We start from the raw sequence: 72,089 nt of genomic DNA on the forward strand, positions 1-72,089 counted from the left end.
ACACACCCAAAACCTGCTTGGAATTAGTATATAGTACAGGATAGAAAATATAATACAGAGTATTTGAAGTTGAACCAAACAGAAAAGCTCTATACTGTAAGTACAGCAATTTTCCTGGACTGTCCTACCCTGTTAGGTTTGGACTTCTTAACCCTTTATCATTCTTATTGGCACTGTACATCAGTAGGGAACCTTTAATCTCTTTCATTTAATAATCATTCTCTTCTTATTCTAATTTTTAGCCTAATTTTCTATATAGAGATATCCAATCAGATTTTGCCAGAGAAAAGGTTAGCTGGCTCACCCATTGGTTAGGACTTCATAACCGGCCTGATGCCCCATAAACTACTGCAGCAATTATGTGTTTTTGTAGGCCAACCCAGATATTAGCTTCACCCTGGTTCCCTCAACAAAAAACCAATGGGATTTTAACATGGACTTTTAGATTACTGCCAGAAGTAAATATCTAATGTTAGGCTATAAACGAACCACACCACGGTCGCATGACTTCAATGTCACCACTACTAAACTTCCAACTTGTAGTTTGCTATAGTGTGCTTACCTCTTGTACAAAAACCTTCCTCCTTACAGTTAGTAGTAGTTTGTAAATGTGTGAGCATAAACACTATCATCGGTTCTCGTTTGGCGTGATGACGTTTAATGTCCCAGACAAACTCTGTGGTCTCATTTATCCACTTAACGTTAGCAACCGCTGTTCGACGCATTAAAGGCTTAAATAAATAATGACTGGCATATTTACTGATGTATTTCATGTCATAGAGTAAAATGTAAAAGTCTTGAGCTTGTGTTAACCACAGACCTTTTTCGGTGATCTAACCAAAAACCCATTCAAAAAGCTCTTAGTCTTCGAGACGGGAACTGCTAAAACACTAAAACATTTCCGGGTTTTAGGGACTCATTCCTGTGGCACTCTATAGCTGCATGTGTTTGTTTAGAAAGTAGCAGGCGAATAAAGCAATCACATTATGATTTATGGTGGGTGTCATTGCCCTAAGCCTTTGCAAAAGGCACAAGGCCATAGACTGTAAATATAGATGGACGTAGCCTACATGACGTTACCCACGTTTTGAGGCTCAGAGTGGACCGCTCTGCTTGGCAGTGTCTGACTCCGTCTGACTCCCAGCTAATCCATAAATGGGCAAAGAGGTGGGGCGCATATAGAGCCCAGACTTCAGTGCATGTTGGTTTGTGGAAAGCATACGTCCACGCACCTGTCACTCAAAGTGGCGAGCCCTCAATTATGCAGAACAATAAGATTTAAATGAATGTGTATTTGTCATGAAGGAGGAAATAAGCTATAGAGACCAAAACTGTTTTTTGTACCAGGCTGTAAACATGTTTATTTCTGCTGTAAAGTTGGGCATTTTAACATGGGGGTCTATATTGACTCACTTTTGGAGCCAGCCTCGAGCAGCCATTCGAAGAACTGCAGTTTATAGCACTTCCACGTTGGCTTCATTTTTCAGCCCCGGAGGTTGCCGCTTGCTCAACTCTCTAATAACTTTGGAACGATTAGAAGTAAACAACAAAAATAATGCATTAATTGAATCTGATAGTTGGGCAGCACTCACAAGCATTAACTCTGTGAAATCATTCAGGCAGGATCTTCTATTTGAAATTCACCATTTAACATACAGACTGCACAGTAAGGCCTGATGGTTTGCTTTGTTTGAGTTCCTGCACATGAAGTAGAAGGAGTAGAAAGGAAACAAGGATGCTGACATATTGGTCAAACAACTCACTCAAATTGCAAACAGTAAATCTGAAAATCCTGTTAAGTAATTCTGAAGGTAAAACAATTATCAAGAGTCATATGCAAAAAGTATGACAAGAATACAGGGACATAAATGATGGACATCTTTATAACATCCAGAAACGTGGGTTTGGGAAGGAGGCTGGGCAGGAACCGAAAGGAAGAGGCAGTCATTACTCATCTCAGGATAGGGCAACTGGTAGATGTGCACACAGTGGTCATCCAGAATCTGTTCAGCATGTGCTCAACTACAGAATGTAGAGGTTACGAGGAGGAAAGGAAGGCTGAGATCAGCTTTAAAGAAGGCTAAGCAAACCGTCATTGTTGGGAACCTCCTTGGAGATTCGCTAGGAGGAATATACTCTCATCTAATGAAGTATCTCAAAAACACAGGGTTGTTATTTTTTATTGTTATTATTTATTTATTTATTTTCTTTCTTGCCAATCTAATGTAGTACACTTCAGTCCAGTAGGTGGTGGTAATGCACCTACAAGCTGGTTGCCAACCGCCAATCAAACCAGAAGAAGAAGAAGTTGAGGAACAAGAAGCTGAAGAAGAAGAAGAAGCTTGCTCAAGTCACAAGTGCTCTCACATGGTTTAAGCTAGCAGAAAAGCCAATTTAGTCAGTCAGTCAGCAGTCACACCATGAATGGCAAAGTTACAGTTGCGGTGGACCTAACGTGACAATATTTGCATCTTGTAATACTCATATGAAAAACCTTTGATTCTTTTGATCGGCTGACCCTTATGGACTAAAGGACGATAAATAATCGAGGAAAAGACAGACTTCACACTGCTTCAGAGGTAGGGAGACGCCATCTTTTGCCATCTTGCTGGTTTACCATGCTGCTGAATGTGTATGTGTGTTCTTTTGTACTCATGGTTTCTGTAAAATGAGCTGAACACTTGCATTGTGGAGAATCTGTCTGAACTAAGGATATGTAGCATGTCAATATTGACAAAGGTTTAAGCAGTTATCAAGCTTTAAAGTGGTTGGCCACCAAGATGAAAACAGTGAGCTGTTTGGATCTGTTGTGACTCCTCCCTGGGCTGGTGCGCCTGTAAGTGTTGGTCGTGATTGTGTGTTTTTAAAAGTTCAAGCTGTAGCTTGCTGCAGTGTTTCTTTTTTAACCCTGTGCTGTTTTGTGAACAGTGTAAAAGGGGCAATGAGGAAGAAATAGGCTTAGCCCCTTTTTGCTGTGTGTGTGTGTTTATATGTATGCTTTCGTCACAAGGCATATCATTACATGTAACTATAGCTATGTGATTGGCACAGTTTGAGAACCACTGGTCTAGCTACTCTGCACTCACTGTGATATTAATTTAGAACAGAGAAGGTGGGATGACCTTACTTTGCCTTTTAGGATCCAAATGATACGTCTTAAAGCCATAATTAATTTCCCCTGAAGCACCTGTATGAAGCATATGCATCTCCGCAACTAATGTATGCTACTTCACTTTCAACAGCAATTAGAGATGTCAGGCTAACAATATCATCCTACAGGGAAAGAAAAAGTCCGCTCATTCAGTGTCACTTTTAATTTTAAGAGACACTACACTCTACACATTAGTGTGGCATTCAAAGGTGTGTCTTCAAAGTATGTCACTGAGTAGATATTTAAGAGGTTAAATCACCATGTTATGTTCCTTGTTCACTGTGACTAGTGGACATGATAGGGAAGCCGTAAAAGATAAGATGATGATTAAATTAGATGCATGTCATAACAGGTGTGAAATAAATCCCTTGTAGAATAATATAGGGCAGTAAAACAAAAGTATAGAGTAAAAGAAGAGCGGCTAGTTAAATATGTAAAAAAAAGGACAACATATATTAATTTGGTTTAATAAAGCAAATGACAGACGATAGAGTTGCTGTGAGTTTAGTTGGGGGATAAAAGTAGAGTAGCAGTAGCAGATGGTACTCTATAGCAGATGACTGGAAAACAAGCTTCTCAAATTTGTTTTTGGCAATTCCAACCAAACTGGGACATTTACATGCATAATAAACCTAAACTCAAATTATATAATGTATAATTTCTATAACTTTGTAGAGACCCCTTGAAAGCCCCTCAAGCAGCCTATGGAGGGCCTCAGTCCCCAGTTTGGAGAACACTTTCCATAGTGCTAGAAACTGTCATGAAAAACTGGGTACTGTGTTAAATGTAGTGGGTTAACGGGCCAGTGCTTAAAAGGTTTGATTGAAATTCAATTTGCAGGGTAATGGTCCCAGTGGTCCATATTTGCAAATTACAAGGAAATCTGACTGACATGGAATGGGCCATAAGAAATGGGTAATATTATTTTACTGAAGTGCTGTAGCTGAGAGCAGTTTGCAGGTACTTGGTCTGGTGCAGTTCTGTTCTTGAATTCTTTACAGTTTTCTCCTGTTTCTTAGTCTGTATGTAAATAGTTGAACTTTATTGATATCTTTCTCTGATGCTGATCACTCTGACTTTTCCTCTACTCTATGCCTGTCAGTCTTATTCAGCTTCTTTGTCACACTTGGTCTTAAACTGTCGCAGTATTTGAGCCACAATTTGAAATAATTGATTGTATGACTTTTTAAAATAAGGAATTAAAACTTATTTAATTGTTTTTAATAGTGTCAGATATATATTTTTTTACATGTTAGATATGATAACATGGAAACCTGACTTTGATACTTTGGCTGAGTTATGCAGTGGAAATAGGTTCTTGCAATAGGCTTTAATACGTTGCAGCAAAGAAAAAACTGTATAAGTCATCATAATGAGCTAATTTACATTAGATCAGTATGCATCAGTGAGCATTTTGGAATTTGAATGGAGTTTACACTGTAGGCCTATACGGCTGCACAGTTATAAATAGAATTGGATTCAGTGGGCCTCCATAGATTTGAATGTATTAAATAACTCCAAATAACTCATTAACTGTATGTGCCATCATAATTAGCTTATACACAGTGGCTCAGTGTGCAACACTAAAGGTTTTGGAATTTGAATGGAGCTTGTGCTGTAGACAGGTGCCAGTTAGTAAGTGTAATGGGAATGATTGAGCCTCCATAGACTTGAATTCATTATATAACATTAATTCATAATAGCTAAGAAACTGTACATGCCATCTAACTAGCTTGGGTACAGTCAATCCGTGTGTATTCAACATTTTGACATATATGGAGTTTGAGCTATATACATTAACTGAGCACTTTATTAGGAACACCATACTAATACTGGGTAGGGCCTCCCTTTGCTCTCAAACACCTTCAGTTCTCAGTCCTTCCACAAGAAGTTGGAAACATTTCTTCTTGAGATTCTGCTCCTTGTTGATGTGATGTCATCACATAATTTCTGCAGATTTGTCAACTGCACATTCATGCCGCTGCCCTCTTGTTCTACCACATTCCCAAGGTGTTCTACTGGATTCAGACCTGGTGACTGGAGAGGCCACTGGGGTTCACTGAACTCACTGTCATGTTCATGAAAAGAGTTTAAGACAACTTTTGCATTGTGACATAGTGCATCATCCTGCTGGAAGTAGCCATTAGAATATATAGAAGCCATAGAGTAGCCATTAGAAGTAAATTGTGTCCATGAAGGGATGCACATGGTCAGCAACAATACTCAGATAGGCTGTGGCACTCAAACAATGATTGACTGGTATTAAGGGGCCCAAACTGCCATGCCAACATTCCCCACACCATTACACCATCACCACCAGCCATGCTGTTGACTAAAAACTCTGACCAATCCCTGAAACTCAAACTCCAATCTCTGATTGTCTGCTGGCTCAGCAGAAATCCAGATTCATCAGACCAGGCTATGTTTTTTCCAGTCTTCAACTGTCCAGTGTTGGTGAGTCTGTGTCCACTGCAGCCTCAGATTCCTGTTCTTGGCTGACAGGAGTGGAACCTGACATGGTCTCCTGGTGTTCTAGCTCATCCACCTCAAGGTTGGACGTGCTGTTCATGCTGCAGCTTTTCTGCTCACCACAGTTGTAAAGAGCGGTTGTCTGAGTTACTGTAGCCTTTCTGTCAGCTCCAACCAGTCTGGTTATTCTCCTCTGATGTTTTTGTCCACAGAGCTGCTGCTCACGGGATATTTTGAGTTTTTGCCTCCATTCTGAATAAATACTCTAGAGACTGTTTGTGTGTGAAAATCCCATGAGATCTGCATTTTCAGAAATACTCATACCAGATCATCTGGCATCAACAATCACGCCACAGTCAAAGTCACTGACATCACATTTTTTCCCCATTCTAATGTTTGAACATTAACTCAAGCTCCTGACCTGTATCTGCAGGACTGCTGCCACACGATTGGCTGATTAGATAAATGCGTGAACAAGCAGGTGCACAGGTGTTCCTAATAAAGGGCTCACTGACTGTACATGCACAATGAATTATTTTATTATTATTTAATTTATTAGGAAGTAGTATATATTTTGGTATAATATCAGAAAAATAAGAGCAAAATCAGTCAATCAACCAATCAATATATTAGTCTCATCAATTCAGTAAGTCTCTTAATAATGCTGGTGCAACATTTTCAGCTTATTATTCTCTGAAACTGTTCGTTCATTCGACCTCATTTTTTATCAGCTTCATTTTTCCACATGTAAGGACAGAAACACTGAAATTAAACATCAGCTGAAGAAGAAACACACACACACACACACACACACACACACACACACACACACACACACACACACATTTCACACACATAATCCACTGCAAAACATTAAAGGAGGATTGTCAATAGATTGTGATACCAGCTGATACTTCCTCAGTGCATCAACATGTGAGTGAATCTCATTATGCTTTGTTGCACAGTGCAGCTCCTGTGCACTGCAGTGGATTTGATGGTGAAATGTGATTCCATACTGCCATCTTGTGGTGACACAGAGCAGCACGTGTTGACGCCGTGCCGGCTGTGAACATGTTACAGTATTACAAGGTTAAATGGTTTACTGATTTAAATTAGCAGTGTGACCGTTTACAGAATTAGCCAGCTATGGACATGTCACACCTTCTTACTCTGTTATACTAAAAGCAGTCATGCAGAGCTTTTAAAATGTGACAGGCTTGATGTGCAGAGACACAAATGAAACAAGTGGACAGTATGGCAGGCCTCAGGACAAAACACAAAGGTGTTATTATGGATGGCTATATAGAACTCTTTCCAGAATCCATTATCCACATCCACAAACACACACACACTTGCACCAAAATCAATTCTTTGCGTGCTTTGGAAAGGTCTCATCAATTCTGTGACAATAATCTCAATGACTTTAGACATTTGTCTGCTAGGCTAGATTGTAATTACCTACAGCCTCTACCTCCTGCTACTGTCCATTTGATTACACCACTATTGATATTCCATGGACTGTGAGGAAAAATGATTGCACACATTATTTCACGTTCCAGTGCGACTTTCCCAGTGTGACAAATTGGCCTCACTCACACTGATATACTCCTGATCTGTTTTGATGCTGAGATAACTTTCCCCTCCATGCTCCTTCAAACCAGATTCAGACTTAATGTCCAGCAGGGAGAGTAACAGGCTCTGCAATATGACTCATCTTATCAGTTTACTGATGTAACTAATATTTGCCATCCAGCCATAGATTCAGCCATGATACACATACACTATGACTGTAAGAAAAAATGTCTGGGTTACTGTGAATCCCTTTGCAGCCATGGCCTTCAGTCAGTCACTCTCTCAGACTCTTGTATATAAGTGTAAGAATGTAAGCTTTTAAGATATCTATTTTATACTTTTGACAATGGTTTGACACTGAAGTTGAGAAAAATGACATTTTGAATGCTGCAGTTACAGTATTTCATGATTTCTTCGGCTCAGATAAGTTTCCTTTTGCGAAACTCTCGCTGAATTCTACCTTTTTAAAACACAAAATTACACAATGAAGGGTATTGTTGATCCAGAGAGGCAAATGCACTCACACTATACATATGCACTGCATTACTTATAATGTTGACATTTGTTTAGTTTATGTCTTCACATATTTAAATATATGTGTGTAACAACTATTTGCTGTTGTTTAATCCTATGTTACTGTGGCACTTAATGGAATAAGGAAGTCCTTATTTATGTATTTATTATATAATGTATTTATTATCAGTGTTGGGAAGGTTTATTTTGAAATATAATAGGTTACAGATTACTAATTACCCTGTTAGAAATTTAAGAAGTAATGCAACTGTTTTAATTACTTCATCAGAGTAATATACTTCATTGCATTTAATTACTTTTCAGTACCATTAATTCGTCTGTAGATGCACTGTAGAAATTGTACAACCTAATAACTTGTACAAGTTAATATTTTCTGAAAACACAATGCTGAATTAAGTTAGTAAGTGATCTTAGGTCTCACACCTGTATCTACATCTACAATCTATATCTATGAAGGTTATCTGCAGATATGCCAAAAGAAGGTTGAAAGATGCAAAGCAACACAGTGAATGTTATATTGTACATGAAAGCTTTTTACAGAAAATAATATATTTTGATGTAACCCCTTTGTAATCGCCACCATTTTGATTTGTAACACTAATTTAATTTATAATCCAGTTACATGTGACTAGCTACCCTCCAACACTGATAATTATATTCTGTAGGTAGAGATAGGAATGTTAAAACATACTGTATGCATTTGTTGTCCATGAAAGACTGAATTATTCATTTATATTTCCATAATGGATTGTTGTGGTGGCACGTACAGCACAGCCTAATGAATGCAGTGGACATAGCCTGTATATCAACACACTGCATTCATTATCAACACCGTATGTCAATCAGATCAAAAACACAAACATCTGCAAAATTTGTTTGTTTTTCACCATCTCAATAAGATGAAATGTAGTTCATATTCATACTAGTTGGTAATGAAGTCACTTAAAAATTCAGCTACTTTTTTTTCCCACTTGGAACCACCAGAGAGCAAAGTGGTCTAGTACATCTTTGAAGGAACGCATATTACACAACCACAATACATACTTGTGTGTGTGTGTGTGTGTGTGTGTGTGTGTGTGTGTGTGTGTGTGTTTGTGTGTGTACTTTATGATGATCTCTGATCATCTCCTCACTCCATATTCTGCTCACTCAGAGTTAATGGTGCTGCAGGGAATTAAAACTCACATTCTACTCCACTAACACTGGGACACTGCTGCCCGAACATCTGCAACACACTAACACACACATTTGCATGTCTGCAGGAAACTGCTCTAATCTGCTGTACCCCTAATTTAAATTTTGGACACCACATGTTCAAGTTGCTTTCTTGAATTATGTTATTATATTATTTTAAGAAACTAATGTTACATCCCCAATAAGTGAACGTGACACTTTAAACCTCTTTTTATTGCTATCATTCATATTCATACACCAAATAAACATGCATAGTGTTAATATTTATTTACAACAGGTTAAGCAAACTGATACCTATATTAACATGGTATTACAGTATATAAATACATATCACATGAAGATGTCCAAGGAACTGTGAGGTTGGTAGCCAACGTCACCTTGAGGCATTATTTTACACGTCTCACAACAAGAAAAGAAAGGGCAGTCCAATGCAGTAGCCATCTTCCCCTATTTTCTGTTGCCCAAAAAGTTGCTGAAAAGTTGCTTTAAATATGTCCTGGGAATGTTGCCCCTAATGTTCTGTTTTGTAACTTTCTTTCGGTAATGTTCGCACCTTCCTTGGGTATTCATAGCCATCCAAAATACTGTCCATTCAGAGCAAACCAGCCCTGATAATGTAGTTGTGACCGTGGAGCCATAGGACAATTGATACTGTCCAGACTTGTGTATGGATCAACTTTACCACCGGGTGGAAAAAATGTTCTATTTGCATCCACACTGACAGAAAGCTTTAGTGGTTTCTCTTGTGGTTCTTTGGCTCCATAATGGCATTCATTTCTTGAACTATTTACTGAGGAGTTAACTATCAAAATTACAACTGTGGTGCTATATTGTATAAAACCTGACAGTCTGTGTTTTATCACACTGACCTTTTCAATGGGTCACTGCTCACTGACATCCACTGAGCAGGCGCAGCTCAGTCAGTGGCAAATACACTGTCACTGATCACTCATCCTTTCAGAGAATTAAGTTCAAATAACTGAAAATAAGAACAGAAGTTTGAACATCCTGCACTGACCCCAAATCAAAGGGGAATCACTAGCAATCAAAATGTTTAATTTAATCCTTTCAATAGCCTCAGCTGAGCGGTATAAGATGATTCTTCTCCATCATGTTAAACCAAAACAAAATCAAACAAAACTGAAGAAACAAAAGCACTTGATAATCATGCAGGAAGAACAGAAACTAAAGTAAATCCTACTTTTCTATAATTGGCAGGCAAAGAGAGCAGTCAAAAAGTTTGATAGTTGATGGCATATTTAAAAATAGATAAAAACATGAGAAGCAGTGCAGTAAAATATGAACATAAACAGTTTAAAAGGCAATGAAGCACAAATAGATATTAACGTTTTAGCCTTGCATTATGTTCAATACACATTGAAAGGTAGTTTCTTTAAAATGGAACTTCTGTGAATTGCATTATGGCTAAAGGGACTGTTAAATCCAGCTTCCATTTAAATTGAGTGAAAGTATGTCACAGCAATATTCAATACAGCAATAAACATGCATCTCTTTGTTCAACTGAATCCTGTTCTCCATCTGAAATATGAATTGTCATGTTCATCTGCTTATTGACTGCATGCTATTTCAGAGTTCTCCTATGACTAACGATATGATATTAACATTTGAAAATGCAATTAGAATATCCAACTAGAAGAACTGAGGGCAAACCAAGAGGATGGGTGAAATCAATAGGAATCAGTGGTTCTTTGGTTCACGTTACTGGTAGCAAACATACTGAATCACCTGAACTTGAACACTTGACACTCACAAAGCAGAAAATGACAATAGCTTAAAAAACTGAGAAAGGGAGTGATATCTCAACTGGAGCACATCCAGGCATTTTACCGTTTGTTGACATCCTGTTGAAATAGTTTGGCTATTTCATTTATATTCATTCTTTCTACAATATCTAACACATCTAATTCTGCCTACTACTTTGTGTTACAAAAGGACAGTGAGAAACACTACCTGCAGCCCATAAAGAAAGAAGTACTACATATTCTCTATTTCACTATATAATGGTAGCCTACATGACTGCTCAGGTGTTGCTCTGCTATATCTTCACATCTATTGTACCTACCCAGTTTGTATGGAACCACAAAGTGTTCAGTAATACTTTTTATTTCATAATGTTATTCTTTAATGACAGTGTTGTATTCACCAATCACCACCCCCTCACAGGTCAGCCAGTCAGATGCACCCCACTTAACCTAGCCAACTCGCCACCTGCCAGAGCTATTCTGCCCGCTAGCTAGCTAGCTCCACTTTGTGAGAGGAACTGACGAGAAAGACTTTGTTTACTTCTAACAAAAGTCTGTGTCTCTCTCTTAGGGACATATTTAAAATCACAAACCTGCTGTGGCACCTTCCACTTAGCCAATTAGCTGCTGTTGCTAATACTGGCGCTTCATAATCCCAAGTACATAATCCAAGCTCACAATTTGTAGTGTTAGCTGGCTATCTTAATGTAGCCTTGTTGAACTAAATAGAGAGAAAGAAAGTTAGTTATTAGTTATTACACTGAAAATGTAGCATTTTGAATTAATTATTATTTTAGCACTTCTGGTTCCCTCATCCCGAAGTCTATGAGTTTTTGAATGGGATTTTGGTTAGATGGCTGAAATAAGGTTTGTGGTTAATGCAAACTCAGTACATTTTCATGTGTTCTTTTTTGACATCAAATATGTAAGTGAATATCTCATGACTGATATCTTTAAACTTTTACATTTGTTAATTAAGGGTGGTTGCTAACAAGTAGCTAAATGAGACTACATAGGTTGTCATGGACATTAAATGTCATCATGCTGTACACGAAAACCGATCTACTCACCAGTCCACCTTTACAGGCTCATTGTGTTGCTACTCATGCTTTTGCAAACTATTACTAACAAAGTCTTTTGTAGAGAAGGTAAAAGTTAAATCAATCTACAGGTTAAAAGTTAAGTGGTAGTGATGTTTAAGTCACGTGACCGTGGTGTAGTTCGTTTATAGCCTAATATTTGGTTTTTACCTCTGAAATTGTATTTAGGCTTTAAAAATAATAGAAGTTTTGTTCATTTGTCAAGATTATTATGCTGAACAAAACATTTAAGTATCATAAACTTTGTCACAGAGCTTATTTTCTGCATTAATCCAAAAGCTGATATAATGTAATGCCCCTTTTTGTTCAGGAAACCAGGATGATGCTAACTAAGGCACTCTAAGATAAATAGCTCTATTTATTAACATGATCCATTATGTATTTATATCATGTTGAACACTGTGTAGTTCCATTAGTTAGGTGGGCAAGTTCCCTGCCTTAGGGAACAGCAGAGCAGATTTGTGTGATGACAAGTGCCATAAGACTGTTCATGGTGGCTAGATTTCCAGAGTATGACTGAGGGTATCAAAGGCCACTACATTTATAGTGTCAATGAAAAAAATAAATCCAGGCAAAGAGAGACAGTATTTCTCTCTGAATTAAAAATAACTCACAGAAGGACAGAGAAGAAAGGGAGATTTCAACAGTGAGGAGAAATGATCGTCCTTGGGAGACTGGTTTATGGTTATTAATACACTCTCTTGTTGAGTTATTTTTCAACCACCCTAGTTTCTCTTTTTCACACTTCTTCTGCAATCCGTTATTTTTCACTTTAAATGTTGTATCTGCAGGCAGAAATGGAAAATAAAGTTGTAAAGTATCAATGATCAATCTATCACAACAGGCATTTACCCTCGCTCGACAGTGCTAGCAAATTCTGTCAACCTTGAATTACACCTCCATGTTCTCTGTGTCAGACATTAACAACCTGCACAATGATACTATCTCAGGAAAGATGATTTCTCTTCTTGTAAGCAAAGGTCTTTTTCATCTCAAGGTGTATCAGAGTTGACCAAATCTTGCCAGTCAATGCCAGGTATGCCCACTCTTTGTAATGAAGCCAGATATATAAAATCTGAAGCAATGACTTATACATGTTATTATAAAAAATGGAGCTGTAGTCATGAGCATTATTTCTTCCCAAAAACAATCCCATAATAGTATGCTACTTTGCTCATGAATCCAAATGTAGAAATTAAACACACTCATCTCAGAACACATCTAAATAACAAATACAGTAAAGTACACTTCTTGTCTACATACACTCTCTGTCTCACACTCTCTGGGACACATTGCACTAGAGCATATGCTAGAAGTACAGATAATATGTCCAGTAGAGCAGGTTAACCATGACAAAAGACAGGGGGAAGGTGACTCTGGAGTAGTTGTCTATGTGGTGGGGGTTCTCCACATGACAGCAGTTTATGGAGCGGAGCACTTTGCGAAGGGTGGCCAGGACAGTGAGGCACCAGTTGGTAGTCTCCGGAGGCGACGCCTCAGGCTTAGGCTCACTGCCCGTAGGGCTGGAGGGGCTGACAGTGAGTTCTGTGGAGGTAGGAGCTGGGGGAGGAGTTGCAGCAGGCTCCTTGCGTCTTTTGGCTCTGGAATGAGTGGAGATGGTGGTGACGATGCCATTCATCTCATCGTCAAAGTCGTGCATGTGGTGGCCATACTGCAGGGGAGTGAGGGCAATAGATCGAACAAGTTTTAAAGGGAAACAAAAACATGATGCTTCTAAATTTGAAAGCTTGACAAACCTCTTCAACTTACCTCAACGTACTCATGATGACATGCTGCTGATGATGACAGTGATGTTCATGAGATGAAGATGACAACGACCACCATCATGAAGACAATGAGTGTGACCACAACAACAGCAATGACCTCAGCAATGAACAAGACAGTATAGTCAGGAGGCTCTCACCATGATCATGTGTGAGTCGGTGTATGTGAGCGTGCAGAAGTGGGCCACAGCGTACTCGATGAGCGCTCCAAAGATAAAGCTGAAGCAAATTCCCAAGTAAACATCGATGGCCTTGATGAAGCAGTTGGCATTGGGCAGTGATGTGCGGGCCCCCATCATCAGAGTGGTCATGGTCAGCACTGTGGTTACTCCTGGCATAGAATACACACAGATCCACTGGTGAACTATACTTGTATAACCAACTGAACCTGTGGACAACTCCCCCAAATCTTTGTAAGAGAAGGCTTAAGAACTCCAGTTGAACTGTTGGTGAGCAGTCACTGTTGACTTAAATGCACTGTATGTAACTTCTGTCACTTGGGGTCTCTCACTAAAAACAAAAACAAAAGACGGTGTTGGGTGTTGTTGTTAAATAGCGTGTAATCATGGGAGTTGTCTTTACCGCAATTGCCCTAAGCTTTTTCTGGTTTTGTCAGTTGTTCAGGAAGTTTTAACTAGGAGCTGAATTATCCACAGAGGTCTCATTCTCTCCAAATCAAACAGACCTGGTGATTATAACTGGTAAAAACACTGAAAGCAGCTTCACATTAAAAGTCAGTGTTTCACTGATGCTATAAGGTAGACATGAGATGTCAGGGAAGGTTTGGGAGTTGAGACTGCAGCTAACTTTTGTTTCGATTTTTTCTCTAATAACTTATGAACTAGATGTTCAGGAGGTTTTCACTGGCAGCCAAATTATCTGCAGAGGAGTCCTCCTCTCCATAACAAATGGACCAGAGGATTAAAACCGGTATAAACATCGAATAAAGCAGTTTCACTTAAAAAAATCAGTGATTCACTGAAGCTTTTCAGGAGACACAGGATGTCTCAGAGGGGCTGGGGGCTGAGACTGCTTACCTTTGTCTGTTTGACAACTTATTAACCAGACGTTCAGGAGGTTTTTACTGGCAGTCAAATTATCCACAGAGGAGTCCTCCTCTCCATAACAAACAGACCAGGGGATTAAAATTGGTAGAAAACAGTGAATAACGGGGTTTCACATTAAAAATCAGTGATTCGCAGAGGCAGACACATAGACATCTCATTTGTCTGGCTTTTTCCGCTCGTAACTAAAGATCCAGACGTCCGATGACTAAAATTATTCATCTGGTTAAAATACATAGTTGAAAACTAGCAAGGTGTAAAAAAAAATGTGGTGCAAAACTGGATAAAAGTAAATTTTGAGCTTCTGGCAGGCAACCACAATGCAGACATATTCGCACAGAGGCACGCACAGGCGACCAAATGAAATGTACTGTTACCATGATTAAAATCACGTATTTCTCTATTTTTGAGAATTGCTGGAAACATTTGGGATAATGTAAGTACACAACTCAAAAAAATATGACATAACTTTAAGACATCATAGAATCCCATAAACTACATCCTCGTAGAGGTCCAGCAGATAACTGTTGTCATTCTTCTGCACCCACATCTGTGACTCTGTAGCTTATCACATGTCCTCAGAAAAAATTTTAGTACTTACATTTTTTTAGGAAATATGTCAATTTGCTTTCTTGCCAAGTGTTAGATAAGAAGACTGGACTGGAAGCAGCTCGACTGCCTTTCTCCAAAGTTAAAAACATGCCTACAGCTCTTGTTTGGTCAGCCTCATAGTGATGACTGTACTCCAGGATTAAATAAATGAGATGCTAAACACACATACACTCACAGTCAAGGTAAAAAAAAAAAAAAGTTGTGTAGTTGTTTGTTTTGAGAACTTATATCCAACAGTCCCCCCTGGAGGATTGGTAGATCTAATTCAACAGAACATCTATGTTTGGATGTTCCCACAAGATAACACTAGTGTCACAGACTCTCTCTTCAACCGTCAGCCCTCTCAAATGAAACCCAAACCAACATTTGTGTTCAGAGGAGAGCAAACACGTCTTTTATCTGTGTAATAGTAAACAAATAGTGATGACTGATGAAAAAGAGAATTAGGTTGGATTCTTTCTCTTACAACAATAGTAAACAGCATCTACAGAGAGACACAATACACTGATAAGGTTTGGTGCAATATAGCAGTACGTGACATTTCAGGGGGAAAAAAAAGTTGTTTTGCTCCATACCTATACAAATACGTGCTGGAACAGAGGACAGGGAAATCCAAAAGGAAACCCATGAGAGGACCACCAGCAGGCTTGAGGGGACGTAAGTCTCCAGTATGAAGTACAGAATGCTCCTCTTCAGCTCAAAGTGGAAGACCAGCTTGGGGTAATGGCCTTAGAGAAGAAGGACAAAGTCAGTCAATGTACTTATAATAGATAACAGAAAACATGTGGTGTGCTTGAGAAATCCCACATAGGGGCAGTCTAACATTTAACAATATTACACTGCTGTTTAAACATTAGTCTAGTCCTGGGAATAACACTACGGAGTGGTTTCTCAATGTTTCTCAATCTTATCGTTACCAGTTTCATAGATGGCCTCTGAGACCGAGGTGTAGTGGTCCTCTACTGTGTACTGAGCCAGCTGTAGAGTGTCTAAACCACTGACAGACTCATTTCCTCTGGTCCAGTAGAACATAACATCATTAATGTTGTAACCCCCTGTAAGAACAGAAAGAGAGGAAAAGAATTGTCTTAGTGAGATCACAGAAAATAATATAGAGTTGTATTAATCAATATTTTTTATATTAACAATTGCTCATGCAAGTGTGTGTAATATGAAATTTATTAGTTTTAGTAAAAAACCCTCAGACAGTCATCACCAATTTTTTGTTCCTTTCGTCTCTACACAGTTCCTTTCAACTCACTGTTTTGATTTTAGAGCAACTTTATTGTTTTGGTTCTGAGTTACGGTCCAACCTTATTTCTGACTGTAGCAGGCAGCTGTTTTCAACAAAATGTGGTTGCATGCCTCCGCCAACCAGTCCAGTTGTGCTTAATTAGCATGTGAATTCTTGAGGTGTGGCCAAAAATGTGTTTTGTGAGGCCAGAATGACCTTCTTTGACCCTCAAATTCTAATCAGCTCATTCTTGAGTCCAAGTTAATGTTTGTATCATATTTGGAAAAATTCCCTCAAGGCGTTCCTGAGATATCGCTTTAATGATAATGGGTCAGACGAATTGACAACATAAACATAACAAAATTATAAACCCACTGTATGAACCTACCAAGCACCTAACAGAATGTGGACAAAGATAGCAACTGGTGATCAAAGTGGAGCTGTTGGAAGCTAAAGAGCCATATATATATATATATATATATATATATATATCCCATAGGATAAAACCAGGCCAGCTATAAATTACATTTAGGCTGCTGAAAACTGAACTCCAGATGAATGCTAATGTGTATATAGACAACTGTTTGTGAACATGTTCACCATAATACTTCATAAGATGATAATATGTTAACATTATACAGTAGATAAAACTCACAGCTCATTATATTTTACACATGGGAACAGTTTGTGGTTCAGTGCGTTGTGCAACAGCAGCTTGACAGATGAACTGTGATATCAGTTACCCTTAAATGGCCAACACACAGTGCAGATGGAAATATGACCAGCACATTACAAATTAACTAGAGAATTTCTATAATTTATAACGATGATGATGATATTGAAATCATTTTTCATCATTTTTTTTTAAAGTAAACCCCAAAGTAACAATGGTGGGAACTACTGGGAATGTTAATTGCTAAAGCTATGCTAAAGTCTGATCCTCTCACCGTTGAGTTGTTTGGGATTGCAGCCCGTGGTGGGTGGTAAATTCCCTCTAATGCTAAACATCAACACAAGAGAGATATCTTGCAAGAACCAAAGAGAATGTGAAAAGACCTTTGAAAAGCTAGTGTAAGACATCATGTTTCCCTAGAGAAGCAAATGGGTAAGGTCTACACAGTGCAACACTCAAAAATATATGCTGCTAAAACAACACATGAATTTGGCATAGTATGTAAGTGCAACAATCTGACTTTAAAATATGTTAATGTTTCATGCACGTAGTTACAGTCACAGTGGAAACAGGAGATTCTCCCATTATTCACTGTAACACAGTCTGACACAGAGAGATCCAACAGGAATTGCTAATGGAAATGCATTTGTGTTGTTCATTCAATTCTTCAAAGGGGGTAGCAAAAAAGAAAAAAGTCTTGATGAAGAGCTTAACTCTTGCCTCATACCATAACAGACTAATCATGCATATTGCACTGGGCCCTAGAGAGCTGAGATAACCCAAATAAAACTCAGAAAAAGAAGACATGCAAAATTAACATGGTCAAAGATACCACAGCTGAGTGTGGTAGTGCTTTGGATATAGAACAGTATAACCACAATAGTGTCAAAATATAATAACAGGTGTGGTTCTAATGATAAAATTATAAAGGACAAAAACATGTGATTAAGAAGGTGAAACCTCCTTGGTGTATTTTCCTAAGTTATCTGCAGAGGGAGCAAGAGAATAGGAAAAGTAAGAAGAAGTACTGTTGGCTGAAGCTGGAATACACCTCTGTAATCTGTTGTACACAAGATGCAAGTTAATTTTCCATCACTCTCCCAATTTAAACACACATGGAGCCATGTGTTATTGACCAGTATGAGACATGGTGCTAGGAGACAAGTCCCCTGATGAGGGGCAATGGTGACTGTGTTGCTGAAAGGTCCTGTAAATCCACTGTTTTCTCTCTCTTAGTAGAAGAACTCATTATTTTCCTGACCTAAAGTCCTGACATTACTGTACAAATTAAGAGACACAGATTGGTAATGACGTGCAGTGCAATAGCATGGAAAGAGTTGCATGGGGGTACATTCAATCTTCCAGTGCCCTGTGGCCTCTTGACAACAAGTAGCCACTTTCACATTCAAAGAATTTGAATTGGGCCACCAAAAGTTAAATTAAAGCAAAGATCACAAAAGACTGTGACTATCCTCTCACCCTTTCTGCTGTCAGCGCACTCTAAATGCCCCGCACCCTCCCACAACGACACTCTCTTTAAACCTTCCTCCTGTGCAGAGGATCCACTTCTGGCACAGCATTAAAAGAAATAAATCCTTGCATATACATCTTCATAAAGAGACACAGCAAGACGGAGATAGAGATTGAAGGAGAGGAGGAAAGCAGAGAGAGACAGAGAAAACAGGAGAGAAAGAGCAGCAGGATCAGAGAGAGAGACTGTGAGAGAGGCTGGAAAAAGCAAGAGAAAGATGAAGATATTTTGCCTGGAATGATTGAAGCAGCGGAGGAAGGATCCATCATCCTCTCAGTTACCTAACTTTAACCTCCAGATGTCTTTTTGTCTGCTAAGTGGGACTGGAGCTGCCGTTATGTGTTTTATTTAGCACCGAGGTCCTGGTGGGCTTCTGGCAGGGATCAGACTTAGCTTAGCCTGACTGGCTGTCATTTAATAGCATGGAACGAAAGCGAGCTGGAAAGCAAAGATGGCAGTTGAGCGAGGGAGGCTGAGGGGGGGGGACTTTTGCTTCCTTCCATCCCTAGTGCAGCCAAAAAAATCCATGCTGTCATTTAATCTAATCTTGCTAATAATTTGTGTTAATTATAAACACACTGCCCCTGCATTTCCCCTTGAAAACACTGAACATATGTCCGAATTAGGCAAACCTCCTCTTATTTCAAGAAAATATCAAGAAATCAACTTAATTTTATCAAAAAAAATGATTTCTGAGGCCTCCTGGTAGAGGTGTGAATTCCTATAGTAATATGAGTTTAAAGTATTTGTAAGATTAGGTGGGCTTGGGATCAAGGGCTGACTGTAAAACATGGTGCCAAATGGCTTTTGGGAAAAAGGCTGTTATGAGAAGCATATTTGCATCATTCAAGGACTGACAGTATAATTTATCATTTCAGGAAATATACTTGATTTTTGGCTGAAAGTTAGAGGAGATCAATATCAATCAGATGTCTATGGATTAAGGTGCCGCATGAAACTTTGGTGTAAACAAACAAAAGTTAAGTGAACATACTATTGGTTCCAATACACTCTGTGTATCTGTGATGTCTAACAAAAAAGTGTTGAGTGCACTTAATTTCTCATCAAACTTTTGCAAAGGCATTTTTAAATATAATAATAAGTCTTTACATTCATGTTTTTTTCTGGCAGTTTTTGTGTTTTTGAGTGTTTCTGCCACCAAGTGTCATCTGTGTGCATGTGCATCCTCATGCTTTGTATGGTAGTTAAGCTTAGCAAAATGACTGGAAGCTTGGGAAACAGGTTGCCTGGCTCTGTCCAGTTCAAAAATATGCCTACCAGCATCTCCAAAGATCAGAAATGTTGTATTGTGTTTGTTTAATGCATTGAAAAATCAAAATGTAATGACAAGTTGTGATTTAAAGACATTTTAAAGGGGCTATTTGTATGTTTACTTTGCCACTGAACGTGGTGTCTTTCTAGGAGCGGGTGGTGGTGATTGTCGCTTGAGAAGATCTTCAACGTTTATAATGTGATAATACACCCTCTGAGCAGTGCTATGTCTTCAGGGTAGATTGGAGGCTACAGTGAGTCGCTATCAGAAAGTGATGAGAAAGGCCAGAGTGAACTGGAGACAGCTGTGGGTGAGTACAGGAATGAAGTTTGATGCTGAACTCACAACGTTTCTTCTAGACTAGTAAGTAAACAGCTGTTAATGCTAATGTTATCTATGTAGCAATAGCAAAACTTACAAATAGCTCCTTTAAAGAAAAAAATGTTAAGGTATAGACGAAACAAACAAGGTACAATGTGTTCAGTTAGTGAGATTTGAGGTGTTAGTAGGTGGATTTCTCAGTTTTGGAGAAAGCCTGGCTAGACATGTACACCATGCCTTCTTTATGCAAGGCTAAATAATGGCCTCCTGCCTCCAGCTTCATACTCAACAGACACACGTAAGAGTGGGACTGATCTTCTCACTCATCTAACACTGTGAAAGAAAGTTACTAAGCATATTTACCAAATTATTCATTCAAGTTAACAGGGGGTACACTGTACGAGTACTTTATGACCATAACCTTGAAACATGTCTTCATCCTTTAAATTCAACAAATTACTATATGAGGACTTGTTTTTTGTCCACATAAGGCAGACAAGTCCCCATAATGTGACTGTGTAAACAGATTAAGGTCCCCACAACATGAGGAATACCTGAACCACACATAACCACACGCACACACACACCCACACACACAGACCCCAGCAGTTTAGAAGATGAGAGACAGTGATCTGTTTGATCCTTTGGTTTGATCAAGATTCATTTGAAATCACCCACCAACACCCAGCAACCCTGCCACAGCCTTAAGCTGGAGACGTCTGATTCTCTTTATTAAGTAAGAAGTGTCCTTACAGCTCTCCAGTTGTAACGTGCAGGTCTGCTTGTCCATGGGATACTTGGTCAGATCCATGTTGCAGGCCACAGTGGTGGTAATCCTAACAAGCAGAGATGATGTTGTTATTAAAAGGGGATTCCATGAAACAGGATACCTGCACTAGATGTTATTTTTGCATCAGTGGTTGCAAATCATACCATTCAAACAAATAAAAGAGGAGATTTGTGAATCATTTTCCAGCTCTCTGGCTGCAGCTGTGCTGTTCTAAGGAATCAGCTGGATTAGGTTTTGGTTTATATGAATGTGTGTATATAGTGTATTAGGCATGAATTGAGCCCTCTATGGCACATGGAGATCTCTTTACATTGCTGTCATGTTGTAAATCTGAGCCATTATGTATAACCCCCCCCCCCATTATAGTTACAAATCTGCCATTAGAACAGGAAGACTCTCTCCCATGTGACCACTTTTCCCTTTCATTGTGTAACCAGACCATGTAAAACTATGTACTGTATGCATGAAAAGAAGTTCAGCACCACTGAGCTAAAGGACTGAGTGAGTCAAGTCAAATCACCATGGACAGCTATTATACAATACATATTTGAGATGAGGTTAAAGCATGTGGCAGACAAACAGTAGGACATGTAAATCCCATCATCACAGGCTTAAAGGAGCTGAACAAATTCATTTGCTGCATCATTTATAACTTTTCTATCTACAGTATAACCTTTCAGCTTGGCCCAACATCTAATCAACTATGTTTCAAACACTTGATAGCTTGTTAAGCCCTTGCACAGAGTGCAATCTGTTGGAGAAGTCTCTATGTTGGGGGGGTGGCTTTGATAGACTACAACTCTTTGTATCGACAGGTCACATCCTACTGTATTCATACAATCCAATATCCAAGTAATAGAATTGACACAACTCCCCTGCTTTGCAATCACATTATCTTGAATTCAACCCACGCTTCCTCCCTTTCTTCTTCATTCCCTGGCCTACTTTTCATTGTCTGGTGGAGCAGAAAAAAACAAACAAACTCAACAACCAATAAACAAACAATCTTGTTCGTTATCCTACCTCAGCGCGTAAAGAACGGTCCCGTTGGGGAAGATGCGGATCAGTCTGTTCTCCACTGTGATGTCATGGAGGAAAGACTTCTTGGAGTCCACGATAAAGGTGTCAGGGACCCAGAGGAGCTCCACAAGCCGCCCATCAAGACTCAGGCTCTTGTTGCCTTCAAACACCAGGCGCTCATCTGTCCAGCGCTGGCGAAGGAATATGGTGGCGGTGTAGTCCTGCAGGATTGGTCCCAAAGGTCACAACAGGGCTAATAGACTACTTACAACTAACAACAACTAACAACAACAACAACTACTAACAAACACATCAATAATATGCTGACAGACAAGTGAGGTTTTTGCAAACAAAGCTTCTCTTTTCGCACTTGTATTTCATTAGTCAGCTTGGGGCTTTTCTTTGCATTGTTGGGTATTGATGGCGCCAGGTCCCTAAGCCCTTCTGTGCCTGAAGCAAAAGTAATCCTCAGCATTGCTTCAAGTCAGCAAGTCTGCTCTGGTTTTTAGGCTACTGAACATATTTTTTGACATCCACTCTGAAAAGTCCTGATGTTACATCACGTGTAGCTACATAATCACTTTCTGCCATTGTCTGGCAACAAGCTGTGAGTGTAATTTCCTCACCACACATGTTCAGCAGCACAGGATTTAACCCTCTCAGTCCCAGAGGACTGCCAGTGTTCTGTCCAAGGTTTATGTGAGGCTTACATGTGAACTGACTGGTGGATCTTGCTGTTAGTCAACACATCAATAGTCCAATTCCTTGTTAGCAAAATTTTAATCTCTGCTTTAATGTTGTCATGGAGATTCAATCTCAGAAACTTACATCCAAGGGGAATGAATGAAAAGTTCTTATAGTTTACTTTACAGTTATTTAGTAAAGGTTTTGAAGGTTTATGTTTCATTTTGTGTACTATTTTGAAGTTTTTAAATTAGAGGTGCAACATCAATAATGGGCTGTGACTGTGTGTAGTGCTTAAAGATTTGGCCCTTGTGTAGAGTATACACAAGGGCTATGTACTTTATTAGGTACACCTATACAATGCAATCCAGTACAACAGCCATTCTGTTCCAGCCTATGAGGAGTTCACTACTGGTGTTCACTATTGTGCTTCCGTCAGTGACTTGGTTTGACTTGAGGAAAGTTGAGTAAAAAGTGACTTTATGTGAAGGTTTCTTGTTGTGCTTGATCAGTTTTGGCTTGTGTTGTTTAATGATTATGATAAACCCTTATTTACTGTTAGTCGCAATAAAAAGCTCACACATTACACTGATAAACTGGATTACTGCTCTATAATGAGCGAGACACCTTCATGATTTGGTAACCCAGTAGATTACCAGCCAGTAATTACATAATAATAAGCCTATAAACTGTCTGCTACTATACTAATATGAAATTTAAAAAAAGTAAAAACTAAAAAGTAATTACCTGTTCATTTGTGCAGTACTAAAACAAAACTGCAAATAAAAAAGTTAAATAGAATAAAAATTAAACCTATAATTACCCCATAATTAGTCATTAACTTTAACCAGACTGAATGAAGTCTGTTTTCTATTCTTATGAAATTACTGTCATAACTACTGTTATATTTAGAGCTGTGAATCATCATCATAATGTAATAATTGCTTATATTAAATGACACAAAGTAACTCAAGACGACACTTCAGCATGTCAGTGTCAGAGAACTGATACAAGATTATTGAGATTTTTTTCGAGCTAATATTTTGCAATTTCATTTCAGCAGATTGAAAAAACTACTGTGTAATTAATATCTAATTACTGGCTTGTAATTTCTTTGATCACTCATAAATCTAATAAATGGATTTTTAAAGACAAACATTAACTCAAACTTTACATTTCAAACACGTTTGGTTATTCAGAAAAACAAAAATCCATTTCTGAAACTAATAAGAGTCTCAGATGCAGATGAATGGAACCAGTACAACACTTTTTTTGACCTGGGTCTGATAGTAAACACAGTGACCCCTAAAATGACAGTAGGGCTGTAGGTGTGTCTTACCATGTTGATCTCTGAGATGGTGTCAATGCTGGCGATATCCAGACTCATGCCCACTGTTACAGGACCATCTAGAAACAAAGAGGAAGCATTTTAACCTGCTGCATGGGGCATCTACTCTTTACACAGTGGATTATCTATCTCTATTTTGAGTGTGTTTCCATAAGTGTTCATGCAAACTGCACACATGACTGAGTTGTGTGACGTAACGGGACACAGTATATTGAGAAGGCATGGAGACATACTGTTGTATAATAAAGCACAGTGGTGTATAAAGAAAGGTTACTGGAGGATGGCATATTTAAAAATGCTAAAGACCCCACATTGCTGGCACGTCAACAGCTGCAGTCTGTCAAGTGTGAACCTCCTTGAGGGAATTAGTTCTCCCTGATTCACCATCAAAGAAGGGTAACTTTAACTTTGCCGCTCTGCTATGTTTCATCTTTCCAGTCTGATTCTCTCTCTCATCAATCTTCATTTCTCTGAGAGAGAGTAATGAGCTTGCTGTCAGAACGCAGACAGCCTGCATATCTCTGTGTTTGCCGACTGTAGTTGTGTGTAGGTACTGCACCCGAGTGCATTTACTGTATAAGCAGGTGTTTGCGTATTTTCTTATGTGCTACTTTCACAAAAAGTCTCACAATTTATAAACAAAACCCTTAAAGTTGAACATTTGACTGATACTTCTTCGGGAGTATAACTTTAGAGGAATAGTTCAACATTTTGGAATATATGCTTGTTTGCTTTGAGGGGGAGTTAGATGATCAATATGGCTTAGCGTAAAGACTGGAAAACAGAGGGGAAAATCCTCCTACCACCACCCCCCGAAAGCTCCCTAACACTTTGGCCTAACTCCCGGCAAGAAAGCAAATTACCCAAAATGTTGATTTATTCCTTTAAGGTCACTTGAGCTTTAGAAATAATGATCAAGTTTGAGTTGGGGTACATTCTGCTTCAAAATGCCTTGTCAGACTGCAATGAGCCAAGCTATTGGCTGTGCCTGAGGCTGTCTGGCATATGAATGGTATTGACAAGCAGTAAAATCCTGCACCTTGCACTGAAATGTTGGAAATAATTTTACTTATTCTGTATGTGTGATTAAAAGATGCCACAAAAAAGATGAAGGTGTTGCAAGGTTCAGTGAAGCATCTCTGGATGATTTCTGCTTTGTAAGGTCCATGGAGGTTCTCACAGTGCTATGTAATGATGCAGATACGTGTGTGTGTGTGTGTGTGTGTGTGTGTGTGTGTGTATGTGTGTGTGTTTGTGTTCACCAGTGCTTTTACCATCGGTTTGTGCCAAACCTGTGTTCCTAGGCAGGAGGACTAGTGATTCGCCTTGGTAAAGTTCAGAGTGTTATTACAGATCAAACAGCGAGTAAACAAACCATAATCACATTGTGACGGATTCCCGGAGCTTGGAACAATAGCAGTGATGAGGGATTTGCAGGGAATGATATAACACTGTTCCTCTGAAAGTGAACACTGAGATCGACTTGTTTCTTTATGGCATGCAAATCAGTCGGCTGGTGAAAAGTGAAAAATATTTGCAGCTCTCATCTTAGTTAAACTACTGACAACATTATATTTTTAGATTTAATAATGTCAAAATGTTGTATTAATAAAGTATGCACATATATTTATTTACAGGGCTCATATCAGTGTTGATGCTTGTTTTCTTCTAAACATATTTCCTTGTTATGATTTCATTACACCAAAAGTAATTACAGTCAAACCAATTTCAAAGATAAATCTTACTTGATCTCATATTATAATATAAATATGCAGTAAATTCAAATATATGTACATCAGCCTGTATGACTCAGAGGGGACGTGCAAGCACAAAATTGCGATATGAACTCCTCTCTGTCAAACACACATTTCCCCTGAGTGTTCTGTCATTTCCGTGGCTGCATGTGTCTCCAGTTTCCTTACTGTCAAAGAAAGGCCTAAGGTACTTGTTGTATCCTTTCATCAGCCTCTGAATGGTAGGCGGCAGGATCTCTCCTTCCTTCACTTCTGCGTTGAGCAGCGAGCTCTCTAACAACCTGAGAACAAAGACGGAAAAAGAAAGAAAGAGAGCGAGAGAAAGGCAGAAATAAGAATTATTTCTTTCTCGTCGTGCATTTACCTGGTAGATTCTTCCACACAACCGCCTCAGCTATTCACAGAATCTGCAGGGCGTCAATTGGGTTCTACAGCAAATCTTTCAAACTGTGCTAAGCCAAAGCAAAGGCAGAAGATTAAAATGGCAACTTGGAACAGAAAAACGTAAAGAAATAGAAGAAAAGACCAAAAAAATTGCTTTGCTTCTTTTAATTATTAGATTACCTTGAATTGACTGGTTGCAGGATGTTTTAAACCATCCATCTTTGTTTCTCCTTTCACTCACGCATTTAAAATTGCTGTTTGCTTTCATGAGATTTCTTTTCTCCCGTTCTTTCTGAATGCTATCCTTAAAGGCACACTGAAGTGTGGGAAGATGATTATATTGCTGGCAATTGCGGCAGGGGAAAAAAGAATACTCATTGCGCCTTCCCCAATGGTGTGTGTGTGTGTGTGTGTGTGCGCGTGTGCGTATAAATCAGACTCTAAATACAGAACGCCAGCTCTGTAGAGAGAAAGCCCCAAGGCACGTGCTATGATGTAAGAGGGGCTGAAGCAAGACAGATCAGACCATGTGCAGAGGCAGAAAACATTCATCTCCATACACTGGCAGCATTTCAGACCCCCCTTCTCTGTCACTTGAGCGCCGCTGTAGTCAAATGTATGACAAAGAGACAAAGAACATAGAGATGAGCTTTTTTTAATACACACTATCAGCAAATATCCATATTGTCCAGTGCTGCGGTGAAGATGTTTTGAAACATCAACAAATTAATTTTGATTCCTCGGTGTAATTGCTGTAAACATATTAACTGACCCAAATAATTAGTTTCAATCTGATGCCAGTGTTACTGTTCACGAATCACGATGGTGTCCTCCATAAACCCTGTTTCCTTCTGTCAAAATGATACATGCTGCATGTTGGTAAAACAACATTCTCCTTCTGTTGTGTTTCATAAAACAATTTCTCTTTACTCCATGGAACAATCCAGCTCTTCTGCTACCTCTGACCCTGTGGGACACATGGCTTCTTCTTCCTGGTGATGACCTTGTTTGTACATGTTAATTATAGTGCATCTCTAGATGAATGTGATGATTTATTGATGATAAAATGCTACATGGAACCCATTATAACTTGGCTCGCTGTAGGCAGACACAGCCATTGCACTTCATGGAATGAAATTAAAGTCTAAAACATTACAGATATGCTAACAGCTCTGTGTTGCTGTGCTAAAGCCACAACTCTTTCAGTTAAAGCTAATGTTAGCATGGCGACATGCTCGCAATGACAATGTTAGCATGCACAAAACACAAAGTGCAGCAGAGGCTGACCCCGGGAACACACTGCCTGTGTTTGCATGCGTGTGGTGGCTGCGTCGCTGCTACTGCCAGCTTTATCATTCTGCATAGTTTGCCTTGGATAATAGTCATCAGGAGGCTTTTTGACAGATAATGTCACTAAATGGTGGACAGACCAACCAACACTTCCCTCCCTATACCCCTGACACTAGCATGGCTAGAAAGTGTGATTTGACTAAAGTGAATAAAGAGGTGTTATCAACTATCATTTTTCACTTATATTCAGTTTTTGGCAACATGCTGCCTGAACTAGTTTTATTTCTAACATTTGAGCTGCTTTGAGCTTTGAGTGTTCAAAATCTGACTGATTCACTGCTCATGATTGACTACGAAAGACGATAGCGAAAGGGAAAAAGCTCCAAAGTTGTGCAGATTTTCTGCATTAAATCACTTCTCAGTGAGTCCACATGTCCCTTTGAAAGAACTACTCATTCTTTCCATTCCCCCCTCATGAGAGAACAGACTGTTCTACTGGTGGATCCACCACATGACCTGAGAGCTGAACATCTGGACCAGAAAGGCTTCTCCAAGAAAGAAAAGCAGAGAGCAAGTCCTCCCCATGAAACTCAGAACTGGTTTCACCTGACTGTGTTGAAATCAGCTTAGACAGTGGGGTAGCTTGCTCCCAGCACACTGTTGCTATGCTGCATGAAGTCTCACTCACATGGCTTGCAGCCTGTTGTTTAAGCAGCCAACAGCCTTGGATGGGAAAGCCATGTTAGTGACAGAAGTGACAGCACTGTGCCTGTGGCATACTGCATTATCAATCTGGGTCGCCCAGTGTGACCCGCGCTACCTTCACAAATGCTTTTGCATCTCTTTGAAGGGATATGGTGCATAGCATCACTGCCGTGATATAGACGAGGAGAGCTGCCAGTAACGTAAAAATAAAATATGTTAGAAATGGAAATGTGTTGAAGACATAGAAAATTTACTGGTTGAAGAAAATATTTTTAAATTATAAAAAAAAAGACTACAATTCAAGGCAAATGCAGAAAACATATAACCGCAAGTGCCATAATGTATATCATGGAAGTGATTTACTATGATATAGCACTTACTGATAGCAACAGAACTATTTGTCTTGGATGTTCACAGATATCTTACAGCCTGACAATAAAACCCTGCTTCCTTGACCAGAATCTGTGCTAAGAGCCCTCAGCTTCTCTCGCCCCATCCATCTCTGTAATTCCCCAGACTCTCTATCGTTTGGCTGTCTAAACCTTCACCTGCAGACGGGGATGAGACTTCAGTTCTCCAACCTGCCAAACAGTTGCTATCCACTGAGCCATAACAATGGAAAAAAAAAAAAAAAAGAAAGATCCTGAGAATGCTCCAAGAATCACACAGGCTGCTAATATAAACAACTTATCTTTGTTTTTTTTATCTGCAAAGAGGCATGATCATGAAGACAAGAGGATATTTATGCTGTGTGCCGCTGTGGTAACCACACACTGTAGCACACGCATACGCATACACGCATAAACACACACAAACAAACATCACTCATGTTTATGTCCTGTAGGGCCCCTCTCTATTCAGATGAAAGCACCGTCTGCGGGATGCACACTTTCTCAGATAGCTTGCTGACAGACCTGACACACCTGCCCACCCGGGTGCCTTTCAAGAATAACAAGATGACACCCCGAATGCCCACAACTGAGCTGAGGAGGGCCTCTGCCATACTATGTCACAAGCTGTTGTTTGGCTTCAACACAATTGCAAAATCATTTGTTGGGTCATGCATTAGCTGCTATGGAGATCCATGAGCATTATGGCATTTTCCGAGCAGAACATTTGAAAGTCCACTAGTGGTAAAAATGTCAGAGCAGAGGAAAACAAATCAATGATGATGTGGTTTAGTATGATAATGTAGAGGTGAGATGGTTAAGTAGCACTGTGACCTCGCACCTCATTATGTGAACCCACCCGCTGGGCTTCCTCCCACAGACTAAACACATTCAGGTTCCACTTGAAATGCCTGTGGGTGTGAATGTGTTTTTCTGTCTAGAAGTGTTAGCCCACTGATGGACAGACAACCTTCCCTGGGTGGACCCAGTCTCTGACCCAGTGCATGCTGGGATAAAGCTTCTGCCCAACTCTGACAAGCTATATTTGAAATTGACGGAGGGATACAAAGATTGTAAAGTGGTGGCATCACAGTGCATCAATGCACTAATCAGCTGCATGAATAAATAAAATTTTCCTAAGGCAACTTCATGAAAAGTTTTACATCTGCTGAAGTTTATACATAAAAGGTTAATATTTGAGTGAAGTCATTAGATCTTTCCTATGTTTCAAAGAGTGGCTGAAAGGGCGGGGACTATCTGGCAGCTCACGTCATGTACAAATATCGCACTTACAGCCAGACAAGGAAGAGGTGAGAGCGTATCAGTGTGCTGACAACGGTGGTTATTGGTGTCTATCCAGACCTCAAGCATGGAAGAAAATGTAATTTCCTGAAGTTTACTTTTGTTTTAATCTTTGGTTTGTTACTGTGTATAGTTTTTATTTAAATGTAAATACAGATCTTAATGTAAATGCAGGTCATATGTTAATAAACCATTCTGTTTACGGCATTAAAAAGTCCTTTATGTCTTTGAGAGGTTGTTGTGTCCTTACCCTTATTGAGACCAAACCTACGCCCTTGGTCTAACCTCTGTGATTCGCGGGTAGTTCGTTGGTGTGAATGAGTTGCCATAAATAATAGTTTACTATAGAAAGAGCTTCCACCACAGAAACTTAAATTTCTTCATCAAAAAATCGTAGTGAGCACTTGTCTTTCACTGACAGTTGATCTCATGGAAGTGCAGTGCAAGTCACACCAAAAATGCATCCAGCAGATTACGACTACAGCTACAAACTCAACAGCTGGATGTCGACATGAGCGACGGAGTTGCATGACACCGTCTTATTTATGAGGGCCTAATCTGTCATGGCACACGTTCCAGCCACATTATGAGTACAGACACATGACACTGTGGATGTAAACAACACCTTCTAATGTGCTAATTGGCCAGCCACAAATAATTACTTCTTAGGTCTCTGAATGTGGTTGAAAAGGAAGTGCCAGCAGGAAGTAATGATCTGATCTGTCCCCGTTTGTCATGATCAAAATCTTCCAGTGTTCTCAGTAATGAGCCCCTCTGGTTTGCTTATTCTGCTCCTCTCCTGTCTCTATCTTGTACTTTGTTTTTGTTTTGTTTTTTCGCTCGCTGCTCATCTTTTGTCCCATTTCCATTTGTCTCTCAGAGTATTAACAGTCAGTGTCTGACATCAGTCAATGCACCATGATGAAGCTAATTAGCATAAATATTACACCCATAATATGACCTCTAGCAGTGCATCCGACATGAGAAATGAGCATTAAAAAAAAATCCTCATATGTATAAGGAGTGTATACACACACACACACACACACACACACACACACACACACACATATGAACGTACACATATATGTATCTATATTTATATATATGTATCTATATAATATTCCCTGAACATCTGGCCAGCTGTAGTGGTACAGCCATGGGCAGCCTCTACCACCACAGGATGGCCTCTGTGCCTATATACAGTCTGTGGCCTACAGGCTATGCTCATGTGTCTTGTGTTTTAATGCTGGATGTGTGGGTGGAGGAACAGGTTCAGACAGAGTAATACAGGGGTGACAGGGTGGCTTGGAATGAAGGACTCGAACCCTGTGGGGGGAATTCGCCTTTTCAGATCTTGTTTCATTACATAGCCTCCATGCAGAGCTCCCTACCCCCCCCAACCCTCCGCAACCCCCCTCTTACTCTTCTTCCCAATCTCCGATGCACACAAGGCAGCACTTGCACATTTCACAACAGATTAATTCAGTTGAACATAACCCCTGCAGAGAGTTGAGTAACACTCACTGTGGACCCCCTTCTCCCAGTGCTGCTTCCAGTCTTCCTCCCACTCAGTAGTACACTCAACTCCAACCTGTTTCTCACTCTTCTTTCACTGATTCATGTCATTCCTCATTCCCCAAACTCTCTCAGCTGGCCTCCTTTTTGCTGCAGAAATCCCTGCTGCCACTGCCATATTGTGACACCCCAGCCAAACAAAGGAGTAAAACATGTGTGTATATGCACAGGGAGCAATTTGACCTAATACTTCCCATTCAGGAGTATGTACAAATGAGCTGAGCGCGGTGGGTTTTTTTTTTTTTGTTCATCCAAACTAGCACACCTACTAAGTTATTCAGTTACATAGAGTCTCTATCATATTATCATATAGTTTCCTTCCTTATTCTACCAGTAAATTCAATAATAAAAAGTATTGAATCAAACCTGATATGTTAAATAGTTGAATTCCCCCTTTTGAGGGATTGCTTCAAATGATGTGGGTTATGTCACCGTGATTTAAATGAGGTCATGGAACCATATGAAACAAGGCAGGTCCTTTTTTGACCTTCAAGGTCAGAAAATCAAGCTAATTCATATTCAAATGACAACTAATGATATTTGTGTCTTAATTCACATCCCCGGATCAAATGAAAAACCATAGTAATTGGTTCATTTTATCTCCATACAAAGCTGAAGTTACACTGCTTCGCTGCATGACGGTTTCCATTGTGACTTCCGTGGTACAGTAGGCCGTAAGACAGAGGAGGCATCCATTGTTTCGTGACAGGCTGATGGGGAGAACTGGTAAAACATATGGCATTAACTCAATTGCCAAGGTGTGCTAGAAACCTGAGCTTCATACATGGTGCTTCGCCTGTCAAGTTGTATTAAATGTCTTCTTTTCTTCTTTTGCCGAGAATATATTCATTTTTTGCCGCTGTGAAATGGGATTTGAGGAAAGTCGCTGCTGCTCTCATATACAGAGATTAATCTCTCACTCATCAGGGACTTCCGAGGCTTCCTCAGACCCCTCAGCCATTCCAGGCTTGGAGCTGCAGAGGCAGGCAACCAGGCACCACGAAAAAAAAAAAAATAGTCCTCCTGAGTTTGTGTCGCAGGCTTTTGTGGATAAAAGCAGCTGTTTCTCCCTTTCATGCTATCCCAGGCAGCTCTCTAAGCCCCTCCACATAGGAGAATAGAAGCTCTCCCTCCTGCCAAATACAGAACATTTACTGTCTTCATAAGCCCACTGAAGTCTGATGCTCTGAAATATGTGACTTGTGACATGAAAAATGTGTGACTCTATTCTGGCAAATCTGCACATGTTATATGTACACTTTTATATGGTTTTGGCTTCTTCAATCTACTTTCTAACCTCAAAACTAAAAACCTACTGGAGTTGTAATTAACCAGTAGAAGGAGAATACTGTATCCTTTACAATCCTGATATGTCTGCTGTAATGCTAAAATAACTTAATAATCATTCCATATATAGATATATAGCACTGTATACTATTCTGACCTGGGTTTCATGAATAATACATGCAGGCCTGGAAACCTCTGCTGAATATTGAGGGGGCAAAGTAAGATATGTCAATGAAGTCTTCTATCCATCACCCCACCCCCCACCACCCCGCGCGCCCCTGCCAATTAAACTGAAGTACTGCTCACTTTGCGCTATCAACTTGTCATGCCCTCTTATATCCACACGGCACTCAATCAATTACAGCACCGGCACAATCAGAAATTAACCAGGATCCTCAGTCACACAGTGGCTTAACAGGGCTTTTCATGTGAGCTTTACGGCATGTTTGTATGCTAATTGTGTTGTTAATGTACAAGCTGCTGCTTTTATACATGACTGCTCTCCAAAACCCGAAACTGTGAAATATGTGAAAGTGTATTCTTTTATGTGTGTGAAGAGTACAACTATATCATTGCACTGGTAAACTGCATCCTGACAAAAGAGAAAACAGAGACAAAGGCTGTCTAAACAATAAACGGTGCTTGATTTGACAAGTGGGACTCAACATAGCATTACCATTCTTCAGTGAGTTTTTAGAGTGATTAAATACAGCTTTTGTGAACCTGCTGTGAGACAAATCCAGCAGACAGTCGGGAGTGCTGATGGCCTGCTTTCAGTCTGATGTTTATAGATCCAAATTCTTGCTCACCTTATGCTCCTTATGCAGCTATGGCAAGATAGTGTCTGAGAGTCAGCCATGAGTAATTGATTGTGTGTGTGCACAGCTTCCTGAATGGACTCATCCCTGGTGGGTTGCCGGTTGTCATGCAGGAGAGAAGTCCCCTACTCCTTTCCTTAATGCGAAAGAAAATTATGCCCGGTGCTGCAAGATAATGCCATTTCTACTGACTGCAAAACACTGATGCAAATTTCAGGGCCTTTTGGGAACAGAGTTTAACGGAGAAAAAGAAAATTCAAACTTGCAGGAGCCTACTGTACGTAGCTCTATAATCATGTTGACAAATGCTGTGTGAAAAGTGAGTGACTGGTTTTGTGGACTGAATTTTGACTGTTTTAATTAGAGGCAGTGTCACATTGACAGAAAGGCTGTCTTTGAGAGAACTTGTAAAGGGATTCATGTGTAAGAAGGCATTTTATCCAATTTCCACATTCTCTTTTAGTGCAAAAAATGAGTAAGTGTGAATAAATGCTTGTATGGCTGGCAGCGATTTCACAGGGCAACACTGCTGATGCAAAACTTTTGTTTTTTCACCAGCAGTGAGGCTGTAGGGGTAGCAACATCTGTATGTTGGTTGGTCTAACAATACTGAATGGACTGCCTTGAAATTTAGGATAAATCCTGACTTTGGTGATCCTGTTATTTTTTTTTACTGTAGTGACACCAGGAGGTCAACAGTTTTACTTATCCTGTGTAACACTGCAAAGCCTACTTGTCAGATTACCACAAAATTAGGTGCAGATATTCATGGTTCCCTGACGATGTATCCTGACGACTTTTAATGATCCTTTTCATCACGATGAGGTTGACATTTCAACAACTCTTGGATGGACTACCATTAAATTTGGCACAGATGTCCATGAAGATGACAATAAATTTGGTACACGAATTCATGTCCCTCTCTGAGTTTTCTACCTTTTCATCTGGTGCCACCATCAGGTTCAAATTCCAATCCAATATTTTGGACCAAATACCTGGAAAATGAATGACAGTTCCATCAGCTGTGATGTGACTGACAGACTGGTTAGTTGGCAGACTGTATTGAACCAGCCATAGCTTGCCATCCCATCAGGTCAGGTCCTTACCAGGCTAATATTGTGTAGTCTGACTTTAGCAATAGCCTCAACACTGGCAGTCCATTTAATTTTAATCAGTCTGATCATCCAATAACTAATTTATCTATTTAAAGGAATAGTTCTGTGTTTTGTGAAATACACTTATTGGCTTTCTTGTTAAGAGTTATATGAGACCGATACCTCTTTCATATTTGACCGTTAGTCACAACTAACTTCAGCTAACTCCAGTCTCCTGGTTGTAGCCTCATATTTAATGGACAGATATGAAAGTGGTATTAATCTTCTCTCTAACTCTCAGTATATACTCAGTATGTCTTGAAGGAGGTTAGTAATAATAAACACTGATATATCATGATCCATTGATTTAAGTGCATCAAGTTGAACTATGAAAAATACTTTATTGAAGTTTTTTTTTTATTTTTATTTTTTACCTCAAACCCTTGGAAACAAATAACATTCTTTCAATTAAAACTAAACTGTGTGCAGATTCTGAAATTTAATGACATCAAATCTTGGCTGAAAGAGTCTAAATCAAATGAAATGGACTGAAAGATTACACTGGAGCTTGATGCTCTGTTGACAGAAACTGTAGACGCCAGCTGCAACAAGTCAGATTTTCATTAAGGGAAATCATCAAAGATACATTTTATGCTTTTGTGGGTAAACTATAATTACTTCAGCATTTTTTCCTGTCCATTACAGAGTAATGCCATTACCAAGGAAAAAACTGATTAGTTATGAAGAAAAATTTAACCATCCAGAAAAATCCTATCAGCAGGATAATTAACAGTGTTTTCCTTTCAACGCCAGCCGAAACGGAGTAACAAGCTTGTTAATGGATGCCTCATCCGAACATGTCCGCACGTAAGTGAGGGAAGAGTCATGCAAATTTATGCTGAATTCAGAGCCGTCATGGTGTAAACAACGTTGCTGTACTGACAACCGTGTGTGAGCTAGGAATAGTGAGGTTCCACATGACAAACTTATAAAAAACTAAAAGCGTGAATGTTAATTTATTTCAGCCCTGGGAATATGTGTTTGGATATGGATGAATGTAAAAAAAAAAACAAAAAAAAAACTGCCAATAAGAGCCACCATGCCAAAATTAAATGCACAATACACCAGCACTGCACTGCAGGTAAATTTACAATCGCACAAGTCTGAAACATGGTTGAAATTATTATTGTGAAGCCAGAACCATTTGAAGATCAACCACACACAGATGTTTAAATACCCTCGCAGTTGTCAACTTGTCCAGGTTAAAAGCACCTCCTCCACCACCCCCGACTCTCCAATTAAAGGCTGTCAGAAACAAGTTAAGCTGCTGACAAAGAACATAAGAGTTAAGAATAAGTTGGCAGCAGTTTTGTCACAACCATGAGACGGCACATTAAATCAGATCCCCAGGGTATTCCAGGGTTCGTCAAGCAGCACTTAATAGAGTTCTTTACTATTTTGCAGAGTAATATAATTCCAAGTATAATAAAAGTCTAATTATATTCTAAAAGAAAGTCACCAACCTACTATCATTGTGCAGATAAATGTCTTGGGCAGGATTTTGAGATGCATCATTTTCTTTAATATAGTTGTTTTTAAGTTTTGATGAAAAAAATAAGAAATAAGAAAGAAAGTTGCATAAAGTCTCCACACTGTGAAGCATTTATATTCTGCAAATGGAATTTTGAAGGGAGAACACTTGGAGCCTGGAAGCTAAATCCTTCTCAGTGACAATATGTTTGAAGAGAAATTCTTCACTGAAAAAGCACACCAGACACCTGTAACGTTTTTATTTTGGTAAACGAGCTGAAAAAGTGTGGATACATTATATCACTTTTATCAGATCTGAGTGTTTGGTTTTCCTGTTAAAGGGCAACTGCATTTATCAAAACTTTTATCACCCTACCTAGAGGTTATACCTACTGTACCATTTACAAAACAGCGATTTTCTTCATGGAGGCCAATTCCAGCTTACCAGCTCATTTCACAGGAAAACACATCCTCAACCAGGGAAATGGAAAGCAATTAGAGTTTGATTGGAAAAGTAATCTGCAGACTGCAGACATTAGAAACTAGAGAGAAGACTCAAATTTGTGATGCCATCAGCAAAAAAGTTAATAAAAGTCCCTTCTGGTACTGTAGTTTGGGGTTCAAGTGACAGAAGCAACTATGAAAACAAAAAGAGGGATGTTTTGGAGACAATTGTATCCTTTGTTGTTAAAAGCTAAAAATACTGAAATCAAAACTAGTGAATTAACTAGTGAACTTTGTCTACCCTTCATTGTTCTTTTCACTGTGGAGAAGTTTGAGCCTTTGTAGCTAAAATCTGTTCTGATCAAACTGATCAAGAGTCCTCTGGTGTTTTGTTATGTTATGCTGTACTGTATGTTTGTTCAGAGAGAACGCTGCTTTTTCACTGTGAGGATAGGACTTCTGGAGTGCTGGGTGCAGACACAGGGGCTGATGTGAAGCTAGCTGTTAATGGTCAGTAAAGTCCTGTAAACCGTAGGCTGGCTGCTTGTTAAACCATAAAGTTTTCTTTACTATTTCTAAAGCAGTGTCCCAGTTCAGGGGCTGCATCCTTTGGAGGATGAGGTCTACGAAGGCCGCTGTCGACCACAAAGGCCAAACCGAAATGAGACAGTCTGGCCTACGAAGGATTCCCACTTCGCATCCCCAGCTGTGCCCACCATTACCATTGACTCACAAACCACCGCTCCTGTTGCCTAGCAACCTCTTGAGGTTTTAAGGCCCTTGGTTTTTAAACAGTTGTACAGTTAGCTGTTCAACTGAGCTGAAACCCAATACTTACATTTAAAAGTGTGATCCTCAGGCTCTCACGCAAGTAATCTTGGGATCCACCCACTGGAGCCTTTGTTGCCCAGGAAAAGAAGGCCGCATTTGAAGGAGCCTTCATAATGGGACAGCCTTGCTTCGCTGCTGTGATGCAATCGCTCTTCAAATACAGCCTCCAAATGACACGGCCCCTGAATTGGGACACAGCTTATACCTGTAGAATACTAAAAATAATGTGACTTTTGTCAATGGTTAATATGTAATGTGTGTAACTGAATGATCGCGGTGTTCATGCCCACAACCAATCATCAGCGAAATGACAGAACGTGAGTGGTACTCAGAGCTGTACTGGATGTCGCCAACTTGTGAAAACTGGGGAGATTTCGTGAAGTCTCTCGGCCTGAACTTTCTGTGACCTCAGAGTGATTCAATTACAGTGTTACTCTTGAGCGTTATCCTGGGATCATCAGGAAGTGAAGACTGTAAAGCTGTGGTGTGTGAGTCTATGAGATGCATGACAATCAGTTTGCAAGTGGCTTTTAACCTTGAGAAAGTGGTTTCGTTGTGAGGCAGATACAAAGTAAACGTCTATGATCTTGAGTTTAGAGTCCCTGTCTGATGGGATAAGCTATCTGCTACAGTAACATCCCTCTTAAGGCAAGCATGTGCTTCTTTATTAAATCTTCTTGTACACGAGCTCTAAGATTTTTAGAGCTCAAAGGAAGAGCCAAAATAAGATCTCTGGTTAGTATTAATTAAAATGACACTACAAAGCGTTATCATGGTAATAAGAGCCTTATCCGTGTCTTCAGCTTTGTAGTCTTGTAATGTGAAATGGACCTTGGAGCTTTGGAGGAGCTCATGAACAGATACTGTACATACAGTACAGGCTTACTTCTTTAAATTTTCTCTTTGGATACTGAATCACTTAACTAAATCCATGAACAGTCACATTGAGACAGTGGAATAGTAGCTTGCAGGCTGTAAGTGACACCGTAGTTGTTTGATTTAATGCTGTCTAAGAGATGGAGTGCTGACCTTTCCAGTTTATGTCAGAGATGAAGGTTTCTAACCAGGAAAAGTGGTAACTTTTGAACTTTATAGGATTTGTACCCTTTTCTGCAGTCACGCACAGTCTGCCATATGTCATCTCATAATTTCATGTTTTCTGTAACAAAGCAACAGTAAAGGTGAAATGAAAGGACGGTAGTAAATATAAAATACAATTAGTGCAACACAGTTATTCAAATGTTACTGCCTTTCATATTAGTCATGGACCGATTTGCTCTAGAGAGATGTTTATGTCAAACATTTCCTCTTCATTTTTGCTATAGCACAGCTCCTTTCTGATCACATCATTGACAGCTGTTTACTGTACTGTAACAGTTTCTTGTTTCGGGTCATCTAACACCACTTACTGACATGGCTACATCTTTTATGGGCTCTGATTTCTGACTACACAATCTGAAATGTCAAACAAGTCCTCCGGCCTTAACAACCATGTAGGCTGTTAGCTCTTATCCTCAATATTAACCACAAGAGCGGACCAGCGGCAGGTACACCGGATACCTGTTGTCATGGTAACAATAATAAACATGCAGTCAAGGTTGTGGAATGGTTCCAGTTTGGTTTGGTTTAGGCCAAAAAAAAAAACTACTACTATTTTAGGAAAACGGCTTGGTTTGCTACTAGTACTACTACTTCCTCAAGGTTAGATGATCTTTGTCATGGTTACAATAATAAACACGGGTGGTGGAACAGTCATGGATGACAGAATCAACACTAATCATCAGTTTGAAATGAGAAACTAACAGCTGTCTCATGTTTGAAAGACAGTATGGAGATGTGATAGTATTGAAGTCTTCTTTATACTTGCCCACAAACAGAGTGGAACAGGAGACCTTATATGGCAGTTTTAGTGGTGTCAGTAATGATAATGATGAACTCTCATGAAGGTACACATCCTCATGAATAACAGTCACTTATCAGGCTGAAACAAGGAATTTTTAAAGTTATAGGATGAACCTATGCAACAGCCAAACCTTCCATTTCGCTGCATAAGTCATGTTTACATCACGGCTGATTGGAGGCAGAGCCAATGCGTCATTTGACCTCTTTAGCGAATGCTGTTGTACCTTTTTACATTCTTGACAAAAGTCTAATGTCAGCAGGTCTGGTTTTTTTAACCAGTGTAAAAGAGGCTTTAGGCGCAATATATCCTGTAGTGGCACTGGATGTAAATTGTGAGGTGTGGATTCCTATAGGAACATAATTCCTGGGAATAATGGGATGGAGAGGGTGCCAGTGGCCAGGACTGGAATGTCAGGAACAGGATTAGCTGAACAAATGCATGCATGTTCTAGTTATGAAAATTCACGAAATTCAAATGACAATTATAGTTTAAACATTAGAATTCAAATCACATGCCCTAAAACCTCACACTTCTAAATGGGAACATCTGTCTCATTTATCTGCTGCAGCAGGGAGTGAGATCAACTCCTCATGCAAATTTAATATCAATCATTTGTTAAAGAAGACTCTGTTTAATAGAATATGTTTAACCCTGTCAAGAAGAGAAAGAGAAATCTAATTCTTAGACCCTTGGGACACTTCCTGCAGTCCAAACAGCCAGCGAAATAAATTCACATTTACTTTCCTAAATCAAGTGTTTGTATTGTTCCCCAGAAATCTGTTGTGAGTTGAGGACAAGCTGATCTTGCAGAAATACAGTACATCCAGCCCATGATTCAGAAGGTCGAACACTATAGAATAATCCGGTCTAGAGTGAGAAAATTCAGTGACAATAGCACCATGACTAACTTCTGTGGAAATGAAAACGGCCGAGGAGCCCAACAGAGGGAAGATATTGTTCCAGATAGGGGACCTACAATTAAACTTAATGAACATGAAAAACTAGTTTTCAGTTGGCTTTGCTGCAGAAAGTGATAAACGATGAATTTCAAATGGGCGAGACAAGGCAATTACTAACAGCCGTCGTAGTAAAGAGAAAAGTGGATTTTGTAAAATTTAAGAGAATCTCCATTGCCTCATTATTTAACGCAGGGGAAACGAGGCACCGTGGTTTTTTGAGTGAAAAATATAAATATTCACTGTTAAAGACTTCTTCCTTGACCTGTCCTCTGACACAAGATAGTTGACTTGAGACGGAACAACAAATTTTATATCAATTCAGTGGTGCTAAATGCACAATTGTATAATCTGACCACTTAAAAATGCAGTCTAGTATTTAATGGAATTGAAAAAAGCTGCTGAAATCCTTAGAAAATAGGAGGTTTTTCAGCTGTCATTAAGTGAAGACCTATTTCTAACCAACCCCTCATTGCAAAAATCCTGGAAGCTTTTAGTATAATCGCTGACAAACTAATGGGTGTAGTAACATAGGTTATGATGCGTTTCTATGGTTACAAGTGCAATAACTGCAACATCCCTGGCTGCAGTTTTAAGCCACTTTATGTAAAGGCTAAACTCTGACCTTATGTGTTTTTTGTCTTTCAGTCAAACTTAAAATGGGCCGTGGCATTATTTCTGAAACATCAGTGGTGTTATAGTTTGGTAACCCTTGACAAGTGACAAGAGAGAGAGGCCTCAAGCATTAACTTGTCAAAAGCAGTAACATTGAGGATCACTCTTCCAAATCAATGTGCCATATCATTTGTTGGAGTCTAATGTCATTCTCTCACTGTTGAACATACCTTCAAACTACATCCAGTGACATTGTCTGATTCTGATTTAAGAATAGAAACAGTAAAATACTCCCAAAACTGAAAATTTCTTTTAATCCATAATCTAAACAACTCTTCATAGATATGATATAGTTACACTAAAAATGTGATTTTTAACATTAAAAAAACTCAATATTACACAAGTAAAATATTATTTCAAGTCATTTAATTTTCCTCATGTACCTCTGAAATGTTCCTTTTTGTGGTGTCAGGTTTCAGACAATCCAGTCATGTAATTATCTGAGCATAGGGGTACACTAATCTCTTCAGTGACAATCAATAAAGAAAGATGACATGAAATGGATTTCTATACAGGAGTAAGTCGTGTTTCTCCAGTAAAAGCAAGAAGAGCATAGCGTAAGCCTTTAATCTGCCTGTAATAGGCTTCGGCAAAATTTTATCCATGCTTTCTGTAACCAGTGCTGTGAAACCATTGGTGCCTATATTCAGTATTATCGTGCTACTTTATATTATTAAGCCTCTATTGAGAGAGATTAAACGAGAAATCAGGCATGACTGCTTTGATGCTGCAGCCTGTGTTTGTAAATGTGGGCTGCTAAATTACTTGCAGAGGAACGCAGTGTGGTTACAAATATATAAATATACCCTTTCTACCATGAAGCTGTTCTAACAAAGAAATTCACATTTGATCATATAGTTGTAAAATTAGATGACTGCTATATGGAATACTTTCTTCAGATCATTTTTTGACTTTATCATGGATTATACTAATTGGGCTAAACTCTAACCTCTGAATAGCGATGCTGAGGCTGTGTGCTTTATGTGCTACTTAGAGTGATACTTGACATTGAAAGAGTTTGGAGGGTGTCGTCTATTGCTTATAGTCTTTCCACAGTGACTTTGCTGGATCTAACATTAGCCTCAAATTTTAGCATGCTAACTAGCTTACCACCTAAATACAGGACAAAGTAAGTCTCACTTCCAATGCTACACATTAAGCACATTAATTAACTATCCACATTTATTACTTGGATTTCAGGTGTAACAGTCGAAACTGTGAAATGTGCCTAAGACATGCTGTGTTTCCTACATACGAGAGGGTCTGCGTCATCAGTCTATGCTTTGTTTTACTTTTTAGGTAAGCAGATGGATGCCTATTAATGAGCTCTTTATTCTTTTTGTTCCTCAACTCAAGAGTAACGTTTTGTGATGCTTCTGTTTTGTTCATGTATGATGGGATAGAGCCATCCATCCGGGCATGGTAAGGTTGAAGTGTATTAAGTTAAAAAACGACAAGTATTGTGGAAGTCCCAGCGCTTGTGTGGATGTGATTTTTTGCCTCCTCTCCATTTCTCCACACTCTCCAGACTGCCTCAACCCAAGTACGTGGACCCAAACTGTTACACAGGCTACATATTCATGAATAGCATATACATTTTGTGGTATTTCCTCACTGCGTGAGAGCTAGTACTGAATGATACTAGTACATTTTTTTGCCAGGGAGATGCAGCTTTTGCTTTTGTCTTATACCATATCATATATGTAGCCATAAATACCCATTTAAGCATTTTTAAGGGCTCTTGTATTAATACATTTCTATATATACATACCTTATACTTATACCTATATACCTTTGTTTTTTTCTGACTTTCTAACTCTTGCAAAGGGCACCATCATCAATGGTTAGAACAAATTAATCAATGCATTAAAAAATAGTGACTGATAAGTGACTTTGAAGCGTGTGTGAGATCTGCACCATTGCCTCTTTTAGTCAACAATCAGTCAATTAAATACTTCATATGCAACCAAAGCCATGGCCTTCCGCTTCACATGAGACAGATTCAGCATTCTTTTTTTCATTATGTGTTCTAAGTAATTGCTTTTTTAATAACAAGTTTAGCTGTGATCCTTAGCCACTCTTCTTGAATTTCTTACTTTTATTCTTTTCACTCAATAAGAAAAACAGTGCTCCAGTGCTGCCCGGGTTTTCAGTGATAGCCATTGCAACATGAGAAATGGAAGATATCTGAGGCAAGATTGACACACAAGCATTTCAGAATTAGCCATTTGGAATTCATCTATATTGGTTTTATACTGTATTCTCAACATGAAGCATGACATCAGTCTTTCCACAGAGTTCAAACAGGCCATTCATGTCCCTGTGAGCATTTTCTGCTCGAAGAATGTGTGGCGTTCATGACCCTTTATGAGCTTCCATTGTAGCAACTTGTGACCCGTAACAAGGTACTCATTTGTTCAGAGGTGAAGGTCTTGGCAGTTTCAGCATTCTCAAGGTCATAGGTCATTTTCATAAAGCTGTTGGATCAATGTATGTATGATGGTGAAAATGGGTGTAAAACATTTGTATTCAGCTGGCAGAGCACTCTTTCCTAATCACCCTAAAGCTATCAAGGCTTCTGAGCTGAGTGCCTCATACTGAGAGGGTTTGCTGATAGGCTGCAGAGCATGGCAAATCAACTTTTCACGGTCTCCATACACAATGTCACGGAGGTCATACCAATTATGTACTGAGCTGTTTGGTACCATTTGCAATCGCTGAACATTTAATTTTCATAATTAAATACTCAGGATTAGTTTATGTTTATCAAACACTATTAGTTATCAATGAAACACACCAGAGTACTTATGAACATTTGATGGTGAAAACTCAAAGGGGTCACTTGTCACTAAATTTATCTTAAATTTTCAAAAAAACAGTTTTTTCATGCTGGGCTGAACATCACTGCACTGACACAAAGAAAAAAACGTAATTTCTCTATTTTCAAGAGCAGTTCCAAACACAAGCTGAAGTGATTGAGCATCACAAGGCAAAGCTGCACACTAAGCCTTTTGTTTTTATTTGAAATGGGAGTCAATGACGCTGACACTTGGAAATGCTTTTGCATGAAGTGTAGGCTATAGAGACTGTCAGCTGCATATATTTCTCATTCATGTTATTATATATTACATATGAATACTGTGTATTGTATATTATTTCTGAATAAAGGTTTTCATGGGTCTGAACTGGACATGAAGAAAAACCTACCCAAACCTTATCCGCTAATGCCAAGAGTCCACAACCATGCTAACAGCTCTGTGAGGCTGTACTTTGGCGCAGTTGTGCTTTGAGCTAAATGCTAACATACTCAAAATAACAATGCTAACATGTTGATGTTGATTATGGAGGACAGTCAGACCCAGCCTAAATAGACCAGAGGACAATTAGGACCAATCAAGTGCAGCCCAAACAGACCCAAATAGATTGCTGCATTACTGGCAGCGGAATCATTGCTCCGGCAAAAGAGCAGCAATACACATCATTTGTCCTGTACTTCATGCTTTTTACCTTTTGCACACATAAAAATAAAACTTGCTTTTTTCATGCAGTTATTATGTAGAATGGCCTCAGTGCTGAGAACGAGTCTGCTTGAATTGGCGTAAGTCATCGACCTATGGGCATTGGGAACTTACCCCAGCTCATTAGATTGAATATAATTTGGACCCAAAACAATGTCTACTTCTGAGATATCTCTGGGTATCTACTGGGTAATGAGTCTGCAGAACTTGGCGGCTAGCAAATAGCATAGCTACATAAATAAATAAAAAGAGAGGTAGATAGACAGATAGCTAAAGTTACATTTGAAAGTCATTCTTTCAAAAATAATATTAAATTTTTGTACTGATAAATTGACAAGCAAGATGCTTTGTACAAATTCATATTCTTATGCCTTTCTAAGCCTTGACTGACAAGCTTCAGTGCTTTGATGTCCACAGTGCAGTGGCTGCAGTGTCATTACACATAGATAGTTCACTCAAACACAACAATGATCAATGTAAAAGTAATCTGCATGGGATCTTTGAAAACTCACAGATTCATGAAATTAAGTCATTTGATGCTTGAATGACCCAAATCTTGCATATTGCGTCTACACTGAAAGCAGATGCATTTGGCAACATACTAGTGTAGCAGGCAACCTGCTACAGCACATTAATCCCAGAGCTGATTGTGCAAAGAGGCCCTGCACTAAACAGAGAATATCTTATAGCAGGATTCAGTGGGACCCAGAGGGTTTGCCTTATCTAATATGTGCAAAGTGCATTCTGTGCTTTGAAAATAAACTGTAAGAAGAGGAGAGGCTTCTCTTCACGGTAACAGACAAATATGCACCAAAACATCCCATCATTCTCTCCGTATGACCTCTGCAGGGATTATAACACCAATTGTATGCAATGACTGATGCATGTGGTGCTGGATCCTGCCTCATCGCTTCTGCTCAGCAGTGTCATGAACGTGGCGATGGAATTTCAATGCTTCTTGTCTGATGCATGGGGAGTTGTTATTAAGTATTGATGGTTCACAAGAAAATGATACAACTGAGTACCTCTCTCTATCCTCATACAATGCTCTGGTGTTGTTACAAATTAGAATCTGACACGACTTGATTATGCTTCTTGCCCGTTAAGATAGCTGTGTGGCTACAGATCCCAGCGGTTGTATTTCTGCTTCTGTGAGCGGTCTTACCTGCAAATGAGGAGAATGGTGAACGCGGTCCCTCCAGATACGGAGAAAGCCATGGCTGCTGAAGGAGTGGAGACACCAGGTGGAGTTTATCTGCAAAAAGAGCACATAGAAAACATGCAATTTAGATGTGAATTTAGATAGCTATAGATAAAAAGGATTTTTCTCCCTTTGAAAGCAATATTGTTCAGTGCATCCTAACAAAGATGCAACACTGTGCTTTTACTGGACCAGTGACTTCTAAATCTTCTTTTCTCCGCTGGCAGGCATCACAGGTGGTCTGTGACCCCTTTCCTATTTTTAATCTTTACAGTCTACAATTCCAAAAATATTTTTCTACTGAAATGATATCTATCACCAAGGTAACAATGGTTTCTCTGTGCCACTTGGTTATCTCTCACAGATTCTTTCACAGACACGGAAACATGGGACAATCCGGGCGTATTTCTAAATCACACTGCGGCCATTTACAGTACTGACATACCCGAGAGACATTCTCAGCCTATTGACCTCTTGTTAATGACTTCACCCCTACTCTAAGTCTGGTACAGAGTTCCAGACTTGGGTGAAAAGTAATAAAGCATATTGCAGATTCTTTCAGAGAGACCTCTTGTTCCTGCTCCCTCCCTCGCTGCCTCTCTTAAGATAAAAGCAGGCTGAATACCTTAAGAGACCAGAATGACTTAAACAAGGAGACCTGAGTGCCGTGGATGGCAAGCTGGGCTAAGGAAATATTTAATGTCAAGTTGAAAGCAAACTTCTCTGGCTGTGGTGTTAAAAAGTAGCTTTACAGTGATGTAAGGTTTGCAGTAAGACATGTTTGGTGGTGATGTTACCTTTATAGCTACAGGTCTGGTTACATAACACTAAGTGCATGGCTCTGCAGCACTTAAGACAAGGCATTATCACTGCTAGGGGTAAATACAACATGGTTACCACAGTAGTCTTTGTTACTGGGGTTACGCAGGCACACAACAATTACATAACTTGCCCACAGGCCCCACTGTATTTTTTCATTTTTTTATGGACATAAAATCCATTTGGTTCATTTTTGTGTATCAGTGGTATCGCCCACGGACATCAAGTGAAAAACTATACTAGTTATCAGTACTAGTTATACTGAAAGTGTCTGCTCCAGGCATCAGCAGATCAGAGTTGCACCACAGACAGTGTTTTATCCTGTGACAAGAGGAGAGTTGACCGACAAGACAGTGGTGGAGGATTTGGTGTGAAAGTGAAAAGCAAAGCATCTATGTGGGGATATCTCAGATTTAAACCCAATGCCTAAAGGGAACCTGATAACATTAATGAGGGTGGCAGCATCTGGAGGTAACACTTCTAATGTGCAGCTATTGAGCTGACATGTCTTTTCTTGAAAAACATCCAGTATAATTGGTTACACACCTTGGCATCACGACTGTACAGCTGACAATGGAATTTACCACCACACCAATAATGACTTTATGTGCTGTACTCATGGTAGTGTACGTAAATGACATGTATAACATAACGCATATATATTACAGTAACAAAATACAGTTAAAACTTAGATTATTTTCAATGTTACAGGCTACAAGTTTGGTAGCCAAGTGGGCACGCATCAAGCAGAGCACATTGCACAGAGCTACAATCAGGACTCGTCTACATACTTGACCTATGACCAACTTTGGTCATAAATGGAGAAAGCATTGCAAAGATACAGTATGGCCTACACACTGTTGCTGTTTTTGCTGCCAGTTTTGTCACAGGCGAACGGACTGCAGTGAATGATGACATGTCTGATCCTGACAGAACTGCAGGGATGTTTGATGTTTTCATTCACTACTGAAGTCATGCTCATTCAGCTGTCCTGCATTATGAGTCATGAGCAAAATGTAGAAAAAGAATATAAGTGCAGACAGAAAGAAATAAGAGAACGAAATCTACAACATACTGCAACCACAGAATATATTAAAAGAGCAGGATTTCACATACGACTAACACCCAGGTTTAAAAGACTCAGTGATCAAACAACAGGTAACACAATTAATTTTAGCATGACAGCTATTTTTCCCTTGTGAGAGCTCACATCTAAAAACTAGCCTAACAGACTGTGTGTGCTATTCCAGCAAAGTCAGTAAATGAGTAATACAGGAAATCACCTTCATGTAGAATAATTACAACTCCTTTTTAAAATTTAGAGCTATTGCTAATACAATTTTTTTTTTCAGTACTGTGCAGTAGAAAGAAAAAAACATCAGTTATCATATTCTACTGCACACACCTCCTCGCTGATCCGTCATTCACAGCAGACTGAGCAAATGTACTCCATTTGTACCCAAAAATGCACCACTTGAGAGTGATTTAAGCTCCATAAGGAATGTAAAAAATAGCAGGGTTACTTTAGGACTGATGCACTGGTTTATGCTCTGCCCAAACAGTATAAACTGGGCTGCAAATTAGTTAGTGGAAAAGTTATTTTGGTGTTTTTTTACTAAAAATACAAAGCTTATTGCTAACCTTTATGCATCACATGGATGGCTACACAGAACCATCTGGGAAGGTCTTTGTTGGAAACTGTTTGGGAAAGAGCAGGTGCTTTCAAAAAATACATAGCAGGTGATCGAGGAACTATCTGTCTATTACATCTGTCTATATAGGAGAGCGCTGAAGAGGAAACACAACGAAACACAACAAACCACAGTCTGAGGAGCTTTGAAAGCTATTTAGCTTCGCTAGTGAAATCTAGTTAGCGTGTCAGCAAATTTTTCTCTTATGAATACCAGAACAGTCACTTGTCTGTAGCTGCCAATGGTTCCTCCCTCATAGGGCGCCGATGGTCCGAACCTTGGACCCTGGCAAGATGGATTCTCACTTATGAGAAATCCAGCTGCTTTGGTTTTCTTAATACCAAATACATTAAGATATTTCCCTGCTCCTTCAAATACAAATTAGAAACTACTATTTGCATGTTAAATACTTTAAGTACATGCATTAGAAATTCTATTCATCCTTTTCATCACTACACTAAATGATAATCTGTATATGCAATTGAACTGTATTCAAAGAACTGAGTCAGTACATTACAGCACACTGTAATCGGTGGTATGTTTAAAAACCTGTGTGCCATCATAAAGAAATATTGAACGTAAGATTATTTGTCTCATTGTGTGTAGTGTATGCCCTAGTTACTCAGGGAGCAGATGTGATGGTCGGACAGTAAATGAGAATTCTAGGCTACATAATTTATTTTTTGTCTATCATGTAATTGGATTCATCTGTCACTGTCTGTGGAAAACCTTTTGATCTTTTGTCAAAAGTAAATTAATTACACAACTTTCAGACGATCCTTTGTGGCCTTATTGCTCTTATACAGTACACAGCCTCTAACCAAAACACACTTCTAAAGCGTCCATAAAAAGAACTGACTGTTGACTATCACTATTTTAATCCAAGTCTTCAAAGTACCAAATTTGCTTATTTGTTATTTTAGGAGATGAGACCATGATTTTTCCCCGGGTTAAGCAGAGCTCATGCACCGATATCTCCACTCTTCAGCCCATGTTTGTTTGTTAAATCTGTCCTGGCATGCGCCCAAGCTCAGTGACCATCCTGATGAAGGACGCTCCAATGTGGGAGGATGGATAATAGTCTTCGAAAGTGAAGCCTGTCTTTCAGCTATGACTCTAACTACTGACAATTTGATTTTAAGCTGACTTGAAAAGGGCAGCAGCAAATATAAAAAGATATTTCAGGCAGAACTGAGTCACTTCATCTAATTCTCTGGACTTTCTCTCCTTTGTTGCTCTTCAAGGTACTTATCCCAGGCATCATGGATGAGTCACATCAATAGCATATCAACCTTTGTGGCCCCCAAAATGCAAGTCCACACCGAAATTCACTTATTCCCATTTTTTTCCTTCATAACAATGGCTTACTGAACGGCAATGTTTTGGTTGTCGTTGTAACCTGCATTTCATAAACCCACGTTATACAACAGGAGAGTGTTCCCTGCATTAAGAAATTGACTTTAACAGGTGAGCACCAAAGCTGCTACAGCAGGGGAAGAACATCATCACCTGGGTAGCTAACCGTCACTGTCACATTAACAACAAAACATGTTAACACTGTATTTCTATGCATTCCACATATTAAGATAAAGCATCATTTAACAACCTAGCTACAATGTTATACTCGTATTTAAAGTGCTTCTTAGCTAGTCAGCTAGCTAGCTAACAATGCTAAAAAAAAAAGAAAAGAATGTGAATAAAAACACAATAGACCAACACACAAACCATGGCTGTGTCCAAAACGTCTTCCTTGCTCACATATATTCTCCTACTGTATCTGCATAACAAACAGTCAATAGTTTAGTCTTCAGCCAGTAGTAGTAGTAGTGTTCCATAGCAATAACAGGCCTTGTTGACAGCAGATATTTTGCCATGTCATTGCTGGAAAAGCACAGGTGCAACTAATAACATTAATTATGGCTATAGTTCATTACAGCAGGGCTCTGCAGTGCATGCTGGCTCACGACTTAGCTTACAGAGACATCATTAGTCTCATTATGTACACCTGTGCTTGTTTTGCTGTCACAAGTCAAAGGTTTTCTGTGAAAATGCCTATTTCCACATCTATGAAAGATAAATGGTAGGACACTACTTTTCATACAATATATATGTACACAGTAGTACATATGTTTGTTATATATACATTTTACATTGCACAAGGTACAAACAGAAAGTGATGCTGGACTCAGTCCATGGCTACATGTTTTCATTGCTCTTTTTTTTTGTCACTTTACGTCCAGGGTTTCACAATCCACAAATCCATTTTTTCCTTTACAGATACTGAACCCATAACTTAGTGTACCTGCCAGTAATGAATACCAATTTGCTAGCAGTGCTTTCATTTTCCCCAAATTAAACCATTTTTAGGATCATTTATCTGTAAAGAAACATAGATTGCTTTAACAATACCTGAGTCAGCGGCCCGTCATGATAGAATGCAACTGGTAGGAAAACACTGAATTTATTGATGATGTTTCACATGATGGAGGTTTTCTTTTGATTGGTTTCTGCAATGAATTGAGGATTTGTTTGGAGAATTTTTATTCTGTTTGATCTTTTACAGTGATTATAATCTGAATATTAGGCTCCATGTAAGCATACCTTTTGATAGTTATATCCTGCTATGTTCATTATAAGCCGGCTTCATCAGCTTATGGTTTATGTTTTTCAGTGAGGGCAGGATGTTCTGTTTAGGAGAGAACATTATCTTCCTGTCTCATCTATCAGTGTTTTTAGCAGGACCATAAACTAGCAGTTCCCATCAAAAAATCAGCTTGGATCATCAAACAGCTTGAACTCTTCCAGTGTAATTTTTTTCAACAGTTAATGAGTCAGTCACCGGCCTGAAATGGTGTCAGACAAATCATTTTCCACATGTATCTGACCTATCCAGTCCGGTAGTGAAACAAAGGTGAACAAAGAGATGATCAAAAACAAAATGGACTTCAAACAGCCCAGGTCTCCTGTCACATTCTCGTAACTCTCGTAACTGATCAGGGTCCTTTTCGAAGTGTCAGTCAGCAGGACTAAGCAGCCACATGACATGCTGCTGTAAAGACAATACATTACAATTAGGTGACAGAAGACAGAAAGAAAAAGAGAATATCTGACGTCAAAAATGAATGAATACAATCTTTTATCATGAGTGTCAAAACAAAAGTTAACATTTTCCACAATATAAAGGCATTCTTCCTTACATCCAGACCGTCCAAACTTCAGTCCAGCTTCCTTTTTTTTTTTTTTGGATCTTCAAAATTTCTTTGGCAATTCCACAAGTACACTGGAACAAAAATAGCTCTAACAGAATCACTAATGTGAGAGTGATGGAACAGAGTAATGGAGCGTTTCACTCTGTGCTAGAATAGTTTCATCTTTGTTATCAAAGTCTCCCAGTGATGTTGTCAGTGTAGGGTCTTTAAGGTTCTTGCCACAGTCTAACCAACATTTTTATTATGTAAAAGTATCTCAACTTTGTGTATTCCTCAGCTCACCTCCCGACGGACACCCCCTCAATCTCACTTTCTTTCTTGTGCCGTCTCCTTTTCTCTTTCCAACACACCATGATAGTGTCTCATAGAAACATTAAGGACTCTGTGGATTTCATCTAGACGAAAGTCTCTCCTCCCCTGTTTTCATCTGCGGGTTTAGAAGCTTCATTTCAGGCTCTGAGTGACTTCTATTCCTCATCATCCCAGACAGGTCTCTAGGGTCCATCATTCTGTATTATTATTGGGATGAGCTAGCAATGTTGCTGCTCAAACATACAACTGGCAATTACAGCAGTGATCACGACGGTGAGAATGATCAGGAGGAATCAGAAGAGATGGATAGGCCACACTTGTAACATGAATAACAGCTTTTTCTGTGAGACCCACATTACAAAGAACTGTTTAATGAGTATGAAACAACTACAGTAAAACATTTATGTGTAAATAATGGTAACATTAACCTCGGTTTCATGGTGAAATAGGCTGTTAAATATTTTTGTCATAGTTTTCATTGATGAGATTCATGGTGAGTGAGTGACACTGTATTTCATCTATAAACAGAGGTTCATCTATGGAGAGGTGCCCAAGCTGACATAGAGAAGGTTTTTACCCAAAATGTGCCACTTTGTGTTTTCAAAGTATGCCATGACAAAGTGCTATAAGCTAGGATTTCTTAATAATAATAAATAAGAGAACCAACAATGACATTATAAAAGCGCATAATTAAGGGATTTGGACATATTGAAGACGTCACAAAACACCACTATAAAAACTCATTAATTGAGAAGGACTCATTCATGCCTCCTGGAAATAAGCTTTTGAGATTAAAAACAAAAAACATCCAAAATGCTTCCATCTTTTTTCTGAGAGAATTGGCATTACTACGTCTTTGGCTGGGCTTAATGACTTCTCTTGCCTATAGAAAACACAGATGAAATGGGGTGTTTCATTTCATTGAAGTGTCTTGCAACAGGAGTAGTTACATCATCCCTTTTGATAGAGCTCCTGTGTTCTGTGATAGGCTCTTTGAGAGAACAGGATGTCTCACCTACTGTATGTATACTATACTACATGGGCACTGTATTATATAGTTTTGCAGATGATAAAATCCTTAATATTGATGGTTGTCCCATTAGTAGGGTAGTTAAAAGACGAGGGTTTTGGCATAGGCTACTACTTTATACAGGCTCCATGTGGCCTTGAAATGGCTTTGAAGAAGCTCAGTTGCGAGCAATTCATGCTCTAACAACTCTGTCTCTTATGTTTCTCGTCCATTTACAAGTCACCATAGATATGTCCCTAAAGATTTCTAGAGGAGAACTGGAGTATGTGCCAAAGATGTTCTTGATGTGGAACAGTTAACAAGGTGTGGCTTAGATTTGAGCAGGTTTGTTTTGCAGATCAGCTTCAGTTGATCGGTGGACAAGTACAGATTAATTTCAAGACATTTTAGTGCATTGGACTCACTCAAAGTCCAGTGAAACTTAATCTACAGTATATGACTGCTTGAGAGCTTCCATGGTCCTTCAGCACAAGACCTCTGAGCCATATTTCTATCACATGTAATCCTTGAAAAGTAAAGCCTGAGGGAAACCAGTTGATCTGAAGATGCATCTGGACACTGTGACAGCTCGAGAAGGGACAATACCAGGAGGACTTGTGCCATCAGATTACATTACTGATGACACATGACACTGTGCTACTGAGTCAAGGCAAAGTCCCATTAGACATAAGCCAGACATGGACTCAAAGTGCTGCCAGGGTGCACCTGTACTGCAAATAAACCTGGCCAGTCTAAATTATAACTCTGCATAAAAACAAAAAACAGTCATAAGATGATAAGGTCTGACATAAGAGATGCGCTCCAGAGTCAAACGGCTGAGACATGGGGCAATGTTCCCATTTAGCTGGACCACAGAAAGCAGTCAATAAGCAGGTAAAAGAAGCAAGAGGGGAGAGCGACAAAATCAATATGGAGAGAGAAAACTGAAAAATGAAGACAATGCTGGCACATGTTCACTAAGGCACAGCCATGCCAATACTTCAATGTGTTGTTTATGTCTGACATTTTTTTTAATTCATCTATGTTGTCCATGTGAGAGGGAAAAGAAAATACCACGCACTGCTCTGGAGTTTTGGTGATAACAGAGAGCCTTTCCATTATCTCCACACAACTCTCTACTTATGTAAATCTCACTCCTCTCCCTTCCTGTGCCTTCTTGTGACGGCTGAGAGCTATATCTGAAAGACAGCTGGCAGTTTATACCCAACGAGTGAACAAAAATCTGCACAAATTAACTCTGCATTACAATCTGGGCTTATTCTGCTGATTACAGGCATTATCGCTGTGGTAAATATAGTTCGACAAATTAGAGGAGGACTCAGGGAAACTCACCATAAGGCTTCACGGAGCATTAGCGTGATTTTAATTACTGTTTTTATCGCAGTGGAGTCATAGCATTGCATTTTTTCTGTTGACTTGACAGCTTAACTGTTTTTATCTGATGCGGAGCTGCTGGGTAAATAGTGGCCGAAGTAAGCATCACCATTGATAAGAGGCATCTAATACACTTGGATATAATGGCTTGGAAATGTCTACAGGCATCCTCCACTGCCTATAAAGACACAGCACCCTGAGGGGTTTCTATTAAATTCATCCCTGACCTTCACCTTCTTGTCACTTTCATAACTGTCATCCTTAAACTCACCCCTGTGCCCAATTAAAGGTTGCAGTTTGCTCTATTAGCTTGACCGCAGTAGGAGCACTTGAATACTCTTCCTATTATAAACTGATCACAGTGTCCAAAAAATGGCCTTAGGGAAAAATCAGTCAACGATTAAACGGCTTGCGTGGTCAAGCAAACACTTGTTAACCTCCTAACCCCTCATTCACATTAAGAAAGAGCATCATCTACGCACCAGCAGCTTCCAGAGCCGGAATTAATTGAAAGCAGCACAATTTAGGAAAGGAGACGCGCACACGCACTGATGCGCGTGGGTATACACACACACACACACACACACACACACACACAACACACACACACACACACACACACACACACAATCACACACACAAACACACAAAATCACACACAAAATCACACACAATCCATGCATTTGGCTGGTAGGTAGCGGCGTGATAAGCCTGGAATTGTTGACTACGCAGTAACATTTTTTTTTACAGATTGTCGGACTCTTTACTTTAAAGTTTAAATGCACAGCGGACTTTGGTATGCAGCCTGCAGTAGATGGCACGCTCTAGAGACGCGCTCGTGAGAAAAAAAAAAAAAAGCACGAAAACACAAAACAAACCTCCATTTGAGGCGCAGCAAACAGGAACAGGTTCTACCACAATTTTAAATTTTAAAAATCACCCAGAGCAAATAAGTTTAAACCTGAACTTTACCTGTAACTGCCGATCGCCGCGAGCATGTCATGTATGTCAGCGCATCCTGTAAAATAAGAGTCCGTAAGGCAAGAGTTTTCCCTCAGATCGGTGTGGTCGTAATCGAGACTTCCATCCAGTTTTGTTTTAAGGACAAGCACCTGCTGATCCGCGCATACAAATGCCTGCACAAACAACTGGTTGTGCTCTGTCAGCGGATTCTCATTAACCGCTATGGGCTGGACGCGCCGCTGCGCAATGACGCACGCCATGGACTCGCAGCTGATTTGGAGTCTCCAAAGCTGCCCAAGATGAATGCCCCAAAATGTCTGTCATGATGGTGTCTGCTGTGTGTTACGCTGCCATTGCACAGTATGGGGGAAAATACGTTATTTCATGCCACAACTAAAACCATGAAAGTGTTTTTTTTCTTTCTTTTATCACGAGACAAAGATTTGCGTCAAGAGGCATTTAGTGAATATTTGTTGTCAAACCCTCAATAGCGATTCCCATCATTCAAATCAAACAGATCATCTTGGAATAATGTAATAAATACTGACACACAGCAGATGCACTATGTAATCAGTCAATCTCTATTTTGGTACTTTGAAGAAGTCAAGTGACAATAATCCTGTCAGTGCACGTTTAACGCTTCGCAGCAGCACTTAAAGCTATTGCACTTTCTAACCAGCTTCACAGAAAAACACGTTGCTCCAAAGATTAAGGAAGGGAAGCTCGTACCTACAGGTTGAGATGGAGGATCTTGGCCTCTTCAGGTGCTGATCTCTGATGGACACAGCTCGACCGCCTTCCCCAGGCCTCACCCTCTTTTCCTCTGCGTGGGTGCACCCAGAGCCACTTCCATTCAAAACGCCCTTAAGGGACTGAAGGGGGGTCACTCAGGCAGCAGCTGATCCGATCTTAACTAACATGTGCGCCATAACTGTTGGTTTACTCGCTGTATTGGGGGGGGGGGGCATCCACAGTGGTGACAGAGACCACCATTCAAGTGGGGGGAAGTTAAAGCCCTTCAGCCATTCAGCCAAACCCTGAGCAGAACAATGACTCCCCTTCCACACATGGATGTATTGGATTCCACCTCCAGGGAAGCTGCTCTGTAGCTGACCCTGACCTCTGACCTTAGTGTGGAAGAGGAAAGAAAAAAAAGGTCTTCCCTGTGGGGATCATTAAAGCATTAGCAGGATAGAGCTTTATACCCCACATATTGTATTTTACTGCAAGCCAAAGAGGCAGAGCTTCACTGATTGAGCTCAAGGAAGGAAAATTATATAAATCAGATTAAATACAACTGTCATGAGATTTTTAAAGATATTGATAATCAGTTAAATTCAAAATGTTGGCAAGTTTATGGTTTGACAGTAGAGGAAGATTAGTAGATTTTAGCCACCTCATTCCCACATTTTTGAGTAACAGGATGATCATAGAATTTTTTTTTTTTTCATAATTTAACCAAACACCTTTAAAAGAAAATAATGAATTGAAAGGGAAGGAAAAGTAATCTCATTTTACTATAAATAAATAAAGGAAATAACCTATATCTCAGGATATTTAAAAACATTAGAGATGCAGGCAAGAAAACAAGAATAGAATAAAGTAGGGACCCTGTCCTCTTACTAAAGTCAGCTTCCAGTTAACAGAACATAGCCCTTCATTTGTGTTCCTCACTGTGCAAAAATATGTGCCACCTGCCCCTGTCCTTGTCATGTATATCTTCTGAATATCCTTGAGGTTACATCAGGGGACCCTCCTCCTGTAATTCTTTATGCATGTGAGAGTTGGGGACAGGTCAGAACTAGAAGGCCATCCAGATCTAAACCTTCTCCTCCAACGACAAGTCTACTTGTGATGAATCTCCCCCTCATATCTCTCGCTGTCACATTTGAATCCTGCTGGGGTATTTCACCACGTCTACCTGAGCCCTCATTTATCTGCTGCTACTGCTGCTTTCAAGGAACCATTTCACCCAGGGTTATAGGGCCATGTGCATGTTTTATGCATGATTTATGTGTGCTGTGTTCTCTCGAGTTCCATCGCTTAGACCTAGGTCACCAGAGAAGACCAGATTAAAGGTGCACCCTGAAACCAAAGCTTTCATGCATTTGTCCAGTGATCTCTTTAGGGTCTCAAGGGGTCAGTTGTGTGATACATTATTTAGATTCAATGTTAAAAGCTACTTTATATATAGATCTGTTGGAAATATTAATATTTTTCCAAGTGTGGCAGAAAAGAAAGTCTTGGCCAGTGAGAGTGGTTCTACTGTCTCTCTATGATGTCTAATGTCTCGTCCAATCATCATTTAACATTCGACCACACTGCAAGTACAATTTGCTGGGATATTAGCATGGCATGCATTATGCAGTCTTTATGTTCAAACAATTCATTCATTCATTCATTTGAAGAAATAGGTTTCAATCAGTTGTAAGGTGACCTTGCCCTCCCCATCTGGGTGATGGATTTCATTGCAAAGCCTCATTCATCCACAATTTATTGCACAAGCACAAGAGCGTGGGCTTTGTAGAGCTGGTGCCATGTTGTCAACCATGGAATTTATTGCTTTTGACTTGGAGAGATGAAGACTTTCATTTAGATTGCAACAATATCTGTACCATTAAAGCATAATTATTTCTCATAATTCAGGACCATGGAGAGCGAACATTTACCTATTTCAATCTCTATCATCTATTCAAACAGCAGAGACTGGAGTTGTATGAGGGCCCAAATTGTTCAATATTAAATAAGTTGAAAATTGAATAAAATATCAAAATGAAGCAATAATTCAGCTCAACTCATTATTATGGAATGTTGTTTTATCATTCACTTTCATAATTATTATTGGATAACATTTTACTTGATTATAGACATTTTTATTTAAACATACCCTCTCTGCTTATATTTCATAAAGGCTTTCCATGTCAAGTTTTATTTCATAATGTTATCCACCACCCTCTCACCTTTCAGCCAGTCACATGCTTCCTGCTTCTCCAGGAAGCTCAACAGCTGCTCCCCGAAACAGGATCTGAGTTTATTGAGGTAACTTCACATTTAACTTTGGGTTGAGTTTTCAGTGCTACGACGGTGGTTCACTTGTTACCTGTTCGGGTGCAGGTTGACTTAAGAGGATCAGATCGAAACCTGTCAAAGAACTACTGACCAATCAGATACCAGGAGAAATTGAGTCATTGTTCCTACAGGATCCTGACAGGAACAAAAGAGTTTACAATCACAAACGACAGATAATAACGAGGAGGAGACGGTTTTGTAAGACGGTGGAATTGTTTTGGTGATTGAGTCTTTCCATGTGTCCACTCTGGTTTTAAAACAAAGCTTCTAACAAATGTAGGGTGAGTTTGTCACATCAAATAAATTCACAATAACTATTATAGCTTCATTTTAACTGAACAAAGATGCTTTCAACCTGACAGGAATCCTGACAGTGTTGATGTTTTACCCTCTTCCTCCATCACTGCTGCTCAGAGTAACATGTGGAGACCAGAACTGGGAATGAATACGAAACCCTCTGATGACTTTGATTAGAAAAATTATCCGCTCTCTGTTGTATATTTCTCATAATTATAAATGAATATTTCAGTCAGGTTGACCTCATCAGACATGAACTACTTTGTTTCTTTTCTTTCTCATCACAGTTTTTTTTTTTTTGCTAGTCTTTATAGTTTGTTCATCATCAGACAAAATAGGAAAAATATTCAGTAAGAAGCTAAATGATAATTCATTCATTCTTATTTACAATATAGCGTTCAGTCTGACTTTAATCATTGAAAATTATTTCTAGTGTTTCTTTTTCTAGTCATGTGATCATATTGTTTGCATTTCCTTGAATATTACTTTTGGATGTTGCTAGAACCAAATTTACAAACAGATATCAGCATTTCTTCTCATATCATATTAAGCACTTTATTAATGGTTTTTAACGATGTTGCTTATAATTAAGAACTCTGCCTATTTCACATGAACGTGCCCATAGCCAGATAGGAAAACCCTGAGTTAACTGAGCCAGTTGATAACCAGTTTTGTAGTACAGGTTATCCAGGCCAATATTTTAGCCAAATAAGGACAAGTTATCCTCTGTATGTTGAACTTACTTAGTATAGGCCTCAGGTTTAGCCATTTAGTTCCTGTTATCTCTCAACAACAATGCCAAAGTAATTCTGAACTAACAAAATAAAGGCTGCTGTTGTAAATGCACTGTTGTAGTACACTGACACAGTTACTAAGCATGTTTAGCTTTAGAGCCTTAGCTCAACAAAGCTGCTAATGCTACCTATCTATCTGGCTAAGTTAGATCTTCCTGTGAGCTTGGATTAATTCAATTCAGTTTTATTTATATTGGGCCAAATCATAACATACATTATCTCAAGGTACTTTACACAGTAAGGGGAAGACTTCTTAGTATTATAGAGGAAAAACTCAACAGTTCCCACCATGAGCAAACGCTTGGCGACAGTGGAGAGGAAAAACCTTTTAACAGGAAGAAACCAAAACAGACTCAGGGTGGGTGTCTGTCTGCCTCAACCGGATTGGGCTGAGAGGAGAGAAATGGAGAAGAGAAAAGGGGGGGGCACGAATTGTGGCACCAATTAGTAAAAATAATAATAATATACAATGAAAAATTATAATGATGCGTGTTGAGTGGCAGTGGCTCTACTCTACTACTTCGCAGTTGTAGACCTGGATCCTGCAGCTCTAGAGTCAGTGATCCCTGCAGGATGAAGACATTGAGGGAGGCGATTGAGGGAGAAGACATAAAGTTAATGACATGCATAGTGTGATATAAATGCATAGGGGGAGAGAGAGGGAGAAAGAGAGATTTGGGAGAGAAGAAGAGTGCTCAGTGCGTCATGGGAGTTCCCCCAGCAGCCTCGGCCTGTAGCAGCATAACTAAGGGATGGTTCAGAGCTCCCCTGAGATAGCCTTAACTATAAGCTTTATCAAAGAGGAAAGTTTTAAGCCTAATCTTAAATGAAGAGAGGGTGTCTGCCTCCCAAACCCAAACTGGAAGCTGCTTCCACAGGAGAAGAGCCTGATGGCTGAAAGGCTGTGCCTCCCATTTTAGTCTTAGTAACTCTAGAAACGACAAGTAGGCCTACATTTATAGGAGAAGAGTGTTCTGTTGGGATAAAAGGGAACCATGAGCTCTTTAGAATATGATGGAGCTTAGTCATTAAGGGCTTTGTTGACGTAAGGAGAAGGATTTTGAATTCCATTCTGAATTTTACAGGGAGCAGAGAAGCTTATATGGGAGAAATTTGATCTTTTTTTTCAATTCCTGTCATTAGTTGCGCTGCAGCATTCTGGATCAACTGGAAGCTTTTCCAGTTAGAGTTATCAGGACATCCTGATGATAAGGAATTACAGTAATCCAGTTTAGTTAGTTCTAGACTAGTTTTTCAGCATCCTTTTGGGACAGGACATTTCTAATTTTAACAATATTGTGCAGGTGGAAGAATGCTGTCCTAGAGACTTGTTTTATGTGTGCGGTAAAAAATTACCCCATGATTCCTTATAGTAGAACTGGTAATGCCACCCAAACTAACTATATGATTAGATAATGTATTTTTGAGGTGTGTAGGGCCAAGTACAATAACTTCATAGACAAATATAGTTGGGTGTCATCTGCAGAACAGTGGAAATTTATGTGGTGCTTGCGGATACTATTGCCTAAAAGAAACATATATACGGTGAAAAGTATTGGTCCTAGCACAAAACCCTGTGGAACGCCATGACACATTTTTGTGTACATGGAGGAGTCATGACATGAACAAAATATAACCCATCCAATAAATATAACTTAAATCAGCTTAGTGTGGTTCCTTTCATCACAGTGAACCAGCTTGCATTGCATCCACACAATGTTGGCAGGGAGGGGAGAACAGGAAAAACACCCATTATTCCATCTATTCTGGAGTGTTATTAGTAGATATAAGTGCATGGTGGTCATTCCTAATGCCAACCAGTCACACCAAATAACAGCCTATATTAGATACTTTTTTAGTGTATCCTATTTGTAGCGTTTGGTACCAGATACTAACATGACCTCCAATAAATAAATAAAAATAAAGTCTCATAAAATTAAGAATGATGAAATGACATTTCATAATAATGAGGTGAGTTTTAATTTTTAATATATAATACAACAGAAAAAGTGTTCAGTTCTCACCATGTTTAGAATTGTTCCAATACTGCTTCTTTATAATGAAGCAAGACCCCACTTTCATTCATTTAGCTTTCAGCTCCACCTGCTAGAGCTATTGTCAGTTTGGAACCTCTAACTGGCTGCGAGTGAAAAACCACTGCATTAAACTTTAACTCTGTCAAATTCATTATATGCCTACTGCATGGTGTCTATTGTGGAAACTAGACAAAAAAATACTCACTGGAAGCATGCAGTGAAGATGCTCCCTAAGTGAAGATTTTTGTAAGTGCAATAAGAAATAATGCATCTGGACACAGATTGGAAGAATTTGATTTTTAGAAGTTGCCTCTATAAAATCTCTTTTTCATCCTCATTACATTGTGGCTTCTTGAAGACTTGGAAACCTCATGATATCAAAGCAGCGTTATGTCTGGCTTCACAGGAGCTACTGTGCACCCTCATTAGACAGATGCTCTTGCCAGAGGGGACTGTGGTATCTGGGGTAAACTGTTAGTGGCGTCCTTGCTTTGCCTTCATAGGAACAGATGTCAGAGGCAGCGAGACTGCCTTGTCATTCCACCTGAGGTTTCCATCCTCCATTAAATAGTTTTTGTGTCGAGTGTAGGCGCTGTAGATGGCTGGAATAACTTCGTGTACAATGCAGAATGATTTCTAACAAAACAGCTGTACTAGGTTGATAAATAAATAAAAATAAAAAAAAATGTTGCAATGGTGTGTCATTAGTGGAGGAAGTCATTACGGAGCTAAAGAAAATTGTGTCAGTTTACCGCTAAATAATGTTACCCTGTGCATGTCATTTATTTTGCATAGCTAGAAGGGATCTTGGGTCATTAAGACTATGTGCACCATGTTTTACTTGCTCCTTTTTTTTGAGAAAGGAACTCTAAACAGGGAGTTAAGAGGGAAATCATTTTTTGTAAAAGTTACTCAAAGACACAACCAATTTAAGTGTTAGTGGGGCAGGTAGAGGCACACTCTTTATAATTGGTTCCCACAGCACATTTTCCTGTTTTCTCCCCCCTTTTCCTTTCCTGTGACATCCTTCATCTCTCACTCCTCTCTGTAAATATTTCCCCATTTGATCCCTTGCTCATTCAGCTGCAAATGCTATCTTTGTCTTCCTCTCTGTCATTCTCCGCCTTTGTTTTACTTGCATGTACATACATGCCCACACATTCCCAGGAAAACCTTAGCATTGCTTATTGAGCATATTCAGACTGGAAAGTGACAAATATAGGCTAAGTAAGTTTGTATTAATAGATGGAGGGAAAAAAAGACAACTTTCTTTCATCTTCCCAAAGTTTTATCTAATTTTGTGTCAAAATAACCTTGAGATTACATCACCTGTCAGTCTGTCAGCTTGTCTGCACGATAGATTAGATTTTATCTTCAAAATAAAATTGCCACAAAATCCATCCATTGTTTGACAAAGAAAACTTTGCACAGATTTAGGTAAACAAAAAGCTATGAAAGATGAGAACAAACATCACACCTACAACTGAATCGTGCTGTTGTTATTGAACGAAAATATGTTTCTGTGAGTCATCCGAGTCCACTGGAGACCATCCCACTTAGAGTACTCACACCTTCAGTTTGTTTTCCTTGCTCCAAACTCCTATAGACACCATTGCTTTATCACAGGCTGCAGTTACGTCTGATCCAGGGCTTACAAAAAAGACATAAAGTCTCATAATTAGTGTCTTTAATGGGCTCAGTGCTAATAACATGTTTTCCCTCCAGGTTAGACACTGGCTAGAGCACATGTAGTTCCAATAAATGCAATTCCATCTGAGGATTTTGGGCTCTTCTTCTCTGGTGTCCACTTTGCCTAAGAATCCATTGAAATTGGCTGAAAACAATCTTCAGCTCAGGCTGTGGTTTGCCTGTTTCATTTTTCTCATGCACTGCTTTCTAAATCTACTTTCTCTGCGTCGACTCTGCTGTGTTTGTTTCCTGACTTTTGTTTCGCCTCATAATCTTGAATCAGCAATGCCTATGTTTTCTTCAAGGAGATGTATATTTACAAAAGCCACTCACAAGTCAGTGATGGTATTTTTAACTTTGGACAGAGCGAGATTGGTTTTTCCCCTTGCTTCCAGTTTTTATGATAAGCTAAGCTAATTTGCTTCACCCACACACTTAAAGGGGCTATTTGTAAGTTTTGCTATTGCTACATAGCCAACTTTAGCATTGACAGCTGTTTACTAGCCAGTCTAGTGGAAATGTTGCAAGTTCAGCATCAATTTCCATTCCTTTACTTGCCAAGAAGTTTACTCTTCTATTTCTTTCACTTAATTTCTTCCACTGAAGTTAGAATGCTGTGATTGCCCCTCTGCTCAGTTCACTCTGATGTTGCTGTGTTTTGCAGACCAATTATAAACATAATCAGCAGCACGGGACAGCGTGTGACACCTGGGCCCGGTGTGTCCCATGCATATAAGCCAGAGCAGCAGTCAGTCTGTGGGCAGATCTCCTCACTCCACACAGCTCTGCATTGTGAGGTTTTTGCCTATTTTCTTTTGCTTTTACAGCACTACGACACCCACCCAGCACATTTTCACTCAGATATTCCCTACACTACTGACTTTTCAGATTCCTCCCATCTGCTTTGTTTATTTTGACAATTTTGTTCTAAATAAATTTCCTTTGTTATTTTATATGTGTGTCTTCTGTTTTTGTTGCAGTTTAAAAGCCGGGCTGTAACAATGCTAACCAGCTATCCCTGGTCCAGTCAGACTGTCTCGTCACTTACCGATAGCGAGTCACTGTAGCATCCAGTCTGCTCAGAGACTGCATTATAACCTCTTGTATAATGCAACAACGGCTAAAGCCCTTAGCATGACTGGTTAAGTAAACAGCTGTTAATGAATACATTGGCTATGTTGTATGTCGAAGTTTGTGAACAGGTGTTAGGGAACACTGGCACTGTCCTGAGTGACCTCTGGTTGTCATAGTAATTTTGACAGGAGCAAAGGAGGAAGTCACGTGACATAGTATAAAGAACAACAAAGTCCGTGTTAGGGGGAGCTTGGCTTGGATAAATGGATTGATAAAACAAAGGACTTACACACATGAGTCTGTTGTTCATTTGCTGTTTGAAACTTTTTTTTATCAATGAGTGTTCCACAACATTACCTGTGTGTTTATTATTGTAACCAAGTCTTCTAACCTTAAACAAGTAGAGAACTTAAGAAGAACCTATTTTAAACCAAACCTCAATCTCCTCCTAAACCTATGACCAAGTACTTATTGTACCAAAAACCAAATGTTGACCGTTCCACAACCTTAACCGCATGTTTACTACAGAGGTCTGGTACACCTGCTGCTGGTATGTTGCTATGGGTCATATCGGAGGAAAGGCTACATGGTCCTTAAAGTTGGAGGACGCGTTGGGAGTACTACTGTGTATGTGAAGAGAAGGTTGGTGGCTCCACGGCTGGCTTTGTCGATTGCCTCAAGTCATGTCGCTTGAGTCAGTGTCAGCTGGAGCTGATGACTTTAAGTTTAAAAAAAAAAAAAAAAAATCTGGGGTGTGGAGTAAGAAGGAATTGAGCATACCAGACCTTTTGTTGCCTGCCCCTTATCTCTGCCTGAGGCTGAGGCAACAGTAGCTGCTCCTGGCATAATATAACCAGATCAGTAACCCAACTGTCAGGGATTTAGTTGCATTGTGGTTAATATAAACATCAGATTATGAAAGGGAAGACGTGTGTGTGGAATAAAAAAGACAACATATCTAGTTCTGCTGAGATAGTTTCTTATTGTTTTAGTCTTTTTTTAGAAACTATCCAAGGTGAATCCAACTGACAGTGTTATAGCAGTGCAATGCTAAATCAGTGGAGCACTCCTCACAGAATGGTATCGATCTAACTCTTGACAAACGACATGGAGACTTACAGAATAGTAGGTTTTGGTTTTAGTGTTGAAGAAGGGTTGTAAGATGCAGAAGATCATTTTGAAAAAACTTGAGTATCTAGGTTTGAATTCTATTAAAACTTAGGCTACATAAGTAATTTCCTTACCAGCTCTTGCTGATAAAACCCATCAGATATTCTGTGTATGAGAGAAACGGCTAATTGTACTGTATCTAATTATCCTGCACTACACATTCAACTGGTTTGGGGCACGAGAATAAGAGTTATTCTTTCTTTGGGGATTTTTTTCACTCATACATTTAATATGTAAACATGCACAGTGATACATACTTGTATTCCATAATACTCACACTCTGTTTACTCATTAGCTCATGTACTGCTCACAGGAAAATCTGGAACAACATTAACAAGTGCACTGCCTATGTGCTTGTTTTGTTTAATAAATAAAGCAATTATACTCTAATTTAGTGAGGCAAGTGTACAATTACTGTCCATGTATAGTGTGTTTTGTTTCCATGGTAACACCCTGCATGTGGTCTGCAGGGATATTGATGAATAGGATATGAAGATGCTTTAAAACAAAAGATCCCAGCTCTGGAGCATCAGCTCACAGGACAGTTTCACTTCGCTGTAAATGGATTATTGTTTGGGTAAGCATTTACATTTGAGCAAATTCTGGCACCTCGGTTCACATTTGTGTGACAGAGTGGAACTGTTTGACACCTCTTTGTATGAATGTTTGTGAAAGTTTTTAGGTTAGTCAAAAGAAGCTTTAAAAAAAGAAGTCTGACGAAACAAAGGCGGCAGAACCACAGGCTCAAACCTGCATACATTATTCAGAGAGATTGCAAATCAACTTCATACTCCAGGCAGGACTGAAGGTGAAGTGCCTGTAAGTAAATAATAAGTTACCAACAACAATAAAAAATATAAAAACCCAGATCACATAGCAATGTATCTGTAAAGAGGATGAATATATAAAATGCAAGAAAATACATATTTCAACTCAAGAGCCATGTTTGGGGCCTAAGTGTAAATAAGTCTATTCTTAGTGACTGAAAGTTGCAGCTGAATTGAATCCACAGATTCATCAAGCTTCTGTAAATGTGTGTATTTCTATCACTGCTAGTTGGCAGAGAAAGGTTTGGTGCATTCATCTCCTGGGAACGGCATCACTTTCTGATGGGTACCTGGCACTTAGTTTGTTGCTGGTGCTTCGTTTTTCTGTGCGACTGCAGCTAGTAAAATAAACAGTGAGAAGACCATGTTCAACCAATGATTGGCTAAAGGGTCAGCTGCAATGCTGCTAATGGATCACGCACTGGCTAGACACTTTCCGAGTGTGTTGGAGGCTGAAAAATGGAAAGGTCATATCAGGTCAGAATAACAATTATACTGTATACATTGTATACATTGTATATGTTGGGCGGATTATATTGTAGTGTGGTTTTGTGTTTTGTCCAACAACAACTGATTCATTGTGCCTGAGGCCATGCAGAGGCCAGACTGCAGTATATACTCTATCACATTTCCTCTCTTTACTTTGGGATAAGAATTTGCCTCATGAATCAGGAATCATATCTATCAGAGGCTGACATTTGTGATTTTTAGTGAAATGTCTGATGGCGGCATGGTGGTGCAGTGGACAGCACTGTCACCTAACAGCAAGAAGGTTCTGGGTTTGAACCTGCCGGCCAGCTCAGGCATTTCTGTGTGGAGTTTAGATGTTCTGCATGTTCATTTGTGACTCCTAACTGCCTACAATCCTATAAGGATAAATGATGAAATGGAAAATTAATGAATGTCTTAACATTGTTTTTTTGAAAGATTTGCCGTGGAATTTGTTAGCAATTCACTCGAAGCACTGCTATGCACAAGTACAGCTTCACAGAGCTGCTAGCATGTTGTAGACTGATAGTCTTGTTTATGTGTAAAGCATGAAGAGCTTTTCAGCACCACTTAACTCAACCCACATATTACACTTCTTACTGGGGTTTCAGCTGCATCTCTTGGCCTTCATCAGCAGAGTGAATTTGTTCAGTCTTCAGGAAAAAGGAAATAATGGGGAAATAAAGAGAAGTTAATAAATACTATAATAATATAAAATTATATAAAGTAATATGATATGATATAATATTATGTAATATAATATACATAACTATAATACATGCACAATAATTAAATATAAAAATATAACATTTCATATAACAATGGTGTTATATTGTCTTGTAAATCATTAATACACTGTCTTTTTATACACTAGTTATGAATACTTCACTACAGCTGCATTATTGCGTGTTACAGTGTGCTATATAGTCTTAATGAATTGTTTCTCTGCTGCTTACACACAGGGGGATAAAACAAAGTTCCTCACATGTGAGTCAAGTGAGTTAAATATTAAATTGCCATGAATACAAATGCGAGTAACTGTCTATCTGCGTCAGTGCTGTGATGGACAGGTGAAGTCTCCAGGGTGTAAATTGCCATCAACTTAAAGCACGCTGGGAAAGGCTTCTGGGACTGATGATATAAGCCAGGAAAGAAAATAAATGAATGACTCAGGACTCATGTGATCTGAGGAAATTACAGAATGCAATACTATTGACACGAAAGGGGATTAAAAGGATCTGGGTGCAGCGGACGAGTCGTTTGGCAACGACTGACGGATGATGGATGATGATGGATGATTGTTGCAGCTAAACCAGAATTATTTACATGCCTTGCCACAGTCTGCTTCTCCTGTGTTAGGGGACTTTCTGCTCCACATTTTTTATGGCTGTAATTAGGACACGCTTTTACATAAAGTGTCACCATGAGGGAGAATCCATCACACTGTGTCTGGCAGTATGCTGTCAACACAAACACACCATGAAATAGAGGGACAGCCAAGAAACACGCACATATATATGCAGTACAGTAGAAAAGTATTCATAAGCAAATATGATATGTAATACTCATGTATGAAGCATTAACATGTGCCAGATTTAGTAAATGTACTCTAGCAAGGCATCTCAAATGTGCTGTGCGTACATTCGCATCTATGAATAACATATGGACATTCACATATGTGAATAATGACTCATTGTGATTTAACTAACAGACTGCAAATAAGTAGCAGATAACCCCAAGACTCAGCTTGAATTTCTTCCTTTCCTGTCCAGAGTACACCAGAGGAAGTCTAAGTGTGGGGTGTTTTTCTTTTTTTTTTTGCACCACGTATTTGAAGTTGATTTTCAAAGTGGCTAAAAATGTTCAAAGTTTCCTAAAATAGTTTGTGAAACGATATAAATATTTTCAAAGCGAATGTGAACAATTAAAGTCTTGTTGTAGAACCTCTTGGCTTTAATAAGGTATGATCTCTGTGTTTTGTGTGTGTGTGTGTGTGTGTGTGTGTGTGTGTGTGTGTGTCTCAGCTTGTATGTGAACACTCAAGTCAATAAGGCATCGGCAACTTGCAGGGACACATTTACAGAAAAGCAATTGTCTATATGTCTGTGAAGTATGATTAATAACCCACATGTTAATGGTATGAGTGGAGGAGAGTCTCAACTGAGGGTATCTTTGTGGCTGCGGAGGTAATTACAGAACATGTACAACAAGCGACAACACACACAATATGGAGCGCTTCCTCATACTGTTGATTACTTTATCAGTAAATGAGAATCCCACCCAACACCAGCACCCAATTACAAAGAGATTGTAATGATTCATGACCATTGAAATCAATAGGCCTTGGTTATAGCAGTTCTATAGTAGTTCAGTATGGGTTTATATTCAGATACTGTAGTTAACTGTGCTGTGTACATATAGTATTAAAGTAATGTAGACCTTCTCAACTAAACCCGGCAAAGACTCTTAAAAGTGCCACGAGATGATAAATGAATCAGTGACATTTTTATCTCACAGCCTGCCCCATGAATCCTGCACCTTTCCTCTGCTTTTCATGTGGCAGGTCCAATTAAAAAGAAGATGAATTAAACTTGGTAGCAATTTAACTTGCCACGTAAATGATGACATTTAATCAAGGCTAAATTTATGTATTAAGTCATTGGGATTCTCTGGAGTACAAACACAATTACTATCATAGCTGTCAAGAAAGAGAGAGAGCGAGAGAAAGAAAGAAAGAAAGAAAGAAAGAAAGAAAAAGAGCTGCAGCATCTCAGAAAAGTTTCCTCTAACTCATAAGAAGAGGAGAGATTCAGATTTCAATGTCGTATCATTTTGTGATTATTTATATCTGAGAGGTCCCCTTAGGATGGAGGAGGAGAAAACACAAAACGAATTCTTAACTTCACGAGACAAACTCAAATCTTGTTTTTCTAAATGTCCTAAATGTGCCAGATTTTTCCAGTAATACACTGGAGAGGGATGAAGAATCTGATCCTGACTAAATGACTCTTAACTCTAAATAACTGATTGTCCCACATCTCCTCTGCTTCTCCACAATGCAGCTCATCCCCTATTCTGGTTTATTTGTGGAGCATAATCATGTAAAAAAGAATGCAGTTACATGCTGTTTACCCCTGTAAAGCAGGCTGCACAAGAAATTAACCTATTTAAGAGGCTCAGATGCAGCGTGCCTACACAGTTATTATACTGTACAATGGCTATTTCCAAGCTAAATATCTGCTGCCTCCATGTCCTCATATGCCTTCTAAAGGAAAATATACCAGTGAATCTACATTTAATCATTAGCCACGTTTCCATTAACCTGCTTAATGCGCAATTTGAAATTGCAAATTAAAAAACTAGTAATGGAAACACATAAAAATAAAAGAAAACCCTCATATGTCCCAAAAAATGCTCACATGAGGTTGATTTTCAGACTATTTGACAAAGGACTTTTCCTGAACTTAAGTCACATGACATGAGTAGACAGATGACATAAAATACTGCAGACTTAAATCTCAAAAATCTGTGATACATGGCCACTGCAAGTTAAAATGGGTTTGCCTTTCCGTAATTTCCTAATTTACTTTGATTAAATACTACAATGGCTATTGAAATGGATGCATTGCACTGCTATTGCAGTGGAATGATTGCAAGAGGAGAAAATGCCAGCATAGACCATTTGCAATCGTGTTTTGTCCACTTTTCTAAAAAAAAAAAAAAGCTTCTATTCTGCATAAAATTGCAATGGAAACATGGCTATTCACAATAGTATGTCACATCTGTGGTACCTTGTGTTTCCTTGGTCAGCAAAGAGTTTCCAGCCATGCTAACACAATGGTAATTTGAGCTAAATGCTCATTTGCGTATTCTAACATGCTCACAGTCCAAATTTAATGCAAATTTTTTAAAACTATTTGCAAGAAACTGGCAAAAGAAAATGTGAATTGATTTGTATTTTCATCCACTGCAGTTATGTGAATATTAGGAGACGACTGTTATTATAAACAGTTGGCAGTAATTCTTCTGTTGGGTGCCAGTAAAAATTAAAAGCCAGCCAATAAAACATCAAATAATGGAAAACCGTGTGGGAAAACATGATGAAAATATTGCATTTGTGTTTGTGTTGGTTACAGTCAACATCAGCCAAGATCTGTTTTTCATCTGCTGCTATTTTTTCATGTTTTCAGTGGAAGCTTCATGTACATCATGATTTGTCCATTAATATTATAAACGTATGCCACTGTGTTTTAGACAAATAGAAATACAAAGTATCTTATATTTATTAACTTGCTGGAGGTCAAAATTTACAGCTTGGTTTCTTGAGTAACAGACCATTTGAGATTTAAACACAGCTGCAGTGCATCAAATAAAGGTCTCGTGCAGATTTCTAACTGCATTTCCATACATTGCTTAGTGTCAGCTGTGCGGGTTGAGACACAGACGTGTTCTGTACACACTGCTGTAGAGACAACCTTAATGAACTGAAAAATATGCAATAGGCAAAAAGATCTGTAAGCATATGAATTCTAAGGGGCGATGAAGCAGTACATACATACAGTAGCTTTCCTCTGACCTATGCTATGTTATACACTTCAAACACATTTAAATCACATCCTGTCCTCCACACATAACATCTTTATCTGTGAGAGCAGAGCAAACTAGCAACTAGGCAAATAAGGTTACAAAGCAGCTTACCATGGCAGGATACTGTCAATGTAACAACTAGAGTATATCACCTCTTCAAATGGTCGTTACAACACGCTTTCAGTGTTTCAATGAACAGGTTGTGAACATGATCGCGAATTGGCTAAAGCATTATCAGATCATCAGAACACTAGGTTAATTGATCACTCTGATAATCTTTTGTCTGACTACTTTTGTGTAGAAGCTTATTTTCAGAGGGACCTGCAGCCGCTGAGTGCATGCCCTTCACTGTAGCTGGCTATGCTACAAAACTCAGTCTGTGTCAGTCCAGCTAATGTGAAAATTAGCAGAGGGAAGTTATTTCTTTACACTGTGTTATAACTGGCTGCTGCTGCTGTGGCTGTCATTGACAGGCTGTGGATGTGGCTTTGGCTGTGATTACTGGGTGTTACTATTGCTGTAATTACGGCAGTGGTGGTCTATGATTATGGCTGCCGCTGTTAAGATTACCAAGGCTGTGACATTCATATTTTTAATAACATGCATTTGTTGTGCAGCAGTGAAGTGACAGGGTTGGCCTGACTGAGCATTTCCTCCAAACCCCTGTGGTGAACAGGTAATGCGTCTGACCTAAATGATGGAAGTGCTGGGTTTAAATCTTGGCAGGAGTAAATGGCATACTATCTTAGCCACAGCCACAGTCTTAGCCATAGGAACAGCCACAGCAACAGCTACAACCAAAGCCATGGATACGCTGCAGCCAAAGCCTTACAGATCTTATTATCTTCAGCTACAGCTGTAACCATGGTCATGCTATGGCTGT

The 72,089-nt window shown here is 39.2% G+C and overlaps 1 protein-coding gene across 1 annotated transcript; it reads right to left on the bottom strand.

The window, feature by feature from the left end:
• Positions 1-9,115: 9,115 nt before the first annotated feature.
• Positions 9,116-55,429, bottom strand: LOC130181745 (gamma-aminobutyric acid receptor subunit pi). Its single transcript, XM_056396144.1, has 10 exons — positions 55,184-55,429; positions 45,741-45,830; positions 26,040-26,152; positions 24,109-24,176; positions 22,089-22,306; positions 21,029-21,111; positions 16,161-16,298; positions 15,819-15,971; positions 13,708-13,898; positions 9,116-13,455 (listed from the first exon to the last, which is right to left on the bottom strand). Exons 2-10 carry the CDS (start codon positions 45,791-45,793, stop codon positions 13,093-13,095), a joined length of 1,380 nt encoding a protein of 459 aa, XP_056252119.1. The 5' UTR covers positions 45,794-45,830; positions 55,184-55,429; the 3' UTR covers positions 9,116-13,092.
• Between the last annotated feature and the right edge of the window lie 16,660 nt (positions 55,430-72,089).

The sequence above is a fragment of the Seriola aureovittata genome, chromosome 14, assembly GCF_021018895.1.
Source record: "Seriola aureovittata isolate HTS-2021-v1 ecotype China chromosome 14, ASM2101889v1, whole genome shotgun sequence".
Classification (NCBI taxonomy): domain Eukaryota; kingdom Metazoa; phylum Chordata; class Actinopteri; order Carangiformes; family Carangidae; genus Seriola; species Seriola aureovittata.

Excerpts from the sequence above, each read along its gene's own strand:
- LOC130181745 (XM_056396144.1), bottom strand. The coding sequence starts at position 45,793 with ATGGCTTTCTCCGTATCTGGAGGGACCGCGTTCACCATTCTCCTCATT. Across the intron at positions 24,177-26,039 it reads CCTTAGGCCTTTCTTTGACA|ATGGTCCTGTAACAGTGGGC; the intron begins GTAAGGAAACTG and ends CTTTGTTTCTAG. Across the intron at positions 21,112-22,088 it reads ACCGTTCTTTACGCGCTGAG|GATTACCACCACTGTGGCCT; the intron begins GTAGGATAACGA and ends TCTGCTTGTTAG.